This window comes from Ruditapes philippinarum, unplaced genomic scaffold (genome assembly GCF_026571515.1).
Source record: "Ruditapes philippinarum isolate M1 unplaced genomic scaffold, ASM2657151v2 ctg4175_1_1_1_1, whole genome shotgun sequence".
In the NCBI taxonomy this organism is placed as follows: domain Eukaryota; kingdom Metazoa; phylum Mollusca; class Bivalvia; order Venerida; family Veneridae; genus Ruditapes; species Ruditapes philippinarum.
In genome coordinates this window covers 145,570-217,658 of record NW_026853197.1, presented here as the reverse complement: position 1 = coordinate 217,658, position 72,089 = coordinate 145,570, and the positions used below count along the sequence as shown (strand labels likewise).

The 72,089-nt window shown below is 32.1% G+C and overlaps 1 protein-coding gene and 3 long non-coding RNA genes across 9 annotated transcripts; all 4 read left to right on the top strand.

The window, feature by feature from the left end:
• The first annotated feature begins 5,077 nt into the window (after positions 1–5,077).
• LOC132736065 (ras-related protein Rab-32-like) lies at positions 5,078–24,647 on the top strand. Of its 3 annotated transcripts, none has more exons than XM_060723112.1 (5): positions 5,078–5,223; positions 19,084–19,288; positions 20,777–20,958; positions 22,616–22,759; positions 23,802–24,647. In XM_060723112.1, the coding sequence occupies exons 1-5, from the start codon at positions 5,221–5,223 to the stop codon at positions 23,913–23,915; spliced, it is 648 nt and encodes a 215-aa protein (XP_060579095.1). In that variant the 5' UTR covers positions 5,078–5,220; the 3' UTR covers positions 23,916–24,647. The 3 variants fall into 3 exon arrangements, with proteins under 3 accessions (XP_060579095.1, XP_060579094.1, XP_060579097.1); XM_060723111.1 differs by lacking the exon at positions 5,078–5,223 and adding an exon at positions 14,778–14,992; XM_060723114.1 differs by lacking the exon at positions 5,078–5,223 and adding an exon at positions 16,771–16,788.
• Positions 24,648–41,806: 17,159 nt separating this feature from the next.
• Positions 41,807–45,594, top strand: LOC132736052 (uncharacterized). Of its 4 annotated transcripts, none has more exons than XR_009626535.1 (3): positions 41,807–42,057; positions 42,902–43,193; positions 43,505–45,594. It is a non-coding gene; the product is annotated as an uncharacterized LOC132736052 (long non-coding RNA). The 4 variants fall into 4 exon arrangements; XR_009626536.1 differs by lacking the exon at positions 41,807–42,057 and adding an exon at positions 42,471–42,553; XR_009626534.1 differs by lacking the exon at positions 41,807–42,057 and having other exon boundaries at positions 42,604–43,193; positions 43,505–43,687; positions 44,036–45,594.
• A 1,561-nt stretch (positions 45,595–47,155) lies between these two features.
• On the top strand, positions 47,156–50,609 carry LOC132736051 (uncharacterized). The gene is made up of 3 exons (XR_009626532.1): positions 47,156–47,404; positions 47,795–47,985; positions 48,341–50,609. It is a non-coding gene; the product is annotated as an uncharacterized LOC132736051 (long non-coding RNA).
• A 1,180-nt stretch (positions 50,610–51,789) lies between these two features.
• LOC132736050 (uncharacterized) lies at positions 51,790–59,865 on the top strand. The gene is made up of 5 exons (XR_009626531.1): positions 51,790–52,354; positions 52,573–52,653; positions 55,679–55,740; positions 59,364–59,453; positions 59,808–59,865. It is a non-coding gene; the product is annotated as an uncharacterized LOC132736050 (long non-coding RNA).
• The last annotated feature ends 12,224 nt before the right edge of the window (positions 59,866–72,089 follow it).

The following is a 72,089-nucleotide window of genomic DNA, read 5'->3' as shown; positions in this document are numbered from 1 at the left end:
TTTGAAATAGTTCTTTGTTTTCTTCTCTGTTTAGATATACATTCTCTGGTTCTTTAGTGGCAACATGGAAACAAATAAATTACCTCTGACTTTTGTAATCACCCATTGACCAGTATGTACTGAATATTTTCTGTCTTTCATCTTCGGTTATATTCTCGCTGCATTTAAATCCACAAGATAAATGTCTTTGGGAAAGAGATAACAGATAGTGCCTGTGAACTGTATGAATGCAGTATTCTGTCAGAGGAAAAAGGTGATAAAATCAGTTATAACCTTTTTCCACTACAGATTCTTCACAACATGGGGAACAACAAGTAAACAACAGGTAATAAGTACACTTAGAACCTTTTACCCCTACATAATTTGTAGAAAAGAAGTTATTACAAAATACTTTTTAATGTTTTGCCCTTATAAGGATTGAATATTTGTATAATATTTTCGCCAAACATAAAGGACAATAAGTACATTATAAAAACATAAAAAGTCGATTTCAGCAAAAATGGCAGTTATAACCTTTTACCTTTGAACCCTCGCCTTGATAATGTTGGTATACCTTTTGGTCCAACCTTTTTGTAAGTATATTGACTTTATGCTTAAGATAACATACTTTTCTGTATCAAATTTTATCGCGTTTATAAATAAACCACATTAGCACGCGAATGTTTTAGAAATAATAAATGTTCACCATGATATGTTGAATTTATAATGATGTTGGAAGATATTAAAGTAAGTTAGACAAAATAAACAAATTTGCTATCTTTTTCATAAGTCTAACACTGTTTAAACCTTTTATTCGGCATAAGTTTTTTATTTCTTCATTTTTCAAGCCCTGCTACAGTTTAAAAGAAATAGTCACCTGTCATTTACATGAGTGGTCTTTTGTTTCCTTCTTATTTTGAAATCTATATAAATTAGTAATGACGAGGGAAGTCAATATACCACTTGTATCACATTTTGCTACGGTAACCACCGTTATTAGAAATTATTTTGCATTTAGTGCAATATTATTTTTGATGATAAGCACATCACATGTTCCTAATCCATTAAATCCATCATTACAACATCATAAAAGACATAAAGACATATTTGCCCTTTCTACAGAAAGAATAAAAATATTCATTTCTCGGACAAAATGTGCATAATCTATTATAATATTAATTCATTTATCAAAATAAAAAAAATACAGTTATTGAATTAGTTTTGACAGTGTCTGGGAAGAAGGAACGTTAAGATGTTTAACCTCCTACATAAATATCAACTGACAAATTCAAACGAATAATTTTTTTGAAAGGTATTTCGAAACTTTAACAATAAAGTTGTATTCCGGGTGCCAATTGATCAGTACAATAGCACAATGTATCCAAAACTGTGTAAATTTACAAAATCCGTCATAATATTTATATAATATTATTACAACATTTTGGTACTCTTATTTCATTTCCCTTTGGGAAACATTTCCTCTTTTTGCTCTATATCATTTCCTTTGTCCCCAAACATCTGCCATAAAGCCCGTCTCACACAAAACACGGTTGGACACACGATTCCCATACGGTATACTCGGTTATACACGGGTTGACTGGTACGAGTTTTGAGCTCCAACCGTGCTTGTGGTTTAGTTGGCACGAATTAGACTCGAATATAGCACGAGTATGTACGAATTGAGCACGGATATACTCGGTCAAGCAAGGTTTGAACACGATTTGCATACGAATACGTACGACTGTTGTACGGTTCCAAGTACGGTCTAGTACGGTCTGGTACGATAAAACACGACTTTTACTCGATTTACTCGACTTTCACAGGGTTTAGATAGGGTTCCGCCGACTTTTGTTCGAGTTAAGTTCGAAATATCACACATTTGTGTATGTTTCGATATAAATTAACACATTTTGATGACTTGGCTTCATGAATTTTCGAAATTTCAACGAAGAACACTTATATATAGATCATTATAATACTGCACGTTTGTAACGTCGCTTTTCATTGGATAATCGTGACGTTTATATTATTAGTTATAAAGATTGTTGACAGGTTATATGGCCCTATATAAACGGCTATTTGTAAATATAAGCCGAGCCGCTAGGTATATATTGGTCATGAATCGACAACAGACGTGTATATAAAGCTATATAAACGTCACGATTATCCAATGAAAATGACGTTACAAACGTGCAGTATTATAAATTTTTAAATACACGGCTGCTGTCAATTTATAAAGAAATCTCGCTTTATTCCTCTAAAAATGATGTTTGCTGTATTATAAATTCGTTATAAAGATTGTCGACAGGTTATATGGCCTTATATAAACGGCTGTTTGCAATATAACCCTCGCCTGGCGGCTCGGGTTATATTTACAAACAGCCGTTTATATAAGGCCATATAACCTGTCAACAATCTTTATAACTAATATTAACATCAATAAATGAATAAAAAGGTGAAGCAATGTAAAATGAATGTGTCTTTTTTCTGTTGTGCAGCGGTTGCTGGAGGGTCCACCGAGCTGGCATTGGAGTCTGAATCCCTGGGAGACACGGTTATTGCCGGTTGGTCCTCCAGCTTATAAGGATCAATTAGTTGGAGTGGTCGGTGGGCCTGGATGGCTCTTCTTGTATTCCTTCTATGCGTCCAACACTTCTTCTTTGGATACATTCTAGTGTGATGCAGCAAGCACTCTTGGTAGGGTGGCAGCAAGTAGTTGTGTTTTTGTACCGTTCTTGCTGATGTAGAGGCCGTGTTAGACCGTACAAGGCCCTGTGAGACCCTGTATACCCGTGCTTTACCGTGTCGGCCATGTATGGTTCGTATATGAACCGTATTGGTCGTATGGCGATCGTATGAAACCGTGTGTGCACTCGTTTGAATCTTACCGTGATCTTGTGACTTTCGGGTGTTAATCGGGTGTTGGATGTAGGACTTTTGGACGGTCTCGAACGATTCCATACGATTTATATACAACCTTGATACGGTTGGGCTCACTCGTGGAGTGAACTTCACATACGGCTGTATATACGGTCTCATAGGTCTCACACGGTCTCTTACGGTCTTGTACGGTCGCTTATACGGTCATACACGGACATGGCATCCGTACCAGTTTTTTAAAAGTTTTAAAAATCATACACGGCTTACACGGATATACCCGAATGGCCCGAGTGTAACTCGGATAACGCTACGGTTAGATCGGTTGTATGTACGGTTTACACGGGTGGCCAACCGTGTAAGCCGTGTGTCCTGTGTGAGATGGGCTTTAAAACGTATACAGGTTTAACTTACTTTGAACATTATAAATAGGTTTGAAAATCTCTGTATATTTTACCATTTTTCAAACTGGATAAAATCATCCATCATTATGCTGTAAAATTTCGAAATATGAATTGAATGACTAGAAAACAGTGCTGGCAATGGTCAGACGACATTTGCCGACAGATATTGGTCTGCACTGTTCGCATGGGCAAATCAAGTATAACTGTTTGTAAGAAATATGATCGATTAACAAGACCAACAAGCAAGGGCGGCGTTCAATGAACGCAATAACAGAAACCTTTATGCGCATAAGTATTTTCAATATGGTCAAAATGGATATAGTGATATATCCCCCTTGCAAGACTTTATGGTTATTTTATCCACTTTTATCACTTTTTGGTGATAAATACTCCCTAACAACTTTTCTGGTTATAAAACCCCTTTGTCAATCTGTACAAATTAAAAAAGGAGGGAGCGCCGTGGTTCTTTTTACAGAATTTCAAAGTGTGTTTTTTAAAAAGTATATAACATGATAAACTTTGAAACGAAAATTTAAATACTTCTCCTTAATTCATTTTTATTTTTATATTCAATTTATTTTTATTTCGGAGACATTCATAGAAAGCTTATATATGGAGTAATCTTTCACTTGATACCATTTTTTTTTAAATATAAAAAAGTTAGAAGGGACGACGACACGTGTTTTCCTTCACTTAACTGAGAAATAAGGGAGAGGCGCCGGGGTTTATACCTGTCCGTACATTTCAGTAACAGAAGTTCGTAAATAAATAAATGAGAGGGGCGCGGGGCATCATGCATGACTTAAAAATCGTTATTAAAGGGTATAAATCTATATCTTATGAAATATTTTAATAAAATATATCATCATGCAATCATAGGTGTTCGGCGCGTTGATTGGTCACTACCCCTACACACACCCCCACCCCCACTCTACAGCCCTCCTACCTCTCAAAACCATGTAAAATACAGTATTTTTCATTTGAAACATGTTTTAATATTTGGCTTATGCTTTTAATTCAATTACCTTCATTTCCCACAAAAAATAAAAAAATGATACGGGGGGGCGGGGGGGGGGCGGGGGTGCGGGGTAGTGACCGATCAACGCGCCGAACACCTATGCATGCAATAACATTATATATTGGTTCGATTAATTATTATATGGTTGATTCCCGAAAAAATTGTAAAATAGAATGTCTCTTTTATTTAATTCACATGAATAATGTACGTAAACAGAATATTTAAATGTCCCGGAACAAAATATTATTTTGCTTTCTAAGTAGGGTTTTATCCGTTTAGAAATTAATGATTTTGTGCGTGCGCCATCGCTTTTTAGGCAATGAATTACCATATATTTATTTCATACAAGCATTTAGGAAGTATAGTCTACTTTTTTTAAATCAAACAATAATTTTTGCATCATATACATTATATTATACTTTTAAATCTACATGTAATCTTGTTATTTAAAAGCGGGTTTTAGAGGCATATTATGTCATTTTATATGTGCTATGCACGGATACAATAAAAAAATGGTAGGCCTACATGTATATAGTTATACTGTATAAGTTTGCAGTTTCAAAAGTAATTTTTAAAGGGTTCACGTTTCGACTGAAATCAAACTTATAGTGTCGGCTGACCTGCAAATGGCAAATTTAAACAAAGGGAAGTAAATCTGTAATTGTGTTTGAATTAATTTTAAATAGCACTTTGAATGAAAATTCCACGGTAAAAAATCAACTTGACCTTATGAATAAAAGCTCAAGTATTAATAGTTCAATCAAATTAACATAAAATCTTTAATAGGACATTATTTGGAAAGGTTAAAATGTAGGACACAATGTCGTAAAAGCCGTTTTGTGATATGTTTATTTTTGGGACATATCACATGATCACATGAAAGAGATTGACAACTTTTAAACAACTTTTTTTCCTGGTATGAAACGTTAATAAAGATAAGATATGGTAAGTTGGAAACATGTTTTGCATATTAAATTTAAATGAAATAATTATTCATAACAGATTATGTGGCTGAATAAATTTATCTCGTATAGAACAGTAGATCTGCTGCAGCTGAAAATCTTTTACCAGTTTACATATGCAATCTGTCAAAACACTGGCTTAATTTGACAATTTTTTTTGTATCTTTGAAACTTGGTAGGCCTACTTTTAAAGTCACATTTAACCTTTTAATTATCTTACATGGACATGTCTGTCTTTTAATCTTGACAAAACTAGTACATGTTATTAGTTTTGGTGAAATTTTTAAAGCTCAACTTAATTTCGGAGAGTTACACTTCCCTATAAGTCAGTTGTTCTTGTGGACAGCTTGCGGACTATATTATTAGATCGTACTTGCAAATGTATATATATGGACTCTATATGTTTAATGAGGGTCCATCCACCCATTACAGTCACAGACACTTGGGGAGTGGAGCTTAAAACGCCTTTAAAATCCAAATTAAATGCATATTTGTCAATCCCATCACATGTATCCTGTTTTCTCGTATTCTCGGGGGGTTAAGGACTAAACTTGGTTGCATAATATTTATAAAACATTCTGTTACAATATTTTTAGCCTGATACACAGAGAAATACCTTATTAACAAAATACAAAGAAAGAAATATCGTAACTGTAAGCAAAACTAAAGATATTTCTGCTTGTATATACTGACCTTCACCCTCTATGTGAAGCAGGTGCTTTCTCGTATTCTCGTGGAATTTGATTGGTTGTTAAGGCTGGTCGCTATGTGATGATTTTGTTCTACATACCAGTTCAAATCATTAGTGCCACACCTAATTAAGTGTTAAATGGCCTAAATCTGTAATTTTATTGTGTTTTAATAACAGCTTGGCAGGCCATATCAAACCCCCCCTTCGAGAATACGAGAAACAGGGATACTGATCGTATTTTCATTGGTTATGTGAAAACTTGGGTAGTTTGAAGTTGTTTATCTGCCAAGCCACAAATCTTCTGCTGAAGTCCTGTGCCTTCTCTGTGAGATGCATGCAATAAGGGGAAAATAAAAACAAACAAATATCTGCTTTGTAACCTTTTGGGCTTTTACTGTAAGGACTTCTTGTAATGGGACAAGCAGCTGCTGCTACTGGCAAAATAAGCTTATGTAATATTATTGGTCCCCAGGTTGACAGTCAACCAATCAGTTAGGGTAAAAGCTGTAACATCAATCTGATATAATTACACTGTTTAAGTCTTACACCATTTGACTTTTACATGTATTTCTCTTATTTACGCTGATTTTTATTAGCAAAAAACTGCTTATCTTTTTACATGCCAATCTGATCATTGTGAAACGGTATCTTTTCTGTTCATAAATTGATCATCTCAGGTGGCATGTTGGAACCAAAAAATAAACTTTAAACGAGGCTGGTGGAATGTTGAAACCACAAAATAAAATAGAGTAAAACAGAATCCCTAAAGAAAGTCCAACACAATAAAATTGAAAATGTTTGCAGACTCGGTTTGATTGAGCCTGTTTTATGGACGGTACTGGAAAGTGCAAGGTACCGTCCACGCCCCCTAGCACCGGCTTAAGAAGAATTCAACATTTAAACACTAAAAAATGGTAAAATTTTGAATTTAGAGACATCCGCAGATGTGTTAATACGGCGATTATCATGGAACCTTCAATGTGACACAGTAGTGCCATTCCATGAAAAGCGGCGTATGGTCCCCAAGTAAAAGAATGGTTTTGCCCTAAACGAGAAAACAAAGGGTGGAACTAAATAAAATGGAATTTTGAAAGGGGATCCGTGGTTATGAAGCCTGCATATCACAGATAAGATGTCAAAAGACAAATTTAAAAAGCAGTCTAAGGGTGATTATGCAGTATTCAAGTAGGAATACTGGAACCACCCCAAGTTGAAAATGGCCAAAAAGAAGAAACTAAAAAGTACCACATATTATGTTTACAACAACAATAATGTTGTGCAAAACGATCTTCAAGGATCGGAAATATAACATCATTGATTAAATGTACGGGGAGACTTTTTACAGCCGCCACACGGCACAAATAACACCTTAAAAGGGGCTTGTGGTTCAATGTTGAAACCAAAAAAAGAAACTTTAACAAGGGGCATTATTTCAGTTTCTTGTTCTGTTATATTAATATCATATTTCCCAGATTTATGATGACTCACTGTTTATGATTAAACTTTTTAAATTCTTTCAGTTTAAGATTTTACAAAAAAATGTCTTATTTGAAAATGCGTAAAATTTGTAACTGGTTCAAGAAGGTAACTGTATAAGCATTGTGTTAAGTAGTTCGTAGCAAATTAAGTGGGGTTTAAACTTTTAAATTTGGATTCTTGAATGATCAATTAAATTTATATCCTTAATTTTTTTAAATAAAAGATTTCTTTAAATAGCAGCTTGCTTAAAATACATGTACATCCAGATCTTTTTTAAGGACCAAACTTTATTGAAAATACCATATTTTCTTTAATAAAAGAACATGCAGCGTTTCAGACATGGTGCAATTTATAGTTTATATCTGCCCATGAAATGAATCAAGAGACAAGATATAGTGCACTTACTATACTTGCGCATAAACTGATTCAGAAGACAAGATATGTTGCACTAGCTATACTTGTGCATGTGACTATGCATAATGATAAATACTATAGGTAGCAACTTTGGATAATCAGCAGTATACTTTTACTACCATTATGAACCATTTAGGGTACATAAGTTATGACTTTTATGATGCCCAATACAGTTCACAAGAAAATGTCATTTAATATTGAAAGCAGTAAATTTGATTTTGAATAATGAACTACCTATACCCGTGACTGAGTGCATATACAATTAAATATTTTGTAGTTTATAAACTGACTGATACAGTGTCTCAAAATTTGAAAATTTGAAAAAGTTGAAATGTTTAGTTTCCTTAATTTATGAATTGGTATCATGCACTTAATAGTTGTCTTGTTTATTAATTTATAATAGAGTATTTTAAGTTTCAGATCTCAGGTCTGTCTGAATTATGACTCACCATTACAGTTAGTCACCTTAGTGCAATACATGTAATTGGTTAACTCCTATTAGATTTAGATGGACATTACTTGTTACTGCACTTAAAGTTGATGAGTTGAGCTCCTCATTGGTTGAAACAGCTGGCAAACATACAAACAATATTCTTATTTAATTATTCTAATTGAAAAATAATTCTGTAAAATTATACAAAATTTGTAACATTTATAACAATTGATAAGTACACAGTCATTTTCATGTGCTTCCATTGAAACAAGAACATTTTACTTATAACAGAGTGTGTAAATAATTTCTGAAGATATACTTCTTATTAGTTAACTTTTTCCCTTATATAAGCGTGTTTCGACGGCTTTTTGTCCCCCCCCCCTTTTTTGAGGCCTCAAACAGTGAAAAAATGCCCTATTTAGGCCCCAAACACTGTTTTTTGTTTGAGAAATGTTGTTAAAAAAAGTGACCACTTTTTCGGCGCCGTCCCCCATCCAAATATAACATCAGGAGGTTGCCAGAAGGGGGATGTGCCCCCTTCTGTTTGGGGGGTTTGAAGGGGGGCGGAGTCCCCCTCATCGCCAAGAAAATTTTTGACATACATGTGACAGGCTAAAAATGGCCTTAAGTCGATCTTAGGGTAACTATTAACCAACGCTGAAAAGCCTTTTACTCTATCTCAATTCATTGAGAAGTTGCAGCACTTTGAAATCAGTTTTGATGGAAAAAAACAATGCAAAATAGTGATTTTTGGCAATTTTGAGACGTCCCCCCGTTGCCATATTGGTAACAGGAAATTCACCATTGAGCATGCTGTTACAGAGGCTATGGTGTAGTCAACAATTGTGCCAAGTTTCATTAGTAGTGAAGCATTTTTCATAGTTTCATAGCAGTTTGAACTTGTTACAGGAGGCTTTTCAATGAAAACGGCCATTTTTCGCAATATGCTCATGGGGTAAAAGGTTAATAAAAAAAATAAAAAATGTCAAAAAACAACAATTTTTCACCAAATTTCGGTGTTAGGGCATGTGTTAACATGCAAAATATAGTTTTTGTGTAATTCCAATGTTTTTCATCATATTTGTTAACCTTTTCCCTTATACATGTAATAAGCGTGTTTAGACGGCTTTTTGCCCCCCCCCCTTTTTTTGAGGCCTCAAACAGTGAAAAAATGCCCTATTTAGGCCCCAAACACTGTTTTTCGTTTTAGAAATGTTGTTAAAAAAAGTGACCACTTTATCAGCGCCGTCCCCCATCCAAATATTACATCAGGGGGTTGCCAGAAGGGGGATGTGCCCCCTTCTGTTTGGGGGGTTTGAAGGGGGGCGGAGTCCCCCTCATCGCCAAGAAAATTTTGGACATGTGACACGCTAAAAATGGCCTCAGGTTGATCTTAGGGTAACTAGTAACCGACGCTGAAAAGCCTTTCACTCTATCTCAATTCATTGAGAAGTTGCAGCACTTTGAAATCAGTTTTGATGGAAAAAAACAATGCAAAATAGTGATTTTTGGCAATTTTGAGACGTCCCCCCATTGCCATGGTAACAAGAAATTTACCATTGAGCATGCTGTAACAGAGGCTATGGTGTAGTTAACATTTGTGCCAAGTTTCATTAGTATTGAAGCATTTTTCATAGTTTCATAGCAGTTTGAACTTGTTACAGGAGGCTTTTCAATGAAAACGGCCATTTTTCGCAATATGCTCATGGGGTAAAAGGTTAAGTTATATTTTCTTTTCATTTGTATTCAATCAAACCCACCTTCTGTGAAAATTATATTTCATAATTTCTCTGTAAAATTTTCAAAATATAAATTCACTGTCTATACTAAAAAACATGCAATACATGTAAATCATTTTATCTTTTTTTGATTTTTAAGATACTATATAATTATACAAGGGACTGTTCCAGCACATCCCAAGGAAAATTATTTTGAGAAATTTATAGTACATGAAAATGCATTTATAAATTCATTGGTGCATGCATTTTATGTTAAGTCATGTTTTAAAGTAACTCAGATGATAGGAAAAGTGTTAAAATATGTGACTGACCAGTCTGAATATATTATACAACATATTTATAACTGCTCACACCAGTGTCACCTTATATATTTCATCAGAAAATTTTACATATTTGAATAATCATATAAAGCACCATATATCCTATAGTACCATTACCATAAAGAAGGACATCTTTGTTGGTGCACTTTTCATGAACAGAATCCTTTTTTTTGTAATTTTAAGTATAGCATTTTAAGTGTGCCCTTAGTAAACCGGATGCCGATAGGCTTGAAATTAGAGCGGGTGCACCTATTACCGAACACTTAAGCCGCGTTTTATCTCGGTCGGAATTATGAGCACTTTAAACTAAAGAGAGACAACTCTTTAATAGATTAGTAATTATGCTACAATTTTGGCCAGTATTAGAACCCTATCGAATACAAATAAAGGCGTTATCGTCCGATCAAAAGATCTACCAACTGCCCCTAATACCGAATGATGATTGTAATTCCGAACATTGGTGTTCCTAATTCCGAACATGAGGAACTTTTTAAAATAAATATGTTGAGTAAACAAATACATACCATTTTCGTACTTTGGCACAAATCTACATTAGAAAAGAGTTTTGTCAATCATCAAAGTATTTTTAAAATGTTAATTTTATTAAACATATTCATTTCTGCAACACAAGTATTGAATGTCAACGAAAAGGAAAATATATAGTTTGAATAACAAAAAATAGGATTCAAACAATATATTCAAACATATTTTAAGCGACAATATTATTACTACAGTTTGCATCAAGAAATCTTCTATATGTAGAGAATATATGTTGTTGCACTAACACTAACAGTATTTACATTCAAAAGGAAGATCATCCGAGCAGTCGGTAAGTTCATCGGCAACACAAGTAAGAAAAAAGCGCCTGAAACAATTTATGCACTGTATATAGTCCTCATAAAGTGTTTTGCACTTAAAACAGCTTGTAGGACTTACTGCAATATTATCATCTGAAGCGTATGCCTCAATTTCTTTTATGATCTGTTTAGTCTCTTGCTTCATTTTCTCCTTCAGTTCTCTCAGCTTTTTCTTCGCCTCTTCTCTATCCTTCCGTTTCTTTTCGAGTGCAATCTGTTTTTCTTTCAGCTCTTTGGCTCTCTTGAGATTATTTTGTAATCGTTCTTGTTTGTTTCCAATTCCTTTTCTTTCTTTTCTTATTTTTTCGTTCAACCATTATCTGTACTTTCCCCTGTTGCTTTTGGCATTTTACGTGCTTTTGGTTTCTTTGTTTCAGTCTTTGGGAATATTAAATGTTTGCTAAATGGTGACATAGATACGTCTGTTGCTTTAGGAACACATCCATCCGAAGATTTTGATGGTGTTGTAATAGAATCAGTCGTAATGTTAGGTGTCACAGTAAACATGGAGGCAGTTGATGTATCTGTCGGGCAGTTGATGTAGCAGTCGGCTCCATTGAGAGAGACACGACTGTGATTGGCTTAGATGGAGTGGTGACTAAATCATTTAAAGCTGTAGGTATTTCATCAAGCACAGATTCGTTTACAATATCTGACGGCGATAATTTACCAGCTGATGTAGGAGGAGTCACAGCTGCTGTAACAACAGTAGTTGCTGTAGTTATTGAGTCCAATGGGGTGAATCATTCTCTTTCAACTTTTGTTCGGAATTTGGAACATTCAGTGAGTTCAGTATGTAATTCCGAACACTGCCAGTGATTCATTCATACGACCTTAAAACATGTACAGGGGCTTCACACATGATTTTTATTTTTGTCTACATCATTGATTTCAAAAGAATTTGACTAAAGCATCAATATTCAATATTTTATGATATTAGTAAAAATTTGTAAAAAATTAGCTAATAAATAAAATGTCTAACCAAAAATTGAAGTAAATCCTTGAATGCCCAAAATCACAACAAACAACACAACCGCGAATTCAAAATGTTGCGGGTGGAAAGAGAGACAAAGTGACGTTATAATAATGATTTCACTTTTTTGAATTGTGTTAAACATGAAATATTAAATGAATTATAATATTTTGGTCGGAATTAGGAGCATGTTCGGCATTAGGTGCACCCGCTCTATATCTGGAAAGATAAATTTTAAAGGTTGTTATGCAGCTTATAAAGTGAAGCAGGATATTCTTTGGAAAAAATGGCATATATTATAATCTCCGTTGTTCCTGTAGGGGTTTTTCCGGCTGACTAATTTTGGGCTCGTTATGGCCATTAGATTAAAAAAGCTTTATGGTCTGTTAATGATTTTTGTGTCTCCTGCTACACAGTAGCTGCAACTAGCTACAAAGTATCAGCGACATATAGGGAACAAATCCTGGTCAATATTTACCCCTCACTACAGCTGCTTTATAATTGGCTATCATCAGGAGACATGTGATCACTAATTGCTCTTGACTGCTTAACTATGTGTTTGCTCTAAGGATTAATCCAGCTCATAACAATAATGACTCAAGCCAAAGCTTATGTTTAAAGCCCCATTTTCTAAAAGACAATTTAATATAATATAAATGTTCCATTGGTAAGTTTTATTTAGAGTGAAATAAAGTTTGTTTTCCAAAATTTGATTTAGAAACTTAAGTAAGATTTTTGGATCTGAACATTCAGACCTACAAATTTCAGTTGATATTTTGATCTCCTTTTCATATTTCTTTTTATGTAATCTAGAAATATTCAGCAAAGATTCAGACATCATTCTGAAATGCGAGTTTACTTATCTAAATACATGTAAATTTAGAAATATTAGTATAAAACAAAGATTTCTATATTTTGAAACATTTAAAGAGTCTCTTATCTGATTCAGAAATAATAACACCAAAGATTCAGATATTTTTAGATGACTGAAAAATTATTTTCTAATTCAAAAATATTCAGAAAAAGTGTCAAACGTGTCAAACGTGTCAAACTTTTTTAGTTCCAATAAATTTTTATTACTTGATTCAGAAATATTCATAATAGAGAATTTTGCGCATAATGATTCAAATATATTTTAATATGCAAATTTAATTTAGATTTAGACAAATTTAGACAGGCACTGCCATAAGAAATAAGGATATATTATATACAATAAGTTTTCATTGAAAAGTGTCCTGTTACAAGTTCAAACTGCTATGAAACTATGAAAAAATTCTTCAATACTGATGAAACTTGGCACAAATGTTGACTGGACCATAGCCTCTGTATCAGCATGCTCAATTTTAAATTTCCTGTTACCATGGCAACGGGGGACATCTCAAAATTGCCAAAAATCATGTTCATTGTATTTATGCCCCCCCCCCCTGCGAAGAAGAGGGAGTATATTGTTTGCTAATGTCAGTCTGTTGACTGTTGGTCTGTCTGTCTGTCTGTCTGTCCAACGGTAGACCACATGGTTTCCGCTGATTATCTTGAGAACTTTTTATCACAAAGTCTTCATATTTCACATAGCGATTGGTCATAACTAGTAGATGACCCTATTGATTTTGGGCTCACTAGGTCAAAGGTCAAGGTCACAGGGGTCTCAAACGTCAGAATGGTTTCCGCTGATTATCTTGAAAAGTTTTCATCACAAAGTTGTCATATTTCACATAGTGATTGTTCACAACTATTAGATGACCCCTATTGATTTTGGGTCACTAGGTCAAAGGTCAAGGTCACAGGGGCCTTAAATGTCAGAATGGTTTCCGCTCATTATCTTGGTAACAATCATCGCAGTCTTCATATATCACATATTGATTGGTCATTACTTGTTGATAACCCCTATTGATGTTCAAGTATTTATCACAAAGTCATCATAATTCACATAAATTATTTATTGTTCATAACTAGTTTATGATCCCTATTGATTTTTGGGTCACTAGGTCAAAGGTCAAGGTCATAGGGGCCTTGAATGGTAGTATGATATCCGCTTGGTTACTATTTATCACAGTCTTCATATTTCACATCTTGATTGGTCATAACTAGTAAATGACCCCCATTTATTTCAGGGTCACAAGGTCAATGGTCAAGGTGACAGGGGCCTTAAATGTCTGAATGATTTCACTGATTATCTTTAAAAGTATTCATCACATTAAGTCTACATATTTTACGTATTGATTGGTCATAATCAAGTAAATGACCCCAATTGATTTTGGCATCACTAATATATTAAGTATTTATTACAGAATCATAAGGTTCTTTGAATCCTTCAGATTGAACAAAGATTCAGTTCATTTAAGATATTAATGGTAGCGTTATGGGGGTTTTAAAGTAAATTAAAGCAACATTATAAATATATAAATATCTGTGTAATAATTTAAACTATCAGATATATTAAACTTGTAAATCAGAAAAATGTTTGATAACAAAATTTCCTCATCATACAGTTTAGTTCATTTATCTTTAATATGATAATACATGATGTCACAATTTATGAATATATGGATAGATATATACATATATATACCTTTATCTCGTACTGACAGACTGTGATCATCTATTAGTATATCTTCATTTGAGCTGCAGTTGTGTTATATTAGGATAAAAATTTTACTAATCGAAGTACCTGTTATAATATATGGAATTTATTGTGAATGAAATACAGTGTCTAGAATTTGGATATTATTATTAAATAAGGAGGAATTGAAGCTTTTGTGTATATATTTCTGTTGAATAAAGATTTAACTTGAAAGGTATTAAAGATAAAGTAAATTTTACAAGGTGCAATAATGAGTGTCCGAAAGGTGAGTTTAAAACTTTATGAATTTTTAATATTACAATTTTAGGAAACATTTTCTACAGGTAGATAAATATTCTCTTCATGGCAAAGTCGTGAAACAAGTTGAAAAGTACATCAATCCTGATGAACATGTAGACCATTTTTCAGTCAATTAGAACAGTTTTAGAAAAAAGACCTTAATAAAGTAATTTTAATTTCAAAGCTCAGACCAATCATATAATTATGTTTTGAGAAAAAATATGATTTTGAGCAAGATGAAGGTCACAGACCTGACTGGACAGAAAAATTGTGAAGGATGACACACTTATGCTGTAGTATATAAGTTAGAGAATGATGGCATGTTTAGCTATTATAAGTATTACCTAGAGAATTAAGTGTGACATGTTTAAAAGCTATAGTGTTAGCTACAGAAGGATTAGCTATAGTATAGCTAGAGAATTAAATGACAATTGTTAGCTTTAGAATTTGCTAGGCTAGAGAATGATGGCATGTTAGATGTAGCATTAGCTAAAGAATATTGACAACTGTTAGCTATAGTATCAGCTAATTAAAATGATGGCATGCTAGCTATAGTAATTAGCTTAATAGAAGAGTAATATGTTAGCTATAGAATTAGCTAGAGAATCATGGTAATTGTTAGCTATAGTATTTGCTAGGCTTAGACAATGATGGCATGATTGCTGTAGCATAAGCTAGAGAATATTGACAATTGTTAGCTATAGTAATTGCAATAGAATGATGGGAATTGTTAGCTATAGTATTATCTATAAACTGATTGCATGCTAGCTATAGTATAAATAGCTTAAGAGAAGAATAATATGTTAGCTATAGAATTAGCTAGAGAATTATGGTAATTGTTAGCTATAGTATTTGCTAGGCTAGACAATGATGGCATGATTGCTGTAGCATTTGCTAGAGAATATTGACAATTGTTAGCTATAGTATTTGCTATAGAATGATGGGAACTGTTGGCTATAGTATAAGCTATAACTGATGGCATGCTAGCTATAGTATTAGCTAGAGAAGAGTAATATGTAAGCTATAGAATTAGCTAGAGAATTATGGTAAATGTAAGCTATAGTATTTGCTAGGCTAGACAATGATGGCATGATTGCTGTAGCATAAGCTAGAGAATATTGACAATTGTTAGCTATAGTATTTGCTATAGCATGATGTCATGTTAGTTTTAACTATAGAAGAGCTTTAGAAGAGTGACATGTTAGCTATTATAAGTATTAGCTAGAGAATTATGGCAATTGTAAGATTATGTATATAAGCTATAGAATGCTGGCATGATAGCTATTATTTAAATGATTTTTCTACAGATGGTTGAAAATGAAATATTGTAGCATAACACCTAGGTTAAATATTAAATAGCTTATACTTTAGTCTTGTAATAATTATTAGTTTGAAGAACAGAAATTATAAAAGATACTCAAGGAAATGGAATTTTTCTAGTGTACACTTCGTTTTTATTATCTATAACATTTCATGATCCAATAAAACATTAAAAAAAGACAATATAACTTTATCAGTAATAAAAACTTCCTGGTTATTTTTTCTCTTTGTTTATTTTTATTATTTATTGAATTTTGTTATCTTGATAAAATTGGATGACAAATCAATTGTAATGTATCGTGGTGCTTTATAATGTTATACTTAGAGTCACAGTGTAATTAGGAGAATCGTGTTAACTTGTTATATAGCTTGTTAATTAATAGGAAGTGAAATATATGTGTTGATTCAAAGATATTATATGTTATAATTATAATATATATTCAAAGGATTATTGGGATCATGGTAGTGTTTTCTTTGTTAATGTATTAATATAATGATTTAATATTTATATGTGATTACTCAGTTTTTGTTGAAATAATGAATTTGACACTCCAAGAAATTGAAGGAGTAATAATTGTCACAATATGTGACAATAACACTACTATATAGCAGTAGTAGTAATATATAAGGACTTACTCCAGAATTAAACATATTTTGGGTCTAATCCCAGCTATTCCTGGGTAGAAACAAACTTTTCCAGTTACAGCTTGGAAAATAAGTGCTACTAAGTTTGAATCATCAATTGTGACCAGAAGTGCACATGCATGATTAAAGTTTGTTTGTACCAGGGAATTTTAATGCTAGGAAAAACCCAGATTTGCCGCGTTCCGGCTTACAACTATTGTTCTGACTATTATAATATAAATAAACAGTTAAATTAAAATGTCCTGTATTTTGACCATCATGTGAAGTCATGTTCTTGCATGGTCATATATGATTGTAGTCTAAATGTTCTGGGTGATAAAGGGTAACAGTCATATATAAATGTTACAGGGATAAAGATTTGTGACATTAAGCTAACAATGAGTTGTTATTAATAAATGATTACAATCATTTTATAGTGTACTAGACTAGTTTTATTTATTTATGATCCTTTGTAGATTATAACAATTTGTTCACACTTTAAACACAATATACTAATAAAATACTCTAGAATAGTCTTATTTCTGAAAAGATGTTATTCGGAACTGACTGCAATTGTGGGTTTTTAAACAGTTTAAATCCATATAGGTACGAACAAACTTCACGGTCCACTATCCATCATAATAGATTAGTCAACCTGTTGCACTTATTTTCCAAGCTGTAACTTTGAAAGTTTAATTGTTTGCACCTAAAATTAGCTGGGTAAAACCCAAATATTTTTAATTGTAAAGTTTATAATCTATTAAGAATATTTTGGGTTTTTCCAAGCTAATCCAGGGCCCTGCAGTTACAGCTTTAAAAATAAGCAGTTTGATTAATTGAGTGTGACCGGTTAAGTGCACCGTGAAGCTATAACACTAGAATTTTGTTTGTATCCTGAGATTTAGCTTGGAAAGACCCACATTAATGCGGTGTTGAAAAGATTCAGTTGTCTGCTTTGCATAGAAATTTCTAAAGAAGTTCAGACAAAATGGTTGAAGATAGCTAGAAGAATACATGTTATAACTCATTTCTTTTCAATATGGCCACAAGAAAGTTGTGTATTTTTTTCAATGTATCATGAATATCTATAACTTGTATTCTAATTATCTTATTTTGTACAATTAATATGTAAGGTGACCCTTTTTACCAATTTTTACTTTTCTGTTATTTCAATTGTCTTTTTTCAATGTAACTATAACTTGTATTCTAGTTACAGTAAAAACTCTAAAAACCGGACCCTGTCCGGACTTGACCAAAAGTCCGGTTTTCAGAGGTTTTACACATTTATTGATAATTAATTATAATGTGTTTGAACAATGACTTTGTTCAAACATTTTGTATTCATTTTTCATACCTTTTGTCTAAGTCATATTTTAATTTCTTTTTGCAATAAATGTCTTTTAGTAATTTTATTATGCAAATCCATGAATATAATTCTGAAAATCAGAAATTAAAACAACACATTGTCTTAAATATATCCTTTAATTGGTTTTTGAAATATGTAATTAATGTAATTTAGTATTACTATTTTTGCATTTAATTAATATCCAAACAAAGATAACTTCAAGGTCAAAATTTTAAGCAAAATAGGAATCATTTAACAATGGTTCCCCAATTCTTTTAGACATTTAATATTAAAAAAAAACCACACAACAAATTTAAAACATTTTGAAAAATCATACCTATACAGAGAAAGACACAATTATGATAAAAGAGCTTTAATTAGGTTGGCAATAAAAAATTAACACACACTGACAAGTGTTTTAACACCTGCATAAATAAGAAAGACATGATCATTAATTGGTAATTGAACATGTCACCAGTTAAGATTATGTTTAAATCTACATTAAAATACACAGAACATTGACACATAAAATTGCTGTCCAGTTTTCAGAGGATTTTTTATGCATGTTTATCATTAGAAACAATAGAAAATCGTCCAGTTTTCAGAATTCAGAGGTTCCGGTATTCAGGGGATTTTTTTCAATGAACATATAAGGACAAAATACGGAACTTTTAAAATGGTCCGGTTTTCAGAGGATTCCGGTTTTCAGAGGGTCCGGTTTTCAGAGTTTTTACTGTATCTAATTTTGGACCTACCCTTTTTACCATTAAACTTTTCTGTAATTTCAGGCAGGTGGAGGTGACAAGAAAGAACATCTGTATAAAATATTGGTAATAGGTGAGCTAGGGACAGGTAAAACATCAATAATCAAACGATATGTACATCAGTTCTTTTCTCAACACTACAGAGCAACTATTGGTGTAGATTTTGCCTTAAAGGTCATTAATTGGGACGCTGAGACCATAGTGAGGCTGCAGTTATGGGACATTGCAGGTACATACATGTATATTTAAACTATTTATTTATTAAGTTCATTTTTCTTTTTTTATGTGCGGAAGCAATCCACCTGTATGGAATGTCAGTTGTTCTACCCAAGTGCCAGTTCCTGGCTGAAATAACACATCAGGTCATCTTCCGTCAGTAAAGCTGGAAAGTTGGGATGTAAAACCCAACCAAAAAGAAGAAAAACATTCTCCAACAGTAAGGCTGAAAAGTCGCCATTTGGCCTATAATACTGTGTTGGTGGGATGTAAAACTAAACAAAACAAAAAATTTGTTCTTTTCAAGGAAATACTAAAAATATTTCATCAGTGAGATATATATTATATCACATTGTTTGAAACTGAGTTATTTAAATACATAATGAAATATAATATTCAATTAGAACAATTCATAATAGATGAAGATTTTCATGATGTCATGATAACACCATAAAAATTAGCATCATTGGTGGCATGACAAAGTGGTTAATACATCAGCTTATTATTGTATTAATCTAATAATCAATTTGGAACCCCAGAAGTGGGGATTCTACCCTATTTAGTGGGGAGCTGTTACCTCCTTGCACAAGAAACTACACTAATTGCTAAGTACTGTTTGATTCAAAGAACATATTTGTGAGTGTGTCTTTAAGCTTAAATTAATCTACATTGTAAATGATGCTTGGCTTGAGAGGCAGACACGTTAACAACTAGGCCACTGTTCCTTAGCTACATGTACATGCAGATAGTAAAGTATGGTAGATGAGTAAGGCATGTGTCAAAAATAATGTTCAAAGCATGATTGTTTGTTGTCTTATGACTTATTCAATGTAGATGGTGTGACAATAAATCCTATTATCAGGGCAAGCACTAAATAATATACTTATTGGTGTAATGCAGTTTTTATAGCAGCTTTGTACATGTAGTATAAAAGTATTTAAATATGTGTGCATATTTGTAACTTTATGAACTTTGAGAATCTAAAAACAGTGTCAACATTTGCAATGTTACGACTTAAACAATGTGTACATTTATGATGGTGATTGTATCTAGAGACGGCTTGCCTTAGTTATGATAATTATTTGATATTTTGATATCTATATTAAGGTTATTAAGCTGTATTTTCAAAATGTTTTATTAAATTAAAAAAAAAAAAAACAGTAAAATTATATTATTTCTATATTTTTAAGGTTGATTCTTGAAAGAGTTGTAACATAAAATGTCACTGTTATTAATTTTAAAACGCATGAAAAATGTACATATAAGAAGACAGTATAAAATGTTCCAGAATAAAAAATTATGTTGCTATATAAATTAGGGTTTTATTGGTTAAGCAATGATTTTGTACATGCATTATTCAATATTAAGGCAATATTCTTCCATAATTCTCTGTCATACAGGTTTTTTTGGAAGTATTCTTCTTCAAAATTCAAACAATAATTTTTGCAGTAGGCATAATTTATACCTTTATATTTGATATTTCTATGACATATGTTTTCAGGTCAAGAAAGGTTTGGAAATATGACTAGGGTGTATTATAAAGAGGCAGTGGGAGCATTTATTGTGTTTGACTTGACTAGAGCATCAACATTTGATGCTGTTACAAAGTGGAAAAATGACCTTGACCTCAAAGTTCAACTTGCAGATGGGAGACCTGTGCCATGTGTTCTTTTAGCCAATAAGGTTTGTCTGTGTTCTTGTTGTTTCACTGTATACTGGTTTGCAGTTGAGCTAGATAATTAAATTGCATGTAACTGCAGTGAAACCGTGGCAATGTCATGTATAAAACATGTTCCATACTCTTTTCCATACTCTTTTCCATCTTATTGTCTTAAAGGAGATAAAAGACCTAAAATTTAGAATATTCTTAATTTGTGGCTGTGGCCGAGTGGTTAAGGTTGTTGACTTGCCCCTCTTGCCACTAATGCCCCTGACCACCGTGGGTTCAAAACCCAACAGAGACTTTGAAATCTTGTCAGTGAGGAAGCTATCCACCTAGCTTACACATTGTTGGTGGTTCTACTCTACTGTCAGTTTGTTCCTGATATAATTCACAGAATGGCACTTGAAGTTGGAAAATTGTCATATGATCAATACTGTGCTGGTGCATTGTTACATAAAACCCCACCAAAAAAAATGAATCAAGTGGAAAAACCTACAATACACAATGAAGAAATACAGTTGACTCTCGATAACTCGAAATCCAAGGGACTGGGCATTTTACTTCGAGAGAAACGGAATTTGAGTAACGTGGATCTGCCGCCATTACGTTGACATTCGTACTTGTATATACATGTACCTTATTGAATGTGCAAAGAAGTAGGTTTGTTATTGTTGATAGCGGCAATGCTGCAATATTTAACCGTCGAAATGACTGTAAATCACTTACAAATTATAAATGAACAAAGAAATATTATTCAAAATTTAATACATGTATATTAATAGTGAAATATAAACACAAGCATTCGTAGCAATGACATAAATGCAAGTTTGTCAGTATTCATCAGTACTTAATGCACATGCTTTTAATACGCACTCATGATAATTCATTACAATAAAAGAACAATAACACATTTATTTCAACAACAATTTATCTAATGTTTGAAGTAAATTGATCATCGGACGAAAACGAAAGTAGCAACTATCGTGAACCGGAAGTACATATTTATGTATGCAATATGAACCGGAAGTACATAATAATGTTTGCAATATGACGGCAAATTAATTATAAAAATGTCATTTACGTTGAAAACACACATCAATACCTAGGCTGGCACAATTAAATTAATTAAATCTTAATTTACTTATCTAACTGTTAAAACCAATTAAGTCCTGAAACCGATTAAAGCCACTTTCACGACGTGCTAATAATACATGATGACCGGCAATTAAAATTACTATGAAACGTGTGATTCACGAGTGACAACATCTCAACTTGATGTCGCCGACTTTTGATCAGTCAGCTGTTTTCACACTTCTACAATATGTTAGACTTTAATTGACGGGACCAAATTTTCTTTTCGACTAAACAGGAGTCTCGGTAAGTCAAAATTTGACCTAAGCGGAGTTAAAATACAAAGATAAAGAAGGAAATTTGACGGGACTTTAGAAATTCTTCGACTAACGCGGAATTTTGTGTAAAGCGATTTTGACTTATTGAGAGTCAACTGTATACCATAAGTTAGTTTGAAAATATTGATTTAATGTGTGATTCTCACTCTGATTGGAGCTCCGAGGCCCTGACATTGCTGTGTACTATTTCCTGATTAGTGTCTGCCATTTTCAGTGCTTTAGCACTTTGATTATTGCTGCATTATGAGACAGAGTTTGTATTTTACAGTGTGATCAACCTAAAGAAGGATTAATGAATAACACATCTCAGATAGATGAATTTTGTAAAGAGAAAGGGTTCATTGGTTGGTTCGAAACATCAGCAAAGGAGAATATAAATATTGATGAAGCAGCTAGATTTTTAGTTACTCAGGTAAGAACTTTTGCTTACTGACCATATCCTGCTGGATCTAACCATGCTTTAAGAAGCCTTGTTGTTAGGGTACATACCATTCAACACGGGGATTGGTGGTTTGAGTCTTACTGGCAGGTCACCAAACGTTGGCTGTATGTCAGAGTGGTTAAGAATTAGGGATTGGTATAATCTAAAAATTGCTGGCTGCATGGGTTTCAAACTCACAAGGGGCAACGTGGCTGCTCAGACTATGTGTGTCTTGTCACTTGAAGTATGCATGTGACATATTTATTGTGTAACAAGTGCACAACTACTTCTCTCTGTATATAATAGATCTGACAACTGCTTCATGGAATCAAATATTTTTCTCATTGGTACTAGAGTGTTTTCTTGCATATCAGAGAGGACTTTCTTCTGTTTACAAATGTGCAAGAAAAAGACTTGTGTAACAAAGCATATTGCATGCTTTAAATGATGTTGTTCTGCCAATGTCATTAATTCATGTTAAAGATGACATCATATTTTTTATTTTAAGTCATAATGAATGAAGTTGTTAGACTAACACAAAGGAAAAAAAGTTCAATATAGTTTTTGTATTTTCTTCCAAAAATATGATTTACATAATATTTGTATTTTATTGTATTGTATTTGCAATGTATTTGTATTGTATTTGCAATGTTTTTGAATTGTATCGTATTTGTATTGTATTTGTATTGTATTTGCAACCTATTTGTATTGTATTTGTCATGTTTGTAATGCATTTGTATTGTATTTACAATGTATTTGTATAGTATTTGTATTGTATTTGCGATGTATTTTTATTGTATTTGTTTTTTATTGTATTGTATTTATAATTTGAATTAAAAAAAACATACACTGGCTGCTTACTGTGTTGACAGATAGGATTATTCGGCTCTCAGGTTACTGTTTAACTGAAACTCAACTGTGCTGTGTCAGAGCCTTGTTACTGCTGTAATCAATTACCCTCGAGCTAGCCGTAAAGTGTAAGATTCATATGTTATGACATTGCCGTAATCTTTACAATTGTTTCTATTTTTAGGTTTTACAGAATGATAAGGCGATGAAATCTGAAGACTCAAAGGATCGAGATAAAATAACACTAGATGATACTGATGGGGCGGATAATAAAGAGAAAAAAGGATGTTGTTCATGAAAAACAACAACAACAATTCTAATTAATATTTAAATTACAAACTTGGTATAACAGTATCTTTAAGTAAGGCCAAGTAAAAAGGTTGTTTTATAAGAAAATGTTTGTTTAAGGTCATGTTAAAGAAAAAAGAAAAGAGACGAGATGAAAGGTTTAACTTTTTAGACTTATTGTAAAAATGAAGAAATTGAGTGAAAATGGATATGATTTCAAAGTTTTGTTATAATCAATATTAAGTTGAAAAAATATTTCTAGGAAGTTGTAGAATGATATTCTTCTAACTGCAATCAAGTGTCTTTAAAGCCATATTTTGCCATTGGAGGACAAATATATATGCAATACATAGGTGCTGTTCTTCCATTCTGTATGGGTATTGCCCTGGGGATGTTAATTTAAGTCTTAAAAAATGACAATAAAGCAAACAACAGTAATTTTAATCTTTAATGTGCAGTTATTGTTTAAAAATTGTAAAAACAGCAATAGAAGAAAATTGTTTGTATTTTTTTTTGTACTATGGAATATTATTTCAGATTTTTTTTTACTGAAGGCTGTATATACCCATTTGGAGTAAAATTTATGGAGAGTGTCAAAGTTGCCAAGATTTCTACAAGCTGACTGGAATATAACTTTATAAAAATGGGAATAACAGATTTGTATAAATGCACATTGATTTTATGTTTTTTGTAGGAACTGATTTGTTTTTATCATTTTAGAAAATATAAAGTAAAATACTCATCCATTGCTCTTTTTTAGCTTACCTGACCAGTGGTCAGGGTGAGCTTTTGTGATCTTTTCGGCTGTCCATCATCAATGGGTCATCCACTATTTCATGTCCACCCACTAATAGGCACCTTGAGTAGACTGCTGTCATTCACTAGATTCAAAGTTAACAATGCTACATGATATTTTTCTACTTTTCTTCCATGTGAATGGTGTTAAGTTTCTTGTATGAATCTTGAATGGGGTTTTTAAGGTCATTGAATTTATGGTCTCTGTGGTTAAAACAAAATTATTCTTCCTTACACAGTGTTAAAGTTGCTTTTGGTTGTATTTCAGTTAAACATTTAAGGACAAACCTGTTTCTCTTAAAGATTCCAGAGTTGAAATATGCATTGTTTAAAATATCAACATAGTAGTGGTGTCACAGTCAATAAATTATACATCGGAAATCATAAAACTTTGGCAATGATATGCAGGTGTGTCACTTGAGGTAATCACAGCATACAATCTTACATTCAATATGATGATTGAAGCAAGACAATCTGGGGTCTCTTTTACATAAAATAAAAAAAATGAAAGTTTGTTATCTGTAAACTGTACATTCAAACATGTGTAAAAGACTACCTCTTGATAAAGATCGCCCTGTAAATATTGGTCATTTTTAACAGCCATTCATTAATTTAACAGAACAGAGTAACCCTCAAAATAAAGACCACTTGTCTATAACAGCCATGTTAGATGACCTTTGTTAACAGGTTTAACTGTATGGTGAACATTTGTTTTTGATTAAAAGTTTAAAGTTGTAACAAGTGTTGTGAGTAGCATCAGGTACAAGTTTTTTTTTTAATTATTTTTATTATTTTTAGCTATTTTGTCATTTATAATCACATCTTGTTTGTACTCCTTAAATTATTGTGTGTGAAATTTAGACTATACATTGATGGCTGGTCCAATTTGGAACTTCTGAAAGGGCAATATGAAATATATTAAGAGCATAGAAAAGCCTTGCTAAATAAATGAACTGCTTCAGAAAGCAAGAATATTTAAATGGTGGCATGTCATATTTTATTTACTGTTATTTTTAAATGACATTTTTTTTTTGAAGCAAGAAAAATCAAATGAACTGTGAATTCCCAACTTTACCATTAAATAAAACATACAAATTTGGGGTAAAACACATATTTAGAAATTCAGTTTTCACTAACATGACTTTGTTTGCCATGCTTTTTGATCACATTATTTACTCTGTGCCATTCTGTATACCAAGCTGAATAGATAGAATAAGTTGACAAAACAAACTGTTGGCAGAGAGCTTTGCCTCTTTTTGGCATTTCTTCCATTTTGCCAATTGAACCAGCCATTTACATGTTCAATACTATAAGAATGTTACACTGGCTGCTGGTACAGACTGGAATATCTAGCTCGAGGGTAACTGTTTACGGCCGTAACGAGTCTCTGCCGAGTTTCCGCTAAACAGTTACCCGAAAGCTAGATACTCTGGTCCGGTCTAGATACAGCCAGTGTTTGATTCTTTTTCTTACATACTACATGTCAATTATTTTCAGAACAAAAATTACGAAATCTAATATTTTCATTACGCACTTTTTTCTTATAGTAGCGTATGACCTTACAAACTTCATTCATAATGGTAAAATGACGTCATCCATAGAACGCAATTCATTCAAATGACGCCCGGCAATGATGTCATTTAAAGCACGCGACTTGTCTTACATGGGGGGAGGGGGTGTAAGACAGGGTTTTCTAGCACCGGTGTTAACGGAGATAATCCTCTCTGATATGCAAGAATACATTTTCTGCCAACTTTTTCTGTATTTAATTTGCATAAAAGTTTGTATATGACTGTATGTTATATGACCACTTTGGTATAATGATGAATTGTCACTCAGAAAAGCAAATTTCTCACAAGGACTTTTAAATTATTTAATCTTATTCCGGATTTTAAATGTTTATCAATAAATAATAATATGCTACTTTGTTTAATATTTTTAATATTGACCTTGTACCTTTCATATTTGAAGAATATAAAATAGATAATAACTTTATATCAAATATAGTAGTTGTAATTTTACATGTTATTTTTGTTGTAATAATTAATTATGCGTTATCATGCTTATTAAACTTTGTTGAATTATAGTCATAAAATTTCCTCATAGTTGCAATATGCATACTCATGTTCATCGAATGATAGATATAATATTTTAGCTTAAAGATATTTAGAAGGGTTAAAGTGAACAATGTTATAGTGGTTATTTTACATGTACTGAGCTCATGTTAACTCATTGTGACTTTCCATCTTTTATAGTTAGATTATAAGTGAACTTAAAGGGACTCCTCTGAGGTTTTTTGATATGATGGGGCTAGGAATAGTTTTCAAGATTTGTGTAATATTTGATGTAGGTTTGAAATTATAAGTTGAACGCATAATTTTAGGTTATTTGCTTACTCTGTTTTTCCAGAATAATCATTTTTATTGTGCAAAATGACCCAAAAATAAGAGAAATAAAAAAGGTTTATCTCATATCTGAGGCTAAAAATAGCACAAAAATTGATATACAATTCAATTCTGAGTAACTATATTTCTTTCTTCTCATTTGCATATTTTACCATTTTAAGCGGCCCAATTAATATATAATGTAAAATATGATTGAAAGAATTATCAAATCTTATGTTACTATAATTAGACTTTTGGACCTCAGTGGAGCACCTTTAAGCCTTTTTCGGCCTGTTAGACAGTTAATATACTAAATGTTCCATTTCTTGTACAGTTTTATTTGCCAACAATACACATTAACTCATTTTCTGGGTTTGAAATGATTTACTTTATGTATGAATTTGTTATAAGTATTACATGTATTTATGATATCTGTGGTTCAAATGCCAGTTTTCTTACTTTTATCCATATCTTTCCATAAATGTATTGGTTTTATTTGTAGTATATACATTTTATATACACGTGCATGTGTAATTATAAAAATAACACATGTCTGTTAGGGTAAAAGTGGACATTAGCAACCCAAGAACTGAAATAAAACTTAAGATGGCAGAGCTAATGGGGTTATTTGAGTACAAGGGTTGATAATATGCAGTATTACCCTGAGAGACAATTACACCCAACGTTGATTATATCAGGGGAGAGAACTAAAGCATTACATTTTCTTAAGTCTATACAGATTACTTGCCCTTGGGGAATATTACAAACTGGGTGATATTCATTTCCAGGATGATAGATCAAAATAACACCATGTAACGTCAAATTAGGCTATGTAGTAAATATTTACTGAGGTATAATAAATAGAAAATATATATTTAAAACAATAAAAAAATGATTCCATTCCTATAATTGTAAGAAATGTCCCATATGTGTATACTATATGCATGCAATTGCAGTTATTTATGTTCTTAAAGAATGACTAATTGACAAATGTTTCTACATGTATTAATTGAGGGTTGACCACAAAACTGTTGTAAGTCCTTCTTATTTCATATAAGTTACTGCAGTTTTGCATTCAAACCTCATCATATATACTCCAAAAAGTCCCGGAATTATTGTTTTGTTAAAATGATGTTTGACCACTATCTGTTCTTATATATGCTGCCTGTAAATTATAAAAAAAAACAACTTTTTTTTAAATTTATTGTTAAGATTAGTTGTTAATTGTTAATTTTTCAAGTTGTATATTATTTTTTTTAATATCTAATTTGTTGTAAAAAACAGTTATTTTTTCATAGTTTAGTATTTTTCTTATACATTGTATATTAGTAAAATAGTTAATCAATTTTAATATATTTACAAATTGTTATACTTACTTCTACTTAGCAATTCCCTATTACCGGTACTTAAGAAAATGTACATCAATAATATATCTTAACATAAAACCACGGTTATTTAGAAAATGTACATCTATAAATTAATCTAACTAATATACATGTACACCTTCATATAACATCATCATTATTTAAAATATGTTCAATTATAAATCTAACATACATGTTCACAAGTCCTCCATTTTTTAGAAAAAGTACATCTATAAATCTAACATTACACCCTTAAAAGATAATACTTTTTCTTTTCAAGTTGAGAAAACCAAGTCATATCCATGTCTAGATTGTAGATTCAATTTGGGTTTATATGGCATGATTGTATGTTTCAAAGAAAAGATAAGAATGGCATTGACTTATTATAATTGATAAACGAGGGACATGTGGCCTAATGGTTACGTTTTCTACCTTCTTGCGTTATGACATTAATTTGAGTGAAAGAAAAGTGTCTTCTTAGGACAGCTAATAAAGAAAAGGACCAGAAAAGAGACGGCAAAGAGTTTAATATCAGTGGGTTGAACTTAATTCTTTCTCACAGTCAAGCTAAGCCCTTACCAAGCTAAAGATGTGCTGGCTGTGCTGGCTGTGGTCACATGGGTAGGTACATTCACTGCCAGCTGGTTTATGGTTAAATAAATACATTATATACAATCATGTACTCATGTTTTAGATAAATAAAGTGCAGTTTTAAGTGTCTTCCAGAAATGTAATATGTAAATCATATATTATTTTGCAACTTTATGCTAGAAGATTATGTTATATAACAAAGCAGTAAGGCGAGTAATTTACTTAGGAAATATATTATCAATTTTGAGTGCATTGTTGTTCAATAATGCACGAATCAAGTTTGAATGCTTATGAATATAATTCCGAAGGTCAATAGGCCTGAGTGATTAATTGCTAGGCATTTGAATTATAAACTGCATTATTATACTATAATGCAAGAAAAATTTAAATATCTAATGCCACTCTAACATTACTAATAAAAAAAGAATCAATTAAAATTTGTAGAACTACATTGAGTGTAGAAGTTTTCCTAACGTCATTTGTTTTATTAACGTTATATCTAATTTTAATTTTCATAGAACTTTTACATTCACTTTCATGTTATACAGTATACTATAGTATATTTTTCATGAACTTTTTGCCATAATACTTAGCATAACATGAATAACATAAAAAGTGTATTATTCGACTATAACTTTTTTTATTGAAGTTGTCCAGTTTTCATTCTGGATAACTAAAGACCACTTATCATTTTTAGGGGGGAAATTTGACAAAATAATATCAGTATCAGCAGTGTTTATTGGCTTTTTAACACTAGTTTAGAATTTTGATGCGTATGAATTTATCACAGAGTATAATCAGTATAGTTATTAAATAATTTGATAAATACAGCTCAGACCTATATAATAACACAAATTAAGGGAGATCATTAACTTATACTTCAAGCAGAGAATAGTTGCACTGGTCGATTTTCATATCTGCATGTCTGTTATGTTGTTACTGAACAATATACATTTGATATTGGCTGTTTATTATTATTATATAATTATATTAAGAGGAAATTTTTTCGTTTGCGTGAAATATGGTATATATTTTCACGAAACATGATAAAATGCCACATATTTTCACGTTGAGTGAAAATATATACCATTTTTCACGAAAAACGAAAAAATAACCTTTTTGTTTAATTTCATTATCAAAGAAAAAGGTAACGAATCCCCTTGCTTGCTACCAACTGCAATTGTACAGCGCGCAGTAATTTATACGTAAGCACGCGCTGTTTGGCGCTACATTGTGACGTCATGTAAACAACTCTTTAAACATCTGTACAGCGTTAATTACTGAATTAAAGATATTGGTGTTCGGATTAATTTTCTTAGTTAGACCATTTTCTATCATGCTAGATAGTTTTCAAAACAATATTCAAGAAAAAAAGTTGTTTTGTATTTATCAGATTTTTCAAACAAAACTGCGAAAGAAGTCCCTTAAAATAAATATGAGTTTTGACTCCGCCCACTTTCATATTTATATTTCATATTTATTTTTGAAAAATATGAAATATATTTGACTGATATAGCACCATATTTCATAATTGATAAATTTGTAAAAATAGTTTTTCCTTGATAATATGACCATGCCTTCTTTAACTCAATCAGATTTTAACATTATGTGATATGTGCACATTTATTGATAATTACATGTTTGTAGATAATTGCTAATTATATAGGACTATTTTTATGGTAAATTTTTTACATAGATCTATGTACATGTATATATATGAATGTTTGAGCAATATTTATATATTTATGAAATATTTTAGCACTGTTATAACATGTATATGAGCCGCGTCACGACAAAACCAACATAGTGCGTTTGCGACCAGCATGGATCCAGACCAGTCTGCGCATTAGCGCAGTCTGATCAGGATAAGATGTTCGCTTACATACTTTATTATAAGTAGAGAAACTGATAGCGAACAGCATGGATCCTAATCAGACTGTGCGGATGCGCAGGCTGGTCAGGATCCATGCTGGTCGCAAACCCACTATGTTGGTTTTGTCATGACGCGGCTCATATGATTTTTAGCTATATAAATGAATGCATGTTTTAGCAGCGTTTGTTGAATGAATGCTCTTGAAAAATAACATCATCTAATAAATTGTTATTTTGTTATAACATTTTTATGAATGCCAGTTTCATACAATAAATGGGTCTTTATATAATTTTCTTTGCTTTTTCTTGTTTTTAGCTCAGCTGAGTTCAGTATGCTCAGATCTGAGCTTTTGTGAGCACGTAATGTCCATTAAGTGACATTATGCTCATATTTTCATAGTCAAGTTGAGCCTTATTGACTTTCTATTGAATTTCTCAAGATTGACTGTTAAAATGGTGTCTGACCAACCGTTGATATTGGAAAATGTTCAGGATAAAATTATAAATCTGCCTAAAATATAAAAAGACTGCCCCACTCTTTTTATAAACTGGGCGTTATACGTAAATTCTAATGGATATTTACAGAAATTTTGTTTAGATCTGTGCATTATTTATTGTTTATGGGAAGTAAATTATTGAAGTAAAATGAATTATTGCAAAATGAGAACTTATTTTGATATTCACCTGTTCACTAGCTATATACCCTTGGATGGGCATAATGTCAGTAATGCCGGTCAGTCAGCAGTTATGTGTCTTTAACCAGAGTCTGATATTGTTCAGCAGTGATAGGAATGATCCGAAGTACAAATGTTCTGTTTGTTAATTTATTTACTTGCTTTTCGGGTTTTTACTCGAAAATGAATGCACCTAGAACGTTATATTGTTCAATATTGCAAAAAGAAGAAAAACACTAACACACAATACAAAAGGTATATACGATTCGTATTTTAGCTTTAGTTAAGTTTAAACAATATTTATTTCAATTTATACAACATAAATATATACAGTAAGCATAATATACAATCGCATTGATAGATTTCGTGGATTGGAAAACAAGTCAAATGTGACATATTTAAAGTCCTTTTCACATATAAGGTATTGCAATAAAAAATATGCAGAATAATACAGAAAAAAGCAAATAAGATAAATAATTAAAATGAAAAAAATGTGTTAGAGAGTAGTAGAATAAGAAAACATCTGTTTCAAGATTATTTCAAAATATTGGGAGATTACTCAAAACAATTTCTATTACAAAATTAAATGTTGTTTTTAACAATGTTTGCCCCCACTTTAGGAGGGGGGGGGATTTAGATTTACCCTTGTCCGTTCGTCCGTCCATCCATCCGTCCGTCCGTTCTCATTTTGTGTCGCACGTAGCTCAAAAAGTATTTGACCTAGTGTCATGAAACCTTACAGGAATGTTGCTCAGCATGTGAAGTTGTGTACCTGATATTTTTGTGTGGATCTATTTAGTATTTTTAGAGTTTTTGCCCTTGACTTCGTAAAAATTTGCAATGTTCAACTTGCGTCACACGTAGCTTAAAAAGTATTTGCATATGGTCATGAAACTTTACAGGAATGTGAAATTGTGCACTTGAGATTCCGCTTTTGAATGTTTTATCAGAGTAATTGCCCTTGACTTAGTGAAATTTTGCAATTTTTAATTTGTGTGGTGCGTAGCTCAAAATGTATTTAACCTAGAGTCATGAAACTTAACAGAAATGTTTGTCAGCATGTGAAGTTGTGCACCTTGGGTTTCGCTTGTGGATTTATCAAGTATTTGTAGAGTTATTTGCCCTTGACTTAGTAAAAACATTTCACTATGTTGTGTTATGTGTTCCTTGAGTTCTTGGGTTAGAATCAACCCACTTTACAGGAAAAAAAGTTCTTGCCCTTTACTTAGTAAAAAAAAAATATTTTTTAACTTGTGGCGCATGTAACCAAAAACGTATTTGACCTAGAGTCATAAGATTGACAAAACAGTGTAGTGTGGGGGCACCCGTGTCCTATGGACACATTTCTGGTATTCAATTTAAGTTAAATTTTTCAGAAGGTTTTATATAGAATGTTCCATAAAAACGAGACAAAAAATATTCAAATAAAGTTTTGAATTAAGATAAAGAATAAAGAATATAAACCTGAGGGAAATAATTGACAGAAAAAAGTTGATATTAGTTGGTAAAACGTTTGGAAGCTAGGATAAACTGTTAACTTTAAGAATGCTTTTTTTCGTTCTTGTTAATGCTCAGGCCTTAGCTTTACATCGAAACGTTCATAAAAAATTGTTCATTTTAAATGTGTTTATTGCTGGACCTATTACATTGAAGTATTTCTGCTGTGTGTATTGATAAGACATCACACGATTGTCTACTTTTACATTGCACGATTTTCTCGCATAATTATACACGAGAAAATCGTGCGTAGGCAGCAGGCGTAAAATTAATAAAAAATTTCTTAAAGGCGCATGTAAGCCTCACAAATGAATACGATTATATGTTTACATGTTTGAATTATTGATTAATTTAGAACACTAGATGTTTGATGTAATCACATGCTGAAAACCATGTTGAATGTAAACTATTTTGTCATAACACATAGACAAACGTTCGCAAGTGGCAATGTAAATGGTATTTGTCTACTACAAAAAAACTAAATGAGCCGCGTCACGACAAAACCAACATAATGGGTTTGCGACCAGCATGGATCCAGACCAGCCTGCGCATCCGCACAGTCTGTTCAGGATCCATGTTGTTCGCTTCAAAACCCTATAACAAGTAGAGAAAACTGATAGCGAACACTATGGATGCTGATCAGACTGCGCGGAAGCGCAGGCCATAGGAACTCGAGAACGGGACCGCAGATTGCGGCGTATATTTTCGATCTTGTAACGGTTTTTAAATACGTTTCTGCTACATCTAAATATCTTTTAGTATTATCCGAGTGTATGGACTCAAAAAATATATTATCAATTGAACCCAATCTGTCTCTTTTAAAATTGGTCAAATTTTACGGTATTATAAAAAAAGACCTTTTTCAATATACCGTATATTTGACTGATTTTTAAATTAGCAGATTATATTTAATTGAGATTAGATAAATAAAGACCACCCGCTCGCATAATATGAAAAGATATTCAAAGGTCGGACAAACAATATGTAAAGCCGGTACGGATTCGGATTTATGCGCCGCAATATGCGGTCCTGTTCCAGAGTTCCTATGGCGCAGGCTGGTCTGGATCCATGCTGGTCGCAAACCCATTATGTTGGTTTTGTCGTGACTTGACTCAAATCACTGTTATTTAATGGCTAAACAGCAGAAGAAATCAAAGCACAGAAGGCGCTGAATTTGTTTGGGTCTCAGAATGTAAGAAAGGTGCAGGTTGTGAGATTATATGTTTAGTGCCACCAATGCTTTCCAGCGTTTTTATTTTAGTAAATTGGCTATTAGACTAATTGCAACACTGATATTCAATCCAATGTTTATTTGACTTTAACAATTTAAAAAAATGAGTAACCTTTACTGGGATTTGAACTCCAGACCTCTCGCTTCCTAAGCAAGCCCGAAAACCCTTCAGCCACGGTGAATTTATATGTGAACGGCCTGAATCAAACCATATTATTCTAAATTAGGGCTTGTAACGACTTTAACTGTTGTTTAACACAGATGTAAATAATCCTGGAGCTTACTATAAGCATGTATATTTATAAAGAATCAAACGGCTGCAAGTTCTGTGGTATTTTCTGATCTTTGCAATCTAAATCTTACTGTATATCTGTATGCATTTTCCTGAATAAGTTTATTTTTATGTATTATAATTCCTTTTGTAAGGCACCAGAGTTTGATACATACGGAATTCTGCATAACTAGAGTTGCATCAAAAAATCATTTATGTTCTTTTTTTTACGACAGCCACACTTTATCTTTGTATATCATGGCTACTTCCTTAACAAAAACACTTAAAAAAAAGAATTTAACAAAAAAAAAAGTTTCCTCGACTGGGATTCGAACTCGAGTCCTCTCACTCGCGAGGCGAGGCGAGCGCGTTACCACTGTACCACGGAAAAGTTATTCACAGTGTGTCTGAATAATATCAAGTCATTCTAAATTTAGAACTTCCATTGCAGTTCGGGTTTGTAATCCTTATTAATTTCGTGGTATTTTGTTCAGGGTAAACCTGTTGTTTATAATTGAAGTAAATAATTTAGCAAAAATCCTCTCGCCCAAACGGTCCGGCATGTAGAATCTATATATTCCACTACTCGGTTTGTGTAGTATTCGGTAATCAACATGGCTAAAAATAGTATTTTCATTGATAAAATCATATTCATCCGCGTAATTTGTGATTGTGCATTTATTGACAATTCTATAAGCCAACGCTATTGTTTAACTTTAAATGCGTTGTAATTTGTTGGATACTTGTAACAAAATAAAATATTTCTTTCTTTTAAATCGCTATTTTTTAGCTGTTTTGAGAACTACTTGTTGTTAGGTTTGTAATAAACTTCTGTGTCAGAGATTGAATGTCCGCTTTGTATTTAGTTATTTTCGATCAGAAAATACAATAAAACAATATTAGAAATCTTTGACCATTCGGGAATTACTTTGCTTGAAAATTGATGCGCCTGTCTTTGACCATCTTTACGCAGTGATCTCCCCTGAATTTTTCGGCTTTAGTGTACATACAAAAGGGAAGTAACCGCTCCAAAAAAGTGGACTACTTTCGGCATTTGCAATTAACAACATTAGACTCTGAAATTTCGCTACCATTATTTGTTTGGTCTGACGACCCAAACAAATAAAAACGATTCAACTATATGGCCAGTGAATGAGTTCGGAAATTTGAACTGAACTCCAATTTAGCTTTGTAAAAGCGGAATAAAATATTTTGTTGACTATTCATAAATAAACATACATTGGTATATAATCATATAGATAATGCCATTTAATGAACACTTTGCTCAGTAACGAATGAAAACTTAAAAGCTTTTTGTTTCTTGAAATAAGTTCACTTAGAGTTATCTTGTATGGAAGTCAAACTAGTCCTTGGTTTACATGTGGCTACTTTAATGACAAATAATTCAACATTCAGCACTACTTTCGTCCGTCGGGTAATAAGCATCGACTCTATTAAAGACGTCATTTAAAGGCACATTATGCCTCAGAAATCCTTTTTTATCAAATTCTTCAGAAATGTAAAACACATGTTTTATCATGTTTTAATAATAGATTTAGAACATGTAAGATATTTAACAGCTGAAAAAGTAGTGCTGAATGTGCAGTAATGTGTCGTAAAGGTAGCAAATAATATTTTGACTTCCATACAAAATACTAATTCATTATAATTATACCAATTGCAAGCAAAGCAAAAGATGCAAAGATAGTTCATTTATATGGCAAATAAGTATTTTTTGTGGAACTTGTAACAAGACACCAAATATTTAAAATTTTGAGAAATAAAAATGATAGCATTTCTGACGCATAATGTGCCTTTAAACATTTTAAATCACATGTCTGCCATTCTAAATAAGGAATCTGAGGCATAATGTGCCTAAGAAAAATACTAAGCTATAATTTTACAAAGAATGATGCTTAAAAGTTTTTTATATATAAATTTGACAATTCGGCTGTGTTGTCCGAGAATCACGGAACTATGCCGTTTGCACGGTAATCACGAAATTTTGCTTTACATATTTAAATAGAATGTGCCTGTTTTGTGTGTTTGGGAAACGTTTTTCTCTGTGTACATGATATGGTAATGCACGGATTTAATGAACGCCATAAAACGCGCACAATAACGGTACGTGGAATTAAAGCCTTGGGTAATGTTTATTTAAATTTTGCGATATTGGTTTTCATTTCAACACGCAAACAAGATAACGGAATTCAACTGGATTTGGACAACTGATGTACCTGTGTTGTAATTACGCAAGTTACCAATTTTGTTATCTTATCTGTAATTACCATTTTATTTTAAGGAAAGTATTTAATAAGTCACATGTATAGTCTCTAGTGCTTCTTTCAGTGTTATAACGGAATTATTGTCAAATCATTACATATAATACTTGGTCGCGATATTGTATACATGTAATATTTTGTGTGAATAACTTCAGGCGAGTTCAATAAATCTCTTTACAAAGTGTCGTCGGAAAAAGCCGAGTTGTTTAATATCATACCACGTATCTTTTGCCCGTTGTACAGCGGAAAGGGCCGAAACGTGAACTGTTTTTGAATGTATGAAGAGAAAGTGTATGCGGAAAGATACCTATTGTCAGACAATCAACTTTCTTTTAAAAAATTTTCCCGCATATCACGTGATCATGTGATGGTCTGATGTGTGTTGTATTGAATGCGCTATCATTTTAGAGGGAAAGGACGCGGACAATGGCGGTGTTTGTTGGTAAAGTAATTTATTCTTGTGCTAATATATTTCGAACCATAATATTTGAATTCCTCTTTTTATCTGACGTCTGCAAATCATTGTACGAATGTGTTTTATTTGTTTTTTAGCTTTTAAATTAAATGCTGCTTTGCATTCAGGGTGATTTTTGAATGCTTGTTGACATTACGTTCGATGTTTATTTTATCTCGCTGCGCGACGCTCTTGCGGATTTTGTTCAACACACTGCACTTGTACAGGCATAATGTCTCCTTCCTACAAACTCAATTTCTTGATTTCTGCCAATATGCATACTTGGAAATTGTGTTTTCGGCTTCTCTTGCGTGATTTCTGCTAAAATGTATTTGATATTTGAGTTGTGTTTCTTGTTTATTTTGTGCGAATTCCGCTAAAATGTAAAAATGTGATGATGTATTTTAGTTGTTATTATAAGAAGGGGTGGGTTAAATTGGTTAATGATGGTTTAAATGTAAAATGCGATTTTTGACAGGTCAACGCGTCTTTTTATCAATTATCTCCCACCTATGTAAACTACAAAATGTGTTTCTTATTTCTAGTGTGTAGTTTGCTAAAATGTAAACATGTGATTTGGTATTTTAGTTGATATTATTAAAAGGGGGTGGGATTATTTGTTTATTTATTTTTTAAATGTTAAATGCGATTTTGGTCAAAACTATACACGCGCGATCTTTACCTTACGTGAATGTTTGCTAATATTTGATTATGAATTATCCTCATCTGTGTAAACTAAACATAAAAAGTATTTTTTGTTTACATTGTGTATTCTGTTAAAATGTAAACATGTGATTAGGTATTTTAGTTGATATTATTAGAAGGATGTTTGATGGTTTTATCATCAATGGTTTAAATGTAAAATGCGATTTTTGCCAGGTCAACGCGTTGTTTTTCTTCGAATTGTCTCCCACCTATGTAAACTAAAAGATGTGTTTCTTGTTTATTTTGTATATTTTGCTAAAATGTAAACATGTGATTTGGTATTTTAGTTGATATTATTAGAAGGGGGTGGGATTATTTGATTATTTATTTTTTAAATGTTAAATGCGATTTTGGTCATAACTATACACGCGCGATTTTTACCTTACGTGAATGTTTGCTAATATTTGATTATGAATTATCCTCATCTGTGTAAACTAAACATAAAAAGTATTTCTTGTTTACATTGTGTATTCTGTTAAAATGTAAACATGTGATTTGGTATTTTAGTTGATATTATTAGAAGGGGGTGGGATTATTTGATTATTTATTTTTTAAATGTTAAATGCGATTTTGGTCATAACTATACACCCGCGATTTTTACCTTACGTGAATGTTTGTTAATATTTGATTATGAATTATCCTCATCTGTGTAAACTAAACATAAAAAGTATTTCTTGTTTACATTGTGTATTCTGTTAAAATGTAAACATGTGATAAGGTATTTTAGTTGATATTATTAGAAGGATGTGGGTTGGTTTTATCATCTATGATTTAAATGTAAAATGAGATTTTTGCAAGGTCAACGCGTCGTTTTTCTTCGAATTGTCTCCCACCTATGTAACTAAAAATGTGTTCTTGTTTATTTTGTATATTTTGCTAAAATGTAAACACGTGATTTGGTATTTTAGTTGATATTATTAGAAGGGGGTGGGGTTATTTGATTATTTATTTTTAAATGTTAAATGCGATTTTGGTCATAACTATACATGCGCGATTTTTACCTTACGTGAATGTTTGTTAATATTTGATTATGAATTATCCTCCACCTATGTAAACTAAACATAAAAAGTGTTTTTTCTTTACATTGTGTATTCTGTTAAAATGTAAACATGTGATTAGGTATTTTAGTTGATATTATTAGAAGGATGTGCGATGGTTTTATCATCAATGGTTTAAATGTAAAATGCGATTTTGCCAGGTCAACGCGTTGTTTTTCTTCGAATTGTCTCCCACCTATGTAAACTAAAAGATGTGTTTCTTGTTTATTTTGTATATTTTGCTAAAATGTAAACACGTGATTAGGTATTTTAGTTGTTATTATTAGAAGGGGGTGGGATGGTTTGAGTTATTATTTTTTTAAATGTTAAATGCGATATTGGTCAGGCTTACGCGTCGTATCTATTCACGCGCGATTTATACCTTACGTTAATGTTTGCTAATATTTGATTATGAATTGTCTCCAACTATGTAAACTAAAAATGTGTTTCTTGATTATTTTGTGTATTCTGCTAAAATATAAACATATGATTAGGTGTTTTAGTTGATATTATTAGAAGGGGGTGGAATTGTTTGATCATTTATGGTTTAAAACTGTTAAATGGAAAATGCGTTTTTTATCAGGCCAACGCGTCGTTTTTCGAATTGTCTCCCACCTGTGTAACTAAAAATGTGTTCTTGTTTATTTTGAGTATTTTGCTAAAATGTAAACATGTGAATAGTTATTTTAGTTGATATTGTTGGAAGGGGGTGGGATGGTTTGATTAATTATTTTTTAAATGTTAAATGCGATTTTGGTAGGGCTTACGCGTCCTATCTATTCACGCGCGATTTTCACCTTACGTGGATGTTTTTATATTTGATTATGAATTGTTTTAAACCTATGTAAACTAAAATGTATTTCTTATTTATTTTGTGTGATTCCTTTATATTTTTTAATGTTAAATGCGATTTCGGTCAGATTAATGCGCCTAAACTATGCTCTCGCGATTTTTACCAAATGCGGTGTTTTGCTTTTAATTATCTCGGCCATGGTGTCCCATAATTTTTGTTATCTATTGTTTAATTGTTGATATTCCCCACCTAAATTTTGTGTTTCTTGTTTTTTTGTGTGTGCCAGGAAATTCTGCAAATTGTCCAAATATGTGCACCTGCAAATTTGTGAGGAGACTGGATGGCAGTGTTACATTGATAGTGTTTTATTTTGGAGTGACATGATCAACGGAGCATTGAGTACAATGTATATTTTGTATATGTCATTGTCAGTCTCATGACAGACTTCAGCATTCAGGTACTTTCCTTAAAGGAATATTTCAATAAGTAAATGATATATTTTAAAGAGATTTAATAGATAAGTAATAATTTAAGTAAGACACACTGTTAATTGGAGTTGTCCAGCTAGCTATCATATGGAAAGCTAGAAGTTGTACTTAGATATCGGCCATTGCCTGTAACAATGCTCTCAAGAGTCTATATTCATCTACCAGTTAAGCTGGTTTCAGCACAACAATTTTATAGTAAAATTTCAAATTTCAAAATAGTTTATGAAGATATATTTAATTGTTATCAATGTATAATATATTCTGAGGTTTTATCACCCGCCCTTGTCTGAAAGATTGCACTAAAGGAACACATCTACCAATACAGATAAAAGGGTCTCAATATGACTGAACGAATTACTAGACAGACACTGTGGAAGTTGATCAAGATTGGTATCGATTCTTCGAGAGTCAAGGTGCTGATATACTCGCAAGAAGCAGTCGTGTTTGGGACAGCTTTCTACACCTCTGTGCCGGCAGATTTGTTAGATTGGAAGTTGTTTCAGTGTGGAGAGAGATGAACACGGTGTATTGTTGGGTAAAACTTGCCCTTGGATGTCACGGGTAGTTCTCATTAAAGGTAATTAGTCATGGTTATGTTCATAAAAGAGGGTTAGAAATCCCTGTCATTTCAAATAAATATGTCGTAATAATTACTGCTATTTTCATTTTGTATAATGGGCTATACATTTGCTTGGTAGTGTACCTACACTTGTTAGAAACAATGCATATTACGACAATTTTTCACTGACCAATTTGCTTGAATGTCGCCATATGACTTAAAAAGAAATAAAGATAATTTGTAACTAGTTAATTTTTTCAAAAGATTTATAATAGTATATTTTCACATTTTGCGATTTGCATGTTGTTCTGTTAACTCTAGTTACCTTTTAGTAAACCGTTGAACAATGAATGCTAGATTTGTGTACAGCGTTGTGATGGTGGATAATGTCGAAATGTGGATGGTTGTGTAACATTGGTAAAAAGTTTGTGTTGGGAAGTTGCATGATGGAGCATTGGTTAATTGTAAATGGCATAGTTATTCTGGAAACAGGCTAGCATCCAGGAAGAAATTAAGTATTAATGTAATGTAATATTTCAATAAGTAAAAATATATTGAAATGGTTTATTCTATAAATAAATGATAATTTAAATGAGAAGGTATATCTTATAGATGATAGGAATTGTCAAAAATTGGTTGTCTTGTTAGCTGGCAGATGGAAGTTTAATGGTTCTACCTCAGTACAACCACTTGCCTGAAACATTGCACTTAGATGCACATCTTCATGTACCAAAAGAGCTTGAGTGTCGCCATATGACTCAAAAACCAACAAATTAATTGAAATATGTTGATTTAAAAAAGTAAATATTTACATTTTGAGATAATTGTCACCGGCCTTTGTCTATAACATGTATTGTTCTTAGGGGAACATCTGCAAATGAAGCTGGAGACGTGCAAAGTGGCATTGGAGCTGTGACTACTGGAGCAATGAAGGACTTGACAGACACTGTGAAAGTTGATCAAGACTGGTATCGATTCTTCGAGAGTCCCGGTGCTGATATACTCGCAAGAAGCAGTCGTGTTTGGGACAGCTTTCTACACCTCTGTGCCGGCAGATTTGTAAGATTGGAAGTTGTTTCAGTGTGGAGAGAGATGGACACGGTGTATTGTTGGGTAAAACTTGCCCTTTGATGTCACGGGTAGTTCTCATTAAAGGTAATGAGTCATGGCTATGTTCATGAAAGAGGGTTAGAAATCCCTGTCATTTCAAATAAATATGTCGTAATAATTACTGCTATTTTCATTTTGTATAATGGGCTAGACATTTGCTTGGTAGTGTACCTACACTTGTTAGAAACAATGCATATTACGACAATTTTTCACTGACCAATTTGCTTGAATGTCGCCATATGACTTAAAAAGAAATAAAGATAATATGTAACTAGTTAATTTTGTCAAAAGATTTATAATAGTATATTTTCACATTTTGCGATTTGCATGTTGTTCTGTTAACTCTAGTTACCTTTAAGTAAACCGTTGAACAATGAATGCTAGATTAGTGTACAACGTTGTGATGGTGGATAATGTCGAAATGTGGATGGTTGTGCAACATTGGTAAAAGTTTGTGTTGGAAAGTTGCGTGATGGAGCATTGGTAAATTGTAAATGGCATAGTTATTCTGGAAACAGGCTAGCATCCAGGAAGAAATAAAGTATTTATGTTATTTAATATTTCAATAAGTTAAAATATATTGAAATGGTTTATTCTATAAATAAATGATAATTTCAATTAGAAGGTATATCTTACAGATTATAGGAATTGTCAAAAATTGGTTGTCTTGTCAGCTGGCAGATGGAAGTTTAATGGTTCTACTCCAGTACAACCCCTTGCCTGAAACATTGCACTTAGATGCACATCTTCATGTACCAAAAGAGCTTGAGTGTCGCCATATGACTCAAAAACCAACAAATTAATTGAAATATGTTGATTTAGAAAAGTAAATATTTACATTTTGAGATAATTGTCACCGGCCTTTGTCTATAACATATATTGTTCTTAGGGACACATCTGCAAATAAAGCTAGAGATTTGCAATGTGGCATTGGAGCTGTGACTACTGGAGCAATGAAGGACTTGGCAGACACTGTGAAAGTTGATCAAGACTGGTATCGATTCTTCGAGAGTCCCGGTGCTGATATACTCGCAAGAAGCAGTCGTGTTTGGGACAGCTTTCTACACCTCTGTGCCGGCAGATTTGTAAGATTGGAAGTTGTTTCAGTGTGGAGAGAGATGGACACGGTGTATTGTTGGGTAAAACTTGCCCTTGGATGTCACGGGTAGTTCTCATTAAAGGTAATGAGTCATGGCTATGTTCATGAAAGAGGGTTAGAAATCCCTGTCATTTCAAATAAATATGTCGTAATAATTACTGCTATTTTCATTTTGTATAATGGGCTCGACATTTGCTTGGTAGTGTACCTACACTTGTTAGAAACAATGCATATTACGACAATTTTTCACTGACCAATTTGCTTGAATGTCGTCATATGACTTAAAAAGAAATAAAGATAATTTGTAACTAGTTAATTTTTTCAAAAGATTTATAGTATATTTTCACATTTTGCGATTCGCATGTTGTTCTGTTAACCCTAGTTACCTTTTAGTAAACCGTTGAACAATGAATGCTAGATTAGTGTACAACGTTGTGATGGTGGATAATGTCGAAATGTGGATGGTTGTGTAACATTGGTAAAAAGTTTGTGTTGGGAAGTTGCGTGATGGAGCATTGGTAAATTGTAAATGGCATAGTTATTCTGGAAACAGGCTAGCATCCAGGAAGAAATAAAGTATTTATGTTATTTAATATTTCAATAAGTAAAAATATATTGAAATGGTTTATTCTATAAATAAATGATAATTTCAATGAGAAGGTATATCTTACAGATGATAGGAATTGTCAAAAATTGGTTGTCTTGTTAGCTGGCAGATGGAAGTTTAATGGTTCTACTCCAGTACAACCCCTTGCCTGAAACATTGCACTTAGATGCACATCTTCATGTACCAAAAGAGCTTGAGTGTCGCCATATGACTCAAAAACCAACAAATTAATTGAAATATGTTGATTTAGAAAAGTAAATATTTACATTTTGAGATAATTGTCACCGGCCTTTGTCTATAACATATATTGTTCTTAGGGACACATCTGCAAATAAAGCTAGAGATTTGCAATGTGGCATTGGAGCTGTGACTACTGGAGCAATGAAGGACTTGGCAGACACTGTGAAAGTTGATCAAGACTGGTATCGATTCTTCGAGAGTCCCGGTGCTGATATACTCGCAAGAAGCAGTCGTGTTTGGGACAGCTTTCTACACCTCTGTGCCGGCAGATTTGTAAGATTGGAAGTTGTTTCAGTGTGGAGAGAGATGGACACGGTGTATTGTTGGGTAAAACTTGCCCTTTGATGTCACGGGTAGTTCTCATTAAAGGTAATGAGTCATGGCTATGTTCATGAAAGAGGGTTAGAAATCCCTGTCATTTCAAATAAATATGTCGTAATAATTACTGCTATTTTCATTTTGTATAATGGGCTAGACATTTGCTTGGTAGTGTACCTACACTTGTTAGAAACAATGCATATTACGACAATTTTTCACTGACCAATTTGCTTGAATGTCGCCATATGACTTAAAAAGAAATAAAGATAATTTGTAACTAGTTAATTTTTTCAAAAGATTTATAATAGTATATTTTCACATTTTGCGATTTGCATGTTGTTCTGTTAACCCTAGTTACCTTTTAGTAAACCGTTGAACAATGAATGCTAGATTAGTGTACAACGTTGTGATGGTGGATAATGTCGAAATGTGGATGGTTGTGTAACATTGGTAAAAAGTTTGTGTTGGGAAGTTGCATGATGGAGCATTGGTAAATTGTAAATGGCATAGTTATTCTGGAAACAGGCTAGCATCCAGGAAGAAATAAAGTATTTATGTTATTTAATATTTCAATAAGTAGAAATATATTGAAATGGTTTATTCTATAAATAAATGATAATTTCAATGAGAAGGTATATCTTACAGATGATAGGAATTGTCAAAAATTGGTTGTCTTGTTAGCTGGCAGATGGAAGTTTAATGGTTCTACTCCAGTACAACCCCTTGCCTGAAACATTGCACTTAGATGCACATCTTCATGTACCAAAAGAGCTTGAGTGTCGCCATATGACTCAAAAACCAACAAATTAATTGAAATATGTTGATTAAGAAAAGTAAATATTTACATTTTGAGATAATTGTCACTGGCCTTTGTCTATAACATATATTGTTCTTAGGGACACATCTGCAAATAAAGCTGGAGACTTGCAATAGGCACTGGAGCTGTGACTACTGGAGCAATGAAGGACTTGGCAGACACTGTGAAAGTTGATCAAGACTGGTATCGATTCTTCGAGAGTCCCGGTGCTGATATACTCGCAAGAAGCAGTCGTGTTTTGGACAGCTTTCTACACCTCTGTGCCGGCAGATTTGTAAGATTGGAAGTTGTTTCAGTGTGGAGAGAGATGGACACGGTGTATTGTTGGGTAAAACTTGCCCTTTGATGTCACGGGTAGTTCTCATTTAAGGTAATGAGTCATGGCTATGTTCATAAAAGAGGGTTAGAAATCCCTGTCATTTCAAATAAATATGTCGTAATAATTACTGCTATTTTCATTTTGTATAATTGGCTAGACATTTGCTTGGTAGTGTACCTACACTTGTTAGAAACAATGCATATTACGACAATTTTTCACTGACGAATTTGCTTGAATGTCGCCATATGACTTAAAACGAAATAAAGATAAGTAAAAATATATTGAAATGGTTTATTCTATAAATAAATGATAATTTCAATGAGAAGGTATATGTTACAGATGATAGGAATTGTCAAAAATTGGTTGTCTTGTTAGCTGGCAGATGGAAGTTTAATGGTTCTACTCCAGTACAACCCCTTGCCTGAAACATTGCACTTAGATGCACATCTTCATGTACCAAAAGAGCTTGAGTGTCGCCATATGACTCAAAAACCAACAAATTAATTGAAATATGTTGATTTATTACATTTTGAGATAATTGTCACCGGCCTTTGTCTATAACATATATTGTTCTTAGGGACACATCTGAAAAGAAAGCTGGAGACTTGCAATGTGGCATTGGAGCTGTGACTACTGGAGCAATGAAGGACTTGACAGACACTGTGAAAGTTGATCAAGACTGGTATCGATTCTTCGAGAGTCCCGGTGCTGATATACTCGCAAGAAGCAGTCGTGTTTGGGACAGCTTTCTACACCTCTGTGCCGGCAGATTTGTAAGATTGGAAGTTGTTTCAGTGTGGAGAGAGATGGACACGGTGTATTGTTGGGTAAAACTTGCCCTTTGATGTCACGGGTAGTTCTCATTAAAGGTAATTAGTCATGGTTATGTTCATAAAAGAGGGTTAGAAATCCCTGTCATTTCAAATAAATATGTCGTAATAATTACTGCTATTTTCATTTTGTATAATGGGCTAGACATTTGCTTGGTAGTGTACCTACACTTGTTAGAAACAATGCATATTACGACAATTTTTCACTGACCAATTTGTTTGAATGTCGCCATATGACTTAAAAAGAAATAAAGATAATTTGTAACTAGTTAATTTTTTCAAAAGATTTATAATGGTATATTTTCACATTTTGCGATTTGCATGATGTTCTCTTAACCCTAGTTACCTTTTAGTAAACAATTGAACAATGAAAGCTAGGTTAGTGTACAACGTTGTGATGGTGGATAATATCGAAATGTGGATGGTTGTGTAACATTGGTAAAAAGTTTGTTTTGGGAAGTTGCATGATGGAGCATTGGTAAATTGTATTCTGGAAACAGGCTAGCATCCAGGAAGAAATAAAGTTGTTATGTTATTTAATATTTCAATAAGTAAAAATATATTGAAATGGTTTATTCTATAAATAAATGATAATATCAATGACAAGGTATATTTTACAGATGATAGGAATTGTCAAAAATTGGTTGTCTTGTTAGCTGGCAGATGGACGTTTAATGGTTCTACTCAAGTACAACCCCTTGCCTGAAATATTGCACTTAGATGCACATCTTCATGTACCAAAAGAGCTAGAGTGTCGCCATATGACTCAAAAACCAACAAATTAATTGAAATATGTTGATTGAGAAAAGTAAATATTTACATTTTGAGATAATTGTCACCGGCCTTTGTCTATAACATATATTGTTCTTAGGGACACATCTGCAAATAAAGCTGGAGACTTGCAATAGGCACTGGAGCTGTGACTACTGGAGCAATGAAGGACTTGGCAGACACTGTGAAAGTTGATCAAGACTGGTATCGATTCTTCGAGAGTCCCGGTGCTGATATACTCGCAAGAAGCAGTCGTGTTTGGGACAGCTTTCTACACCTCTGTGCCGGCAGATTTGTAAGATTGGAAGTTGTTTCAGTGTGGAGAGAGATGGACACGGTGTATTGTTTGGTAAAACTTGCCCTTGGATGTCACGAATAGTTCTCATTAAAGGTAATGAGTCATTGTTATGTTCATAAAAGAGGGTTAGAAATCCCTGTCATATCAAATAAATATGTCGTTATAATTAACTGCTATTTTCATTTTGTATAATGGGCTAGACATTTGCTTGGAAGTAGACATTCCTATAGCTTTGTTAATTGTAGTTTGACTTACAAGCTACTTTGAGACAGTTCGTTTGTTTTATTTAACTACCTTCACTTGTTGAAAACAATGCATATAACGTGAATTTTTCATTGACCAATTTGCTTGAATGTCGCAATATGACTTAAAAAGAAATAGAGATAAATTGTAACTAGTTAATTTTTTCAAAATATCTATTTATAGTATATATTCACATTTTGCAATTTGAATGTTGTTCTGTTATCCCTAATTACCTTTCAGTAAACCAGTGGGCAATGAATGCTAGATTAGTGTCCAACGTTGTGATGGTGGATAATGTCGAAATATGGATGGCTGTGTAACATTGGTAAAAGTTTGTGTTGGGGAGTTACATGATGGAGCATTGGCAAGTTGTGTATTATGTGAATGGCATTGTTATTATTGAGACAGGCCAGTATCGTAGGAGAAATAAGGTATTTTATTTCATTGAATATTTCAATAAGTAATATATATTCGAAAGGATTTTTCAATAAATGAGTTATAATTTCAATCAGGTATATTTTACTGATGATAGGAATTGTCAAATATACTTTGTCTATTAAGCTAGCAGATGGAAGTTTAATAGGTCTACTCTGGTACAACCACTTGCCTGAAACATTGCATTTAGAAGCATATCTTCATGTACCAAAGAGCTGGATTGTCGCCATATGAATTAAAAACCAACAAATTAATTGTAATATGTTGAGTTTAAAAAGTTTGTTTAGATAAAGTATATATTTACATTTTAAAGTAATTGTCACCGGCCTTTGTCTATATTTTTGCACTTAGGGACATATATGCAAAAAAGCTGGAGAGTTGCCATGTGACATAATAGCTGTGACTTCTGGAGCAATAAAGGACTTAGCAGACACCAAGAAAGTTGATCAAGACTGCAGACACCAAGAAAGTTGATCAAGACTGGTTTCGATTCTTCGATAGTTCTGGTGTATTGGACTATTTTCTTTTCCGATGTCCTGGCCACGCGGTTCACAGTGCATTTTTACTTTTAATGTTAAGATATTGTACTTTTGTTGTCGTTATAATTTATTTTGCTGTTTTCCAATTGTCAAATTAAGTCATAATAATTTCAGTTGGTTATTTTTCGCTAATTATAAACAATTTTTACTTTTGTTGTAATTAAAACCTGTTGTTTAATATTTGTTTAAAAAGTATTTCCAATGTTACTAACATGAGTATGTTATTTACAATTACTTCCATCCAATAAATTACTTTATGTGTTCTTTAATTCTTTTATAATTCTGGTTTTAAATTGTTTAACATGCTGTATAATATTTTCGGATGCGTTGTCCTGACTTCTTATGTCGTCATGCGGGTCGTCATGCTATTTTTGCTTTAAATGCAAACGGATTGTATGTGTTTCGTAATTATTTTATATGGTCGGATATTTTTTTAATGCATTTTTATTGCTACTAATGTAAATGTTTTCTTTCATGAAAAAATGTTATTTTGGGCACCTAATTCTATTTTGCTGTTTTCCCATTGTCAAATATGTGCCATAATAATATCAGTTGCGATGTCCTGGCCACGCGGGCCGTCGGTAATTTTTCGCTAAACTATAAATATATTGTGTTGTTATTAAAATCTTTTTTCTCATATTTGATTTGTTTTAAAAAAATATTTCCATTGTTACTAACATGTTTAGTTTAATTACAATTTCTGCCATCCAATAAATTATTTATGTGTCCTTTAATTCTATTGCAATTCTGGTTTCAAATAGTCCAACCTGTGTCCTAATATTTTCCTTTGCGATTTCCTGGCTACGCGTTGTCATCGGTTATTTTTCGCTAAAATGTTAACATTTGGTACTTTTATTGCCTAATGTTTGTTATATTGTATTTCTTATGTTACTAATTGATATGTTTCAATCAAATTTCTCTCATCCAAATAAAATATTATTCGTGGCCTGTATTTCTTTAAATATTGCGGTTGACAAATTTGTGTCATAATATTTTCTGTTCCGATGTTCTGACCATGCGGGTCGTCATGCTATTTTTGCTGTAAATCCAAACATATTGTACGTGTGTTATATTTATTTTATATGATCGGATTTTTGTTAAAATGTATTTCTAATGCTACTAATTTATATGTTTAAAAAATCAAAATTACATCATTCAAAAAAGTTATTTGTGACCCCTATTTCTATTTTGCTGTTATCCAGTTGTCAAATATGTGTCACAATGATATCAGCTGCGATGTCCTGGCCACGCGGGCCGTCGGTCGTTTTTCGCTAAAATAAACATATTGTGTTATAATTAAAATATGTTTTAAAAATGTATTTCCACTGTTACTAACATGTATATTTTAATTACAATTTCTTCTATCCAGTAAATTACTGTATATGTCCTTTACTATCCAGTAAATTACTGCATATGTCCTTTAATGCTTTTACAATTCTGGTTTCAAATTCTCCAACCTGTCCCCAAATATTTTCCTTTGTGATTTCCTGGCTACGCGTTGTCACCGGTTATTTTTCGCTAAAATATAAACATATGGTACTTGTTTTGTCTAATATTTGTTACATTGTATAACTTATGTTACTAATTGAGATGTTTCAATCAAATTTCTCTCATCCAAATAAAATATTATCAGTGTCATGTATTTCTATTTAAAATGCGGGTGACAAAAATGTGTCATAATATTTTCCGTTCTGATGTTCTGACCATGCGGGTCGTAATTATTTTATATGGTCGGATATTTGTTAAAATGCAATTCAAATGCTACTAATTCATACGTTTAAAAAATCAAAATTACTTTATTCAAAAAAGTTATTTGTGTCCCCTATTTCTATTTTGCTGTTATCCAGTTGTCAAATATGTGTGACAATAATATCAGCTGCGATGTCCTGGCCACGCGGGCCGTCGGTCATTTTTCTCTAAACTGTATTTCAATTAAAATATGTTTTAAAAATGTATTTCCAATGTTACTAACAAGTATATTTTAATTACAATTTCTTCTATCCAATAAATTACTTTATGTGTCCATTAATACTTTTACAATTCTGGTTTCGAATTGTCCAACCTGTCCCCAAATATTTTCCTTTGCGATTTCCTCGCTACGCGTTGTCACCGGTTATTGTTCGCTAAAATATAAACATATGGTACTTGTTTTGTCTAATATTTGTTACATTGTATAATTTATGTAACTAATTGATAGGTTTCAATTAAATTTCTCTCATCCAAATAAAATATTATCAGTGTCATGTATTTCTTTTTATACTGCGGGTGACAAATATGTGTTATAAGATTTTCCGTTCTGATGTTCTGACCATGCGGGTCGTTATTATTTTATATGGTCGGATATTTGTTGAAATGAATCTCTATTGCTACTAATTTATATGTTTAAAAAATCAAAATTACTTCATTCAAAAAGTTATTTGTGTGCCCTATTTCTATTTTGCTGTTATCCAGTTGTCAAATATTTGTCACAATGATATCAGTTGCGATGTCCTGGCCACGCGGCCGTCGGTCATTTTACGGTAAACTAAACATACTGTGTTGCAATTAAAATTTGTTTTAAAAAAGTACTTCTAATGTTTACTAACATGTATATATTTTAATTACATTTTCTCCTGTCCAATAAATTACTGTATGTGTCCTTTAATACTTTTACAATTCTGGTTTCAAATTGTCCAACCTGTCTCCTAATATTTTCCTTTGCGATGTCCTGGCTACGCGTTGTCACCGATTATTTTTCGCTTAATTATAAACATATGGTACTTGTATTGCCTTATGTTTGTTAAATTGTATAACTTATGTTACTTATTGATATGTTTCAATAAAATTTCTCTCATCCAAATAAAATATTATCAGTGTCATGTATTTCTATTTATACTGCGGTTGACAAATTTGCGTCATAATATCTTCCGTTCCGATGTTCTGACCATTCGGGTCGTATTGTACGTGTGTTGTAATTATTTTATCTGATCGGCTATTTGTAAAAATGCATTTCGTATGCTACTAATCTATATGTTTAAATCAAAATTACTTCCATCAGAAAAAGTTATTTGTGTCCCCTATTTATATTTTGCTGTTTTCCAGTTATCAAATATGTGATATAATAATATCAGTTGCGATGTCATGGCCACGCGGGCCGTCGGTTGTTTTTCGCTTAACTGTAAACATATTGTGTGATAATTAAAATCTATTCTGTTTCGATGTTCTGACCATTCGGGTCGTCATGCTATTTTTGCTTTAAATGCAAACGTATTGTACGTAGAATGTTATGACCTGTATTGAGATATGAGAATGCAGATAGTTGGATTCACTCATGAGGTTGCTTACTTGTAGTGGCATATGTCAAAAGAAGATGTTTTTGATCCAAAGAACAGATTTCATTACGGATTGAGGTAAAAGTTTTAACGAAAATTTACTTGCAACAAATGAATGTTATCAAATTATTATGAGATTGAAGTATAGTTTTCTACAATTCACAATAAAGGCTTTTGCAGTTATTAATTATAATTTAAACATAAATATTTTGTCCTACATAGTCACAAATAGTTTAATGTCCAAGAGTACGAGATAATTAGTTTTTGGACTTTGCTTTTTTATTATTCAGCTTCAAGGATAATCAAGGACTTGGCAGACACCGTGGAAGTTGATCAAGACTGGTCACGATTCTTTCGAGAGGACCGGCACTTATTTACTCGCAAGAAGGTTTCGTGTTTGGGGCAGCTTTCTACACCTCTGTACCGGCAGATTTGTAAGACTGGAAGTTGTTTCATTGTTGAGAAAGATGGATATGGTGTATTGTTAGAAAATATTTTCCACTTAAATCTTCCAGGTATTACATGTAGTTCAAATCGCGAAAATGATTAATGAGCATATTTTAAGTAAATTGGTCCGAAATGATGAGACTATGATAAACGATTTTTTAATTACTTCAAGATTACCTTTATTAACCTATGTAACAACATGTAAAATCTAATATCTTAAAGAAATAAAGATTTATTCTCTTTTATGATCATTGCATAATATATTTTTAAACCGTTTTCATATAAGGAGCTGGAGATGTGACTTCATGGCAGAAACGAATTAATAACTGTGTTGACGGGAGGAAAAGAAACAACAGCCTGCGTACTTGTATGTATGACTTTCTGTGTTGAATTGTCATAAAATATAAATGAATAAAAGCACTAACAAATCTTACAATTGTAATTTGATTAAAAAGAATCTTACCAATTAATTACCAAATTAATTGTTAATGTGAATTAATTTAAGATTAAGTAAAGATGAAAAAAAATCGTTTAAGGGATAATGAAGCTGAGGGTTAAATTTTTGTTGTTCTTTAAGAATTGGTTATACTTAACAATCTGGGATGCTGTATCAACACTTTATCAGAGTATTTTTTGTAGAAATGTTACTATTTGTAGATCTGGGCATGGTCAAAGAATTGGATATGATGTGTCAGTAAAGATTACCCGAGATTAAAGAGGTCAGTTTATATGATTTTTTTAATATTTAATCTTAAGCAAAATCTTTTCTGTGATGAACCTTATTGCGTCTTACTTACTTGACAAGAGTTGATTTCATTTACACAACGCATTTATACAGATTTATAAAACAAAATAAATATGTAGTTTCAACTCATTTTTATTAAAAAGATCTTCATGAAGAATGAAAAGTTATGTAATTCAGTCTTTGTCTACCAGTTGTGACATACCAATATTTCTTTAATATTTCACTTTTTCTCTTGACTCCAAGCTTCAAAGCATAATCAAAGTACTTTAAATTATTATTGGTTGGCCGTTTTTAACTTTTAAAAGCCAAACATGAAAATATCGCTGTTGTGATTATGATTATTGTATTATTCCCCCATTAGACACCCAGAAAATGGCATTTAAGAAATTCAAAGGCCCATTAAGTCTTAAAAATAGTACCCTTTTTAGTTTTAAAAGTTTTTAGTTTTTTTAGTATCAAAAAAGAGTTACAAATTGGCCATATACCTGAACTGCCTTTTGTAACTTATGGGATGACACTTTTTAATACTATATTTGTCGGGTGATAAGCATCCCCATTACAAAAGCATAATCAAAAACATATTTGTCCTTCCCACAGAAGAAAAAAACATTACATTCATTTGATTTTTTTATTATGCAGATTCAAGGATAATCAAGGACTTGGCAGACGCCGTGGAAGTTGATCAAGACTAATCACGATTCTTTCGAGAGGACCGGCACTTATTTACTCGCAAGAAGGTTTCGCGTTTGGGGCAGCTTTCTACACCTCTGTACCGGCAGATTTGTAAAACTGGAAGTAGTTTCATTGTTGAGAGAGATGGATATGGTGTATTGTTAGAAAATATTTTCCACTAAAAATCTTCCAGGTATTACATGTAGTTCAAATCATGTAAAAATCATTTTAAAAATGTATTTCCAATGTTACAAACATGTATATTTTAATACCAATTTCTTCTATCCAATAAATTACTGTATGTGTCCTTTAATACTTTTACAATTCTGGTTTCAAATTGTCCAACCCGTCTCCTAATATTTTCCTTTGCGATTTCCTGGCTACGCGTTGTCACCGATTATTTTTCGCTTAATTATAAACATATGGTACTTGTATTGTCTATTATTTGTTAAATTGTATAACTTATGTTACTTATTGATATGTTTCAATCAAATTTCTCTCATCCACATAACTAGCTTACGGAACGTCGGTGGTTCTACTCAGGTGCCCGTTCGTGCCTGAAATAATGCACGGAAGGGCACCTGAGGTCTTCCTCCACCAGTAAAGCTGGAACGTCGCGATATGACCTATAATGTGTCGATGTGACGTAAAACCCAAAACAAACAAACAAACTCATCCAAATAAAATATTATCAGTGTCATGTATTTCTATTTATACTGCGGTTGACAAATTTGCGTCATAATATCTTCCGTTCCGATGTTCTGACCATGCGGGTCGTCATGCTATTTTTGCTTTAAATGCAAACGTATTGTACGTAGAATGTTATGACATGTATTGAGATATGAGAATGCAGATGGTTGGATTCATCCCATGAGGTTGCTTACTAGTAGTGGCATATGTCAAAAGAAGATTTTTTTGATCCAAAGAACAGATTTCATTACTGATTGAGGTAAAAGTTTGAACGAAAATTTACTTGCAACAAATTAATGTTATCAAATTATTATGAGATTGGAGTATAGTTTTCTACAATTCACAATAATAGGCCTTTTCAGTTATTAATTATACATTTAACAAATATTTTGTCCTACATATTCACAAATAGTTTAATGTCCAAGAGTAGGAGATAATAAGTTTTTGGACTTTGCTTTTTTATTATTCAGCTTCAAGGAAAATCAAGGACTTGGCAGACACCGTGGAAGTTGATCAAGACTGGTCACGATTCTTTCGAGAGGACCGGCACTTATTTACTCGCAAGAAGGTTTCGTGTTTGGGGCAGCTTTCTACACCTCTGTACCGGCAGATTTGTAAGACTGGAAGTTGTTTCATTGTTGAGAGAGATGGATATGGTGTATTGTTAGAAAATATTTTCCACTTAAATCTTCCAGGTATTACATGTAGTTCAAATCACGAAAATGATTCATGAACATATTTTAAGTAAATTGGTCCGAAATGATAAGGCTATGATAAACGATTTTTTTAATTACTTCAAGATTACCTTTATAAACCTATGTAACAACATGTAAAATCTAATATCTTAAAGAAATAAAGATTTATTCTCTTTTATGATCATTGCATAATATATTTATTAACTTTTTCATATAAGGAGCTGGAGATGTGACTTCATGGCAGAAACGAATTAATAACTGTGCAAACGGGAGGGAAAAAGAAACAACATCCTGTATACTCGTATGTATGACTTTTGATGTTGAATTGTCATAAAATATAAATGAATAAAAGCCCTAACAAATCTAACAATTGTAATTTGATTAAAAAGAATTTTACCACTTAAATACCAAATTAATTGTTAATGTGAATTTAGTAAAGGTTGACAAAAATATTTAATTCGTTTAAGGGATAATCAAGCTGAGGGTTAAAGCTTTGTTGTTCTTTTAAGAATTGGTTATACTTAACAATCTGGGATGCTTTATCAACACTTTATCAGAGTATTTTTTCTAGAAAACGTTACTATTTGTAGATCTGGGCATGGTCAAGGAATTGGATATGATGTGTCAGTAAAGATTTCCCGAGATTAAAGAGGTCAGTTTATATGATATTCTAATATTGTATTCTTAAGCAAAATCTTTTCTGTGATGAAGCTTATTGCGTCTTACTAACTTGACAAGAGTTGATTTCATTTACACAACGCATGAATACAGATTAATAAAACAAAAATAGATATGTAGTTTCAACTCATTTTTATTAAAAAGATCTTTATGAAGAATGAAAAGAAATGTTCTAACAGTTGTGACATACCAATATTTCTTTAATATTTCACTTTTTCTCTTGACTCCAAGCTTTTAAGCATAATCAAAGTACTTTAAAATATTATTGGTTGGCCGTTTTTAACTTTTTAAAAGCCAAACATGAAAATATCGCTGTTGTGATGATTATGATTATTGTATTATTCCCCAATTAGACACCCAGAAAAAAGCATTTAAGAAATTCAAAGGGCCATTTAGTCTTAAAAATAGTACCCTTTTTAGTTTTAAAAGTTTTTATTTTTTTTAGTATCAAAAAAGAGTTACAAATTGGCCATATACCTGAACTGCCTTTTGTAACTTATGGGATAATACATTTTAATACTATATTTGTCGGGTGATAAGCATCCCCATTACAAAAGCATAATCAAAAACATATTTGCCCTTCCTACAGAAGAAAAATATCATTACATTCACTTGGTTTTTTATTATGCAGCTTCAAGGAAAATCAAGGACTTGGCAGACACCATGGAAGTTGATCAAGACTGGTCATGATTCCTTCGAGAGGACCGGCACTTATTTACTCGCAAGAAGGTTTCGTGTTTGGGGCAGCTTTCTACACCTCTGTACCGGCAGATTTGTAAAACTGGAAGTAGTTTCATTGTTGAGAGAGATGGATATGGTGTATTGTTAGAAAATATTTTCCACTAAAAAATCTTCCAGGTATTACATGTAGTTCAAATCATGTAAAAAATCATTTTAAAAATGTATTTCCAATGTTACAAAACATTTTATTTTAAAAACCAATTGTTTTAACCCAGTAATTTCCCTGAAAATTTCCCTTTTTAAAATACTTTTAAAATTTCCCTTGGTTTCAAATTAAAAACCCGTCTCCTAAATTTATTTTTCCTTTTGCAAATTTCCGGAATCCCGGGGTTGTCAGGGGTTTATTTTTCGCAAAATTATAAACAAAATGGTATTTTTAAAAATTGCCATTATATTTTTTTTAAAATTGTATAATTTTATTTCCCTTAATTGATATGTTTAAACAAATTTTCCTCTCATCCAAATAAAAAAAATTATAAAGGGTCTTTGAAAATTTTTATTTTTTAGCGGTTGAAAAAATTTGCTCTTTATATTTCCTTTTGGGTATTTTTAAGGGGGCCAAAAACCGAAAAGTCAATTTTAAACGGGTTTTAATTTCCCAGAAAAAAAGGGGTTTGGGAAACCCTACCAGCCATATATTGAAATTTACTTTTGAGAAAAAGGGGTAAAATGAAAAAAACAAAACAAAAAAATAAAAAATTCCTTTTTCCCGATTTTTTTGCCCCCGGTGCGGGTCGTCTTTGCTATGTTTTGCTTTAAATAAAAAACGAGTGAACGTAAAATTTTAACATGTATTAGAAAATGGAAATGCAGATTGGGTTTCACCCCGTGGGGTTTTTACAGTATGGAAATATGCCCAAAAAAGATTTTTTTGACCCAAAAAACCCAGATTTCAATTTTTTTAAATTGAGGGGGGAAAGTTTTGAACAAAAATTTTCCCTTGCAACAAATTTAATTTGTATAAATTATTAAAATTTGGGGAGTAAAAGGTTTTCCCTTACAATTTAAAACAATAATTACCCTTTTTCAGTTATTAAAATTATACATTAAAAAAAATATTTATGCCTACTTTTTCCAAAATTGGTTTAATGTCCAAGAGTAGAGATAATAATTTTTGGACTTTGTTTAAAATTTTATTACGCTTAAAAGAAATTTAAAAAAGACTAAAAAGAAAACCGGGGAATTTTAAAAATCAAAACGGTCACGATTCTTTTTTCGAGGGGCCCCCGGGCCTATTTTTACCCCAAAAAGTTGTTTTTGGCTGCAGCTTTAACACCTCTGAAAAGGGGCAGTTTTTGTAAGACTGGAATTTTGTTTTCCATTTTTTGGAGAAAATGCATAGTGGGTTTTTTAAAAAAATTTTATTTTAAAACTTAAATTTTCCAGGTTTTTTACATTAGTTCCAAATTTAACGAAAATAAATTCAATGAACATATTTAAAAGAAAAAAGGGTCCGAAAGGGATAAGGCATAAAAACGTTTTTTAAATTTTAATTAAAAGGTTTACCTTTTTTAAACCTTTTTGTAACAACATGAAAAATTCTAAACCCAAGAAAAAAAAATTTTAAAAATTTTTTTTAATATCTTTGATAAATAATTTTTTTAAAACCCTTTTTCAATAAAAGACTGGGAAGAATTAATAATGAAAAAACGAAATAAAACTGTTTGACGGGAAAAAAAAGGAAAAAAAAACAACAAAAACCTTTGCATACTCTATTTTAATGAACTTTTTTTGTTAAAATTTGTCAAAAAAATTATAAGTGAAATAAAATTTCCTAAAAAATTTCCCCAATTTGTAATTGATTAAAAAAAATTTTACCAATTAATTCCCAAAAATTAATTTTTAAATTTAATTTAAATTTAAGATTTAAAGGTAAAAAATTAAAAAAAAAAAATTTTGATTTGGTTTTAAATTCACAAAATTGCATTAATAAAATTAAAAAACAAAAAAAATTTTATTTTTTGTTTCAAACTCATTTTTTTAAAAAAAGGAATTTTTTTATGAGATGAAAAGGGGAAATTTTTGAAAAAAATTATTTCTTTGTTCTAACATTGGGGACAAAACCAATTTTTTTAAAAATTTTTCACTTTTTCTTTGCCCTCCAAGTTTTAAGGAAAAATAAAAGTATTTTTAAATTTTTAATTGGGTCAACCGGGTTTTTTATTTTTTTTTAAAACCCAAAACCCTTTAAAAAATTTGCTGTTGTGATGATTATTGAAATCCCCTCCCCCTTAGAAAATCAGAAAAGGGCCCATTTAAAAATTTCAAAGGAAATTTAAACCCCTTAAAAATAGTACCCTTTTTTTTTTTAAAAAAAGTTTTTTTTTTTTAGTAAAAAAAGATTTACTCATTGGCCATCCCCCCTAAAAACCCCTTTTATAACTTATGGAGGGACACTTTTTTAACTTTTTTGGCGGAAAAATAGCTTTCCCTTTTGTAAAAGAAATAAAAAAAACATTTTTGCCCTTTCCCAAAAAAAAAAATCATTACTCTCATTTAAGGCTTAATGTGACCTTCAAATACATTAATCTCACAGAAATATACTGCTGGAAGTTTGTAAGATAAATGTATGAAAAACAGAAGTTTAATGAGATGCAATAAGAATTCTCGGAATGACTAGAAAGGGGCATAATCAACAAAAATATTTGTATTTTTTACTGCTGAAAAGATTGTAGGCTTCTCCAATACGTATGAATGAACTTTGTTCAAATATTATACAAGTGCTTGGATTTTGACATAAATTTAATATACATCTTAACTGTAGTTAGGAATCAAAACATCGATGAAAATCCATGTCATTACATATGCAATTGGTATTATCTAAAAGCTAATTATGAAATTTAATTATCCCAACAGAGCACAACAGGAATTCACGGGTGATACTGCTTGCTAATTTGAGCATTAAAGAATATCCACACAAACGATAGCAAGAATCAAACTATGCAGGTAAATTTATATTATAGATAACTGTTGGTCATTTTCATTATTAATTAATAATTTATGTAATTCCGTGGTCTACTGGTTGAGATGTCTTCCTCTCAAGCCAACAATTATAGATTCGGGCCCGAGTCGGGTCGCGATCATGATTCCTCATATGACACCTCGTCCTGTACTGGTTAGTGCCAGGAAGCGGACACGAAAGTGATTAATATAACATGCAAGCACTTGTCTCGCAATCGAGCTAAAGTAATTACATTGTATGTTTAAACTCAAAACGTTTATCTAAGGAAATAAATATTTTTTCTCAGTAAATAATTGTATTTTACTTTGAATGATATGAATCTGTTTTTATATTCACAGGACTGATTCTTCATGGCGGAAGAAAAATATAATCGATGTTAAACATTTTATTCCGGAATTACACGTGTATGGACACTAAAGTGACATTTACAATAAAAACTGTCTGGATGGGGGAGAAGTGTAGCGATTTTGTGTGGACTTAAACCATCCAGTATATTGAAGTGAAAACAGGGTGTTTGTGATTGGACGACTAACTATAAAACTACACTTCTTCCAATGCTGCCTAGTTCTAGTAACTAGCATGTCCCAAGCCATGATAAAAGCAGAGGGGGAGAAATGAAGTTCATAGTTTATGTAATTGTTGGAGTCGTTGACTTCTAATCCAGTTACATCTCTGGCGTGGGTTCAATCACCGGGAGATGCTGTGTTAGTTTAGCGCGGAGGAAGGTAGTCTAGTACTGGTGTAACTCTCCAGGATTTACAATGGTTAGGAAACTACACGTCACTATGACTGAAATACTGTTGGAAAAAGGCGTAAAATGCAACAAACAAACAAAATCTTAATTTATACAATGTAAATGCAAAATATTGACTTAAATTGTCTTCAAACAAACCTTATTACTAAGGAGTTATGTATATGATATTTATATCCCGTCAACTTTACTCAATATATATTTCAAGAGTTATTTCCCTTTGGTCTAAAATTTTGTTTTTAGTTTTTTATTCTATCTTTGTATTTTTTGTGATCATAAACTTCATTTTTGATCATCGTCAACGTCATAAATGAAAAGGCTCATAACTCTAGCGTCTTCTCCATAATAGTGATCACTAAATTTCTATATAAATTTCCCTGATAATTCCCTATTTTTTCCTGGCTCGAATTTTTAAGTTGATGTGGTCTTCTCCAAGTAGTTAAGGTGTCTGCCTCTTAACCCAGGGATCGTGGATTCGTGCCATAGTCGGGTTACGCTGCAATTACTTGTACTGGTATGACATTACTGTCTCAAAAATGGGTATTGAGAGTACAGAGGCAGTACTTTGGTTGTCATAAATTATAGCATTTTTATTCCATTTCGCGGAAATAAAAAAAATTATACTACATGAAACAATGATGATCTGAACTGAATTTAATTTATTTTGTTGTAGTTTTTATGTGTGTCTGTAAAAAGAATTAAAATGTGTGACGATGTCCGTGAAGTTAGCCAGACAACTGGAGCAGCCGAAACACTTTTTGCCTAGTCTAGCCTGAGATGATACAGTAAAACATGTGCAAAAGATCTTCAGTTTTTTCATAATGTAATTTCATATTAGTTATTACCGAAAATTTCCGGCCAGCCAGAAAAACCGGAAAAACGACTTCTACTAAAAAAGAAAAAAGTCGATAAATTACACAAAAGGTGTGTCGTGTTTGATATGTTCTCTGGTATCAGTGTATCTGTCTGTAATACTTTGGTGGTATCTGCCGACGTTAAACCGACAATCGAACTGTAAATGGTCATTCCAGCTCAAAACTCCATTACCGACTTATGTAAGGTATCATACTGAATGATTATTTAAGTGTTATGGGGTTTCTTTATCACACTCTTAAAACCATGAACATCTATATTTATTGAATTTTTGTTCTTTTCTTTATCCTTTTAACACCATATATATTTTGCTCGTTACATGCGTTACTAATCCTATATTCTTAAACATTAGATTATGCATGAAGTCCTATGAATGTTCTGTTTTCGTTAGCATATGCTAGTTAGAAATGTTGAAATTTATGTAAAATGCTAAAATACTCCAAAGTTATCAAAAAAAAAAAATCTGTCAACAACACAAGTGTTCATCAATATACATACTTATAGAATATGTATTATACATGTAAATTCATAATAGATGTAGACATATTTTTGTGGTTACTTAAACTTTTATCAAAGTTATTTTATTTTATGCACATCCATAAAGCAATATGACTTTTTTTTCATTGCATTGGACTTCGATAACTCGCAAAGGGTGTCAGAAGTTTGAGACCTTCACGGGGTGTCCTAAGTGAGAGCCACCGTTTACATTCACAAAAGATTCGTATGAAGTGTTCATATAAGATTAAAGTATATGAAGCTGTGCATATATACATGCAATGTTACGTACATATAATAATGACTATAAGACATGGTTATATTGAATCTTGTTAATTCAATTTATTTTCTAAGATACTTCGTCAATTAACATCTATTGATATTCTCGTGATTACATTCATACACAGTGGTCTATTTCTCAGTACAAATCTAGGCACAATTTTATCTATTGTTTACTAGACTATTTGAAAAAAACTAAGGCAATCCTACTTACAAGGCTTTTGTCTGATCTAATCATGACCATTTCTGAACTTAGAAAAAAACTGCATTATGCCAGCTCTTGTTTTAAGAAAAGTTGGCGTTCACTTTCATATGGCTCTTGTTCATAATGTTTTATACCGGTATATTGGATAATAATGGTAGCAGTAAAGTATATTATTACGGTGTTTCATATAGCAAAGGAAAACGCATTTCTACCACTTCTTATATCAATATATATACTCTTCTGATATAACCTCGATAATTAAGTACCACTAATACTTTTATTTCAGATTTCCAACTGAGAGGTCAAAAATTACAACATTTGAAGATAAAAATTTATGGAAAATGTAGAACGTATTCGATAAATTAAAAAAGGTGTTTCGCGTTCCATGTGGTCTCTGGTATTTTGCCGACGTTGAACCATGTATGGTTTAATATATACATATGAGCCACGTCACGACAAAACCAACGTAATGCGTTTGCGACCAGCATGGATCCAGACCAGCCTGCGCATCCGCGCAGTCTAATCAGGATCCATGCTGTTCGCTTACAAACCCTATTACAAGTAGAGAAACTGATAGCAAACAGCATGAATCCTGATCAGACTGCGCGAATGCGCAGGCTGGTCTGGATCCATGCTGGTCGCAAACGCAATATGTAAGTTTTGTCGTGACGCGACTCATATATATTATAAAAGCAATATTCTAAAATATAATAGTAATGCTTTTGGATATGCTTGCTATGTACATTGTTTAATGTTTAATTAATCACACTCATTAAAATAACATTTCTACAAGCACAAATTAGTGGCAATTCATCGTATACAATCCTTACATAGGAATATTAATTCAGCTTCTTTTTTGTACATCCGAAAGATGCAATGAATTTAGACAAATAAAGTTTTATATAAAACTCTCTGTATGAGACACATGGAAAAAGGACATTTAATTCCCGAATCAGTAATTCTTCAAGAGCACTATTTTACACTTAACGATTTCAGTTTTAGTAGATATTTAGATAGTGTTGATATTAAAAAGTATAGAATAGCTAGGTCACGTTTAAGAATGTCCTCTCATCGTCTAAAAATAGAGGTGGGTAGATGGAGAAAAACCCACAGTGTACCTTTAATTGAATCTGTGTAGCATGTTAGAGTTCCATTTTGTTATAATATGTCCTATTTCTCAGGAACTCTGAACAAGATTTTTGAAGAAATATTACTGGACGTTTCGTAGCATGTTAAAATTTGTTCAGTTGATTACAAGCGATTATGCGCATGATATTAGAAATTAAGCTATGTTTATATACCATGCCTTCCATATTAGACAACAGTTACAAACAATTCTCGTTTAAAGGTACATAAATGTTTCATTTAAAGTTATATATGAGCCGCGTCACGACAAAACCAACATAATGGGTTTGCGACCAGCATGGATCCAGACCAGCCAACGCATCCGCGCTGTCTGATCAGGATCCATACTGTTCGCTATCAGTGTCTCTACTTGTAATAGGGTTTGTAAGCGAACAGCATGGATCGCGGATGCGCAGGCTGGTCTGGATCCATGCTGGTTGCAAACCCATTATGTTTGTTTTGTCGTGACGCGGCTCATATATGTTTTATGCGAATATCTAGCCCAATGCCAACGTACATAGAAGTTAATTGATACATTGTATTGTACTTCTATTTGTGTAATGTACGAATATAAGTTGTCATGTAATTGTAAATAGATGTATTATTCATATTTTGCAATTCTGTGTGTATTATATGTAGGTTAGGAACACGGTGGTTATAAAGGCTATAAATCTGTAAGTTTCAAATCATACATTACTTGTATGAAGTTTGAAGCATATGTGCTCAAAAGGCTGGTTTAATAGTAACAGTTGTTTTGTTTTGTTTGTAAAATTTCAATAGTTTGTGCCATATTACTGTTGCAATAAATAACAACCATACAGCTTAAATTAGTAAATGTGCTACAAAGACCAGTTTATGGAAGAAAATTTCATAATTAAATTCAATATAGTTGTACCCCCCCCCCCCCCCCTCCGTGCAAACACATTTAGAACTTTACTGTTTAAAGAAAAACCATAAAAATATATTAAATATATATTATGCTCATTTTATTTCACAAAAACCTGTTAAGTTTTGGTATCTTATTACAGTTTCGAAATATAAGCCACGTCACGACAAAACATAATGGATTTGCGACCAGAAACTGATAGCGAACAGCATGGATCCTGATCAGACTTCGCGGATTAGTATAAGTATTTTGTATGGAAGTCAAAATACTACTTTCTTTACATTTTGCTCCCTTTACAACACATGACTGTATGTTCAGCGTATGAAACACATGTTTGACATTTCCGAAGACATAAAAATATATAGTTTTCTGAGGCAAAATGTGTCTTTAGTCACAGAAATTTATAGGAATCTATGAAATTCTTACTTAATATGTCTTGTTTGAATTAAGAATGAACAAACTATGTATTGGAAGCTTTTTTTCTCTATAAAGTTGGTATTTTATTAAGAAACGATGTGTAGAGTTTTAAGCATTATGATAAGTCAAAACATGTTCTTTTTATATTTACAAAGAGACTGTGAAGCAGGTATCAATGTTTTCTAATATCAAATTTGAGCATAGTTTATCTTTAAGCAATTTTATGTTCGCTGTTTCGTATCGATTTATTCAGGGAATAGACATATACACACATATATCAATTTGCATACAAATGTATATATAAAAACACACACATAAATGCAACAAATATAATTATAAGATTAATTAATGAGTATGTTCCCTAGGATTGCCCATTAAGCTAAAAGCTTATTTCCAATGGGGTCCATTTACTGTAAAATTGTTACACTAACTTACATAATAATAAATGAATTATAAAGAAGTTAAAATAATGAAAATTTTCAACAATCAAGACACATTTTTCAATATATAATACGACAAGTACATTGTACACAAACAAAATGAAATAAATTTCGTTTAAACTAAAACATATCAAGTACAACATAAACAAGTTACAAAAGTTTATCATAAGTTATACATCAATTTAATAATAAATAAACATATTATTCGCTTGTTTATCATTTTCATTACTTAAAAAATGTTTTACTTTCGTTTTAAATCTTTGGATATTGTCAATTGATCTAATGTTGTCTGGTAAAGAATTCCAGTCTTTTGTGGCATTGTAGAAAAATGTATTTTTAACATAAGAATCATTTTGAGGCAAAACAAAATTAAAATTACTAGATCTTAAATTGGATATTCTACAAACCTTAAACAATTCCTTTAAATAAGAAGGGCTTTTGTTGTAATAAACTTTATGAATGTGGTTGAGTCTTAACTGTCTAACTCTATCATTGACATTTAATAATTTAAGATCGGACAGAACCTTATTTGTCACCGAAGTCCTAGGAGTGTAGTCTTTTATATAGCGCACAACCTTATTTTGAGCTACTTGAAGTTTGTGCTTCAGTGACTTACTCAGTCCTTCGTACCAAGAAGATGAAGAATAATCAAAGTGACACAGCAAAAGGGCAGGACATAACTGTTTCTTTATTTCTTCCGATAAACAATTTTTGTAACGGTATAGAAAATGTAATCTTCCATTCACCTTTGAAAGCATGCTCTTGACAATTTTATCTCCTGATAGGTAACAATCGATATTCAAACCAAGATATTTAACTCCAGACGAAGACTTTATTGTTTGATCATTACATGAAATGGAAAAAATTTGCAATTTATTAATTTTGGATTTAGAACCAAATAGCATACATTCAGTCTTGCCCAGGTGTAGAGATAATTTATTATCAACTAACCAATCTGAGCATCGTTCCAAGACCTTTGCAAGTTTTTGGGCTATAATTTTTGGATCCTTATGCGAAAATAATATTGTGCTATCATCTGCATATAAAATTAACTTGCAATCAGAATCGATACTAGTTACCATGTCATTAACATAGCAGAGAAATAGAAGAGGACCCAAAATACTGCCCTGAGGGACCCCACACGTAATAGGAATTGAGTCAGAAAAAACTTTACCAATACTTACTTTCTGATACCTTCCTGACAAGTATGATTTAAACCAAGAAATAGATTTGACACCTAATATATCTAATTTATCACACAAAATATCATGATTGACGGTATCAAATGCTTTTTGTAAGTCCATCATAACCATACCAGTGAGTAACCCTTTGGAGCTATTTGTACGGATATAGTCAAGTAGGTAAATAAGACATGTGTCAGTTGAATGAGATTTCCGAAACCCGGACTGGTGTTCGTAAATTAGATTATTAGTTCTTAGAAATGACTCAAATTGTACATACACGGCCCGTTCAAGAATCTTGGATACAATACATAAAATACTAACTGGTCTGTAATTCCCGGCATCTAGTTTACTATTCTTTTTGTGTAGAGGTTTTACTTTAGCAATTTTCATATCATCTGGGACAACCCCCTCTGTTATTGAAGAATTCACAATATAAGTTATAGGGATTTTTAACACATCAGCACCATCTTTAAGAAATTTTGCAGGAATACCATCTAATCCAGTGCTTTTGCTTATATTAAGCCTACATAATTCTTTATATACAAACTCCTCACTTACATGATGAAGGTGAAACTCTTTTTGTGATATGTTCCTATAAAAATTCTTAATTGTATCGGATGCCACACTATAAAAATTCTTTGCTGCCGGGAGTTTCTGTACTAAATTAGATGCAATACTTGTAAAGAAGTTATTAAAATGACTAGCAACTCTACAAGGATCGTGATAAGTTTCACCATCAATCGACAAAACAATATTCGGACTTTCTTTTTTATTGTTACTGTAACCAAGGGATTTGATATTCTGCCATAGTTTCTTATTGTCGTTCTTATTATCTAATATTTGCCCTTTGAAGTATTCAGATTTTGCCAATTTTATAGATTTTAAACTTGATATATTTGAATGATAGCTAACATTATGATAAAACACTAAAATTATATATTCATTAAATGAATTGTTAAAGTGTGTAACAACAAAATTCTAATTTAGTCTGAACGAGAGCTGCTTTTGACTTCAGTTTTATCAAAATATCTTAACTCTTTACAATGCATGTACATGTCTAACAACTACTATGCTCATTTTTGAGTAAAATATTTTAAAGGCCCATCATGCCTCAAAAATGCTATCATTTTGTTTCTCAAAGACTGTTAATTTCGTATGCTTGGTCATCATGAACAATTATAATACTGCACATTTGTAATATGAGCCGCGTCACGACAAAACCAACGTAATGCGTTTGCGACCAGCATGGATCCAGACCAGCTTGCGACCAGCCTGCGCATCTGCGCAGTCTGATCAGGATCCACGCTGTTCGCTTACAAACCCTATTACAAGAAGAGAAACTGATATCGGACAGCGTGGATCCTGATTAGACTGTGCGGATGCGCGGGCTGGTCTGGATTCATGCTGGTCGCAAAAGCATTACGTTGGTTTTGTCGTGACGCGGCTCATATCTTTTTTCGTTGGATTAACATGATGATTCAATTCATGAACAAATCAATTTTCTTTTCCTCTATAAAGGAAGTTTGCTGTATTATGAATTTGTTACAAAGATTCCTGACAGATTATATGGCCATTTAAAATGGTTGTTTGCAATATAACCCTCACCTTGTGGCTAGGTTATATAAGCAAACAATCATTTAAACAGGGTCATACAACCTGTCAAAGATCTTTATAACTGACATGACAGTATAAGAAGTTTCATGCTGATATCTTTTATAGATTTGAAATAATTCTATATAATAAACAATTATGTTTAAATTTCTAAACTATCTCGAATTCCAAGTTTAACCAGATGCCAGGAGAACTATATCACGAGGGCATAGCCGATTGATAAAATAATCATTAACCTTTAAATGCCTGTGTCCCATATTCAATTCTATCACTGAGGAATTACCTGTAACACCTGTATGTAGAAATTCATTCACAATGATGACATGATCATAGTATTATGCCATTATGCTAGCTATAAATGAAATGAATGAATAAAAAAATTACAAAGAAAAATGTCCGTTCTGTTGTCAATCCCCTCAACATTACAGGTGGGTATTGTCTGTAGAATCTGTATATAAACAGCCATCAATATAGAATATATGAGTGAAAATGGACATTGTGCAAGTCAAGAGATTTGGCATGATGAAATGATATGTTTCTTTTTGCATATTTATTAAAAATAGTTCAAAGCTTTACTTGTTTCAGAGATAAAAAAAAAGAAAAGAAAAAAGAAAAAAAAAAAGATTTTTATTTAAAGTGGAAATTACATTTTTTCAATATGCAATGAAGGTATTTCAAGTTTAAATAAAATATCTGTCCTTACCCAAAGTATGTCAAGGTAATGGATGCCTAATACAGTATCTCCTTTCTGAAGAGTATTCATTTCAGTGAGGAGACAGAGTTTCATTAGGGCATGGATTCAAACCCCAGAGAATGCATTTTTTTCTTCATTGTTTGTCTTTTTTATACTTTTTGTTTGGTCAGATTATTATTTTCTTTCTTAATTTGTATCTAAAATTTGTAATTAAAAAATGAAGTTTTATATATAACTGTTACTCTGAAATGCATGAAATTGGATAGCATAACGAATTTAAATGAATATAATTTAAAATCAGCATGGTAAACATTTTATATTTTGCACAAATGTTAAGAATAGTTTCTAGATAATCATTATTAAAAAATATTTGATGCTCCGATTCCATTTGACAAAATCTGGCGGTTTTTCTTACCCCACCCTCTTCTGATTTGATGTAAAGTGACAGGTACCTGTCTCAATAAACAAACAAAAACTCTTTTCCTATACATTTTACATTGATTTATTTGAATTTATATAAAAACTATTATTCTTTATAATCACTTTTCAAGTAATGAAGATTTTAAATAACTGGAACTTTTCTACAGAAAATGGAAACATAATTGTTGTTGTTGTTAAAGTGACATTATGCCCATCCAAGAGTATATAGTGAGTGAACAGGTGAAGATAGTGAGTGAACAGGTGAAGATTAAAATAAGTTTTCATTTTGCCATATTTCCTTTTAATTAAATAATTAAATTCGCTTAAACAATAAATAACGCAAAGATCCAAACAAAATTTCTGTGAATATCCATTACAATTTACTTATAGCACTTAGATTATAAAAAGAGTGGGCAGTCTTTAAATTTAAGGCAGATTGATAATTTTATCTTAAACATTTTCAAATATCAACAGTTGGTCAAACACCATTTTGACAGTCAATCTTTCAAAATATAAAGTCAATTCAACTCAACTGAAATATGGAAATATAAGCATGTCACTTTAAAAACCGATACAAAAATTAAACTTTTATAAACCTTTTTAAACTTTTAAAAATTGAAATCAAAATGTATTAAGTTATAAAAGATGTTATATCGGTTAAAAAAGCTCACACTTTACTAGAGCAATTTGCATGCACGGCCTCAAAACCAAATCATAGGAAGGGATCACTTAACAAAAATGAGCCGTGTCACGACAAAACCAACATAATGGGTTTGCGACCAGCATGGATCCAGACCAACCTGCGCACCCGCGCAGTCTGATCAGGATCCATGCTGTTCGCTATCAGTTTGTCTACTTGTTATAGGGTTTGTAAGCGAACAGCATGGATCCTGATCAGACTTTGCGGATGCGCAGGCTGATCTGGATCCATGCTGGTCGCAAACGCATTACGTTGGTTTTTTCGTGACGCGGCTCAAATGATGTCTATACTATAAATTACTATGAAAGTATAAAATAGGGATACTCTTATGTTGCTTTTGAATCTTTCGGTGCATATATATGCTTCATTTAAATCTACTAGTTAGGCACATGTTTTGACTGTATAAGCGGGATAAGAACTTTTGCAATGAAAGGGAAACAACTCGCACAAAAATAACCTATACACACTTGCAGAGTTCTCGCCCCGACAATACATTACAATGATTATGTTATTTACATATAATTACCAAATACATATTTTATTCTAATATGATTGACATTCGTCATGTAATGAACTTCTCTGTAAACATATATATATTTCTAGGTTAGGAATTCACGTGTCTCACTTTTGCACTATTTGATGTAAATCGACTATAATTTTGTTGTTACAATTTTAATGTCGAATAAAAGTTATGTTATGTTATGGTATGTTATTTAAATCAATCATTATAACCATTTATTACTCACTGCAAGGCTTTAAAATAAAAGGTAGTTTTAGATGATCCTAATACTGGAATCCAATTGCCTATATCCTGACACCATTTGAGTAGCATCCGTAAATCAAAACAGTGGAGATTACTTTTATTGTTAATCAGAGAAAATTAAAACTGATAAATATCAAATCAATAAGCCGATCCAGAGATATCAAATACGTCTGTAATTAGCACTGTTTTTTTTTAGATTTCAAAGCAATCAATATCATAATAATGAATGTCTGGGAACGGGTGACCCTTCGGAAGCACCGAAAACAACAATATATAAAAATATAACGTGAAATTTGCAGACTCAGTTTTATTGAAAATCTCGAAACAAAGTGATCCCTCGGAAGCATTAATCACAACAAAATGACGTAAGAATTGCAGACACGGTTTGATTGAGTCTGTACATGAGGGATAATGAATAAGTGCATGTGTCTGTTCATGACAGATAATGAAAACGTGTCCCATCTCTCACGCCCTCTACCAGCAACTAAAGTAGTTCAACATTATATCTCACGCACCCTAGCACCGGCTTAAACGGTATTCAATCTATAACATTTACATGCTGGAATCAATGATCTAGAAGGGCCAAATAAAGTATGCAATTCGTATTATCATGATAAATTAACAACTATTGATTATCATGTAGGAAATAGCGTATATCAATAGCAAACTTACCTGAAGTTCTATATAGACACATTTTCAAATACTAGTAACACATATTTGGGAACTAATGATAATTATACTAGGCTGTTCGTTTGTTGTAAACATCCGACGATGTTGTTCCTGTGCAAATGCAAACTTTTAAGTCATCATGATTTCTCTCACGATTGAAGCATATTCAAGATCACATTAAAAATAAACTTTGTCATTTTAAACATGATGTCTTGTGTGATTTTACATGGTTAATTTCTTTCTACATGAAAAGCAAATAAGGGAAAAAAATTGAACACTTGATATTTAATGTAAACTGCATGCAGGAGTGCAAATAAATACACACTTAAAGCTTCTACACGTTTATGTCTTTTTTAAAGGAAGGTTTAATTTTTAAAATGTACGTTCAAATTATTGCACAATCAGCAAGTTAGTGTAGTATAGTAGTCAGACAAAACATAATGTTTATATGAAAATTGTTCAGCTTGGCATTATTATTGTGTATGTGGTATTTCAAATTCCTTTTATTTCACCTTTTCGAGTTGTGTGGTTCTTGTATTTCTATTTAAATACTGTATAATGACCCTTTAGATATGTTTCCTGCTTTTAAAGATTGTCTTTTGACATTTTATCCCGTTTTATAAATCCATTTTATTTAGTGACATTGCACGAACATTTTACATTGAATATACCAGGATCACTTTCGTATGAATACATCTTTGGAATATTTTCATCTGCTTTAAAAGTGTACCAGTTTATGTAAAATTGAGAATTCTGCTTTTGCCGGTGCTAGGGGGTGTTGATGGTAGCTTGCAATAACCACTTACGGTAAGTTCCTATATGACGAGACAGTGTAAATAAAAAAATCCCGCCAATTGAAATTCTAACTATTGTCATAGTAACAGTAGACGAAATATTTAAAACACATTAATTATCGTGTAAATATGTACAAAAAGCTATGGCCTAATGATTATTTCCGAAGTATTCTATGCTTTAAAGCAGACGCCTAAAGATGAGCCAAAATATATTAAGAAAATCAATATTTAGAAAACATACTTAAATTTAAAGAAAAGTGAATATATTCAAGATCCAAGTGATATTTACATGTAATATGCTGTTTTAGACTGCC

Coding starts and splice junctions, on each gene's coding strand:
- LOC132736065 (XM_060723111.1), top strand. Junction 20,959..22,615: donor GTGTTCTTTTAGCCAATAAG/GTTTGTCTGTGT, acceptor TGTATTTTACAG/TGTGATCAACCTAAAGAAGG. Junction 22,760..23,801: donor CTAGATTTTTAGTTACTCAG/GTAAGAACTTTT, acceptor TTCTATTTTTAG/GTTTTACAGAATGATAAGGC.